Source organism: Hyaena hyaena, unplaced genomic scaffold (genome assembly GCF_003009895.1).
Source record: "Hyaena hyaena isolate Hyena2069 unplaced genomic scaffold, ASM300989v1 scaffold_71, whole genome shotgun sequence".
NCBI classification, from domain to species: Eukaryota; Metazoa; Chordata; class Mammalia; order Carnivora; family Hyaenidae; genus Hyaena; species Hyaena hyaena.
In genome coordinates, this window is record NW_024080704.1 from 274,791 (window position 1) to 345,942 (window position 71,152).

The following is a 71,152-nucleotide window of genomic DNA, read 5'->3' on the forward strand; positions in this document are numbered from 1 at the left end:
CTATAAAAGTAGACCATCACAGGGTTGTTGTATGATCTTATCGAATCTCACAATGCTCCACAATGCTTGTATATTACACAGGCATGGTGGTTGGTGTTCATAAAATGTGAGTTATTACAGATTACATTGTCACTATTATTTTTACAGAGCAGGCGAGGTTTGCTTGAGCTGTACCATGACCATGTTTTGTTTTGTTTTGTTTTTTTTCCTCATTAGAACATTCTTCACTAAGGCCAGGGCAGTACCATCATTTCTTTTGGTTTTTGACACTCAAATTTACAGCTATACTTTCTTTGTGGCTATTGTGCTGGCAACTACTGTGACTCAGACTGTCCCTGGGGGCTTGTTTGATTTGATTCCTGAGGTCATGAAGACCTGACAACATATCACGCACTGGTCCCCTTCTCTGGTCTAATGAAGGCCTTGTTAATTTTGTGAACCTCTATATACCTGCTATGTTCCAGGCACCATACTGTTTGTGGCTTTGAGAAAATGTCCTGCAAAATTATAAAATCCAGGGGCGCCTGGGTGACTCAATCGGTTGAGCATCAGTCTTTGGCTCAGGTCATGATCTCATGGTTTGTGAGTTTGAGCTCCATTTCGGGCTTGCTGCTATCAGCATGGAGCCCACTTTGGATCTCTTATCCCCGTCTGTCCGCCCCTCCCCCACTCATGTTCCTCATCTTTCTCAAAAATAAATAAATATTTTAAAAACTATAAAATCCATATTAGCAAATACTATTTGAGAAACTGTAACCTACAAGGTACTGGGCTAGGTGCTGGGAACAGGAAAAAGTGTAAGTTTGGGCTTCAGCCTTCAAAGAACATACAACAGAGATGATAGAGACATGAACAATAATAATAGTGGTAAATTGATCAGTGTCCTATGATAGTTACAGAGGATGGGATTGGACGATTTGGCTAATCCTGCCCATCCCCCTCCACCTTCCACCGTTGCCGCTAATCCAACTTGTCTTGAATTCTCAAGGGTGAGCAGCTACTGGCAGGGAGTTAAAATTAATTTTTAAGTAAGGTTTAGCTCCTCTGCCTTGTCTTGGGTCCTCTCCAGTCCATGGCTTTCCCTGTCTGACCCTAAGCCGTGATGATGGTAAGCACCTTTTCCAAGGCAGAGCCAGGCCTCAGCAACTCCCTGCTGGCAGTGACAGATTCCTGCTCTCGGAACAGGAGGGTTAATGAATTACTGTGCGTGTCAAGAGCTTCGATGGGCCTGTTAACTGGCCCAACATCTTAGGAGCTACTTCCATTTATCTGCTATTTGTCCAGGATTAGGGGCAAGTGGGGGATGGGCTTTGATTAGGTTCATTAATTTACGCTTTCATCTCCTTGATCTCAAAATATAAAGATAATTCTTTATTTTGACCTTCCCTGAGTAAAAAGGCAATTCTAATGTTATAAGCTTGAGCCCCATATATACTCACTTGTGATTTTGAGTAGGGGGGGTGGGAGCAGAGTAAGAAGGTTGTCCACTAGATTAATTAGTAGTTCCTAAACTACCCTACTCAGCAGAACTACCTGGGGGAACTTTGTGAAAATACAATTTCTGGGCTCTACTTCAGATCTATGGAATCATAATTTTTTTAAGTGGACTTAAGGTAGCATCACTATCAGAAATTATTATGAGAGAAAAGAAAATTCCGGGAGATGACTAGATCCCACCTGTTCTTTCTGTTTTGCTCCTTATGGTTGCTGCTGGCCAACCATCCTCTGATTTAAAAAAAAAAACAAACAAAACCTTATTTGCCTTTGGGAAACCTGTTTCTTCCACACTCCTAATCCATGTGGTTTGCCTGCCTAGAGTCAAGACAGACCTGAGCATTTACTGTCCTAGTCACAATGGATCAGGCGTGGACCCAAACCAGTCCAATGAGACTCAATTCTTGGAGTTTTTCTAGAACTACTGGGATGAGGTGCTTTTATTCCCCTAAGCTGGTGGGAAGAAAGCCTTGAGGAGCTGGTGACTCTCTGGGCCCTGGTGTCTCTCTGATGACATGAAGAGAGATCATCTGAACTAATGCACAGGAAAATAGAGTCAACAGATGGAGGGAGCCATTCTGGATGTAATTTTAGCTGCTGGGTCCAGCTGGGCTTGATGCAGGTCTATGTCCCAATAAATACCCCTCCTCCCCACTTTGTTCCTAATCTTAAGGTAATTTGAGTTACAAATCTAATATCTGCCAGAAAAAAAGCCCCTAAAAAAAGCTTGCCTAACAAGCTTTCTTCTGGAAATGTGTTGGTAACTTCAGAGAAATACATGTTTGGTCTTAATGGCTGAGGAGGGAAGTCTCTCACATCCAGTTGTCAGTGAAGGGCTAAATCTGGAAGAGGTACTGTTGACCCAACCTGGATGCTAACCCCAAGGCCTATTTCCTACTAGAGTCTTCAGACCTCCCTATCCAAACCATAGCTGGTGACTGGAGTTCTTCATCATGGCCCTTCCTCAAGGTAAAAGCCCTGGGACAGGAAAGCCATTTCCCTACAGCCTGTACAACTGTCAAAGCTTCTTTCTGGACTGCTGCCAGGTTGCATTCCTTAGGTATCAGTTTTCTGCTGAAATAAGAAATTTGATGCTTCACCCTCCATCGTGCTTCTGAATCAAGTTTGCCTCCAACCAGTGTTAAGAGGCAGCTGTGGTCACACAGAATCATTTGTTATCATCAGGGCCATTAGCAGTGTCTCTGGAGGGCCAGGGAAGGGGTGGGCTTGATCCTGCCCCAGGATTCTTGTCCAGAACTCCAGAACTCTCTGTCTGTCCTGCCTCTCAGAGCTCTCTCAGGGGAGGGGCTGGGGCTCCAGTCAAACCAAAATTTCAGTTATCATATGGTTCATATCAGTCTTTTTTTTTTTTATGTTTATTTCAAGAGAGAGCGTGTGCTTGGGAGAGGGGCAGGGAGACAGAGTAAGAGAGAGAATCCCAAGCAGGCTCTGTGCTGTCAGTGCAGAGCCCAACTTGAGGCTTGAACCCATGAACCATGAAATCATCACCTGAGCTGGAATCAAGAGTCAGCTGTTTAACTGACTGAGCCAACGAGGCACCCTTGTCTTTTTTTTTTTTTTTTTCAACTCCAAGGTTGTTTACTTTCAAACTGTTTGTAGATTATTCTTTAGTGGGACAATATTTTCCTATCCCACCCTGTGGTCTAAAAGCACAGTCTTGATGGTGATTCCATGGGACTTGGGCATTCATTCATAATTTATCTTTCCATTCATTCATTTATTCATTTGTTCAACACAAACTTGAGTATCCAAACTTTTTCTTGTGTGTTTTTGTTTTTGTTTTTGTTTTTTTTTATTTTTTTGGTTAAATTAAATCCAGCTTCTAGCATAATCCTATTGGGTGGGGGGAAATTCAGTCTTATTTGTCATGGGGACTCCATCCTCCTCCCAAAGTTTATGCAATCTTTCCAGAAAACAAAAGGTGTCTAGCACAGTACTTTGGGGGAACACTTTGTCCCAGACCAAGGGGCATCTCAAAGTCTGTCATCTGTGTCATTTCTAGACTATGACTGAGGGTCAGAAATCTCTAAAATTGTTATGCAGTATGTGAGACACATATTTTAAAAGTGTAAAAAATAGGGGTATCTGGGTGGCTCAGTCGGTTAAGCGTTGGGCTTGGGTCGTGATCTCACAGTTCATGAGTTCAAGTCCCATGTGGGGCTCTGTGTTCATAGCACGGAGCCTGCTTGGGATTCTATCTCTCCCCTTCTCTCTGCCCCTCCCCTGCTCATTCTCTCTCTCTCTCTCTCTCAAAAATAAACATTTAAAAGAAATTGTAAACAAAAATTTTTTAAGTATAAAAGATAAAAAACTATCTATCCCCTAGTTCAAATAAAGTATTGCTTACACAGTTTAATCCCCTTATCTTCTCCTTCTCAATAGCCTATTCCCTATCACCAACCATTCAAGAGAAAAAACAACATTCTAAATTTGGTATTTATCCTTTCCTTATATGTCTTTATACTCTTACTACATGTGCAGGTTCTGATTAAGCAACTGTGTGTATTATTGTTACATAACAATTACCACAAACTCACACATTTAGAGGCTTAAAACAACATCTATTTACTAGCTTGCTTCTGTAGGACAGAAGTCCAGGCAGGTTGGCTTGGTTCTCTATGTAGAATTTTATAAGACTTAAATCAAGTGCAGTTTTCTTATCTGGAGTCTTTGGGCAAGAGTTCGCTTGGAGGCTGATTTAGGTTGTCAGCAATACTTGGTAGTTATACACTGAAGTCCTCATTTCTCTGCGGGCTTTAGCTGGAGGCTGTTCTGAGCTCCTGGAGTCTGACCACAATTGTGCATCAAATCCTTATCACACTTGGAATGTCTCTTATTTCCACTTTCTTGACCAGCTGGAGAAAACTTCCTGCTTCTAAAGGGTTCATATGATTAGGTTAGTTCGGTTCACCCAGATAATCTTCCTATTTTAAAGTCAACTGATTAGTAACTTCAGTTGCATCTGCAAAAAATCCCCTGTGCCATATAATGTAGTGTATAATGTACTCATGGGAGCAACATGGAGAAGGGGGAACATGGAGGCATCTTCAAATCCCATGCATCTATGTGTCTATGTATTTTTCAATCTTTTGAAGGTCAGCTGTCCATATTTTAACTTTATATAAGTGAAACCATACTATATTAATCTGAAACTTGCTTCTTTTTCTTTTCTTTTCTTTTGCTTTACGTTAAGTTTGTTATCCTTGTTGATGTTGGCCTTTGCTACTGCATAACATTTCACTGCATGAGTAAATTTCATTTATTTATCCTCCTGATGACTGATGTTGTTATAATATGTTTTATATATCTCTGGTGTACATGGGCAGTCATTTCCCTAGGAATATACCCAGTAGTGAAATTGCTGGGGTGTTGGGCATGCACATTTTCAACTTTGCTAGATACTGTTAAATTTTTCTTTTAAGTAGTTGTACTAGTTCACACCACCCCCCAGCAATGTATGCAAGTTCCTATGGCTCCACATTCTCATCAACTTGTGATACTGGCAGATTATGTGAAATAACTCATTGTGGTAATATAGGAACTTTACATATTCAACAAATAAATATTTATGAAGTGGCACTACCTGCCAGGCAGTGAATAGACAAAATCCTCATTGCATAGAATTGCATCCCATGTAAAAAGGAAACACACACACACACACACTGCTCACTTGATATCTCTACTTGGATGTATAGCATCTTGATGTGTCAAAAACAGGCTCCTGATACTCCCTCCCAAGCTACTCCTGCTGTTGTTCCTATCTCTGTTAACAGCCTTTCTAGCCTAACTAATTGCTTAGGGCAAAACTTTAGGATTATCCTTGACTCCTCTTTTTATTTCATGCCCATATGTAATCCATTAGCAAATCTTAATAGTTCTGTCTTCAAAATATCCAGAATTCTACCACTTCTCACAATCCCTCTGTCTCCACCTTGACCCAAGCCACCATCATCTCTTGCTTGGCTTATTGCAACAGACTCCTAACTTGTCTTCCTACTTCTTTCCTTCCTACAGTTTGTTCTCAAAATGACACCTACAGTGGTCCTGTTAAATGGAAGCCAGATCATGTTACTCCTCTGCTTAAAACCCTCTAATGGCTCCCTGCTTGTTCAGAGCAAAGGCCAAAGTCCTTGCTATGACCTACAAGGGCCTATGTTAAAGATGGCCACAAAATCTTCACCACTCCTCTCACTGAGAGGTGTATTTGTGCCCATCCTCAGCCCTTGAATCTAGGTGGGCTCCATAATCACTACTCTATTAGAACATGACAGAAAGTGCCACTATGCCTGTTTCTGGGGACAGGCCTTAAAAGACTGGCAACTTCTATTTCCTGTCTCTTTAAAACATTCGCTCTTGGCACTTTGAGCCATGATATAGGAAATCCAACTACTCTGCTAGAGAGACCACATGGGAAAACCCTGAGACTACATGGAGAAGAAAAGGGGTCCAGCTTCCAGTTATCCCCACCATGGCACCCGACCCCACAGTAGATCCATTTTGGGACCTTATAGACAGATGCATCTGCTAGCTGAACACTGCTGAATGACCTCAGTTGATGCCACATGGAATAGAAAAATCACCCAAATGAGTCCTGTCCAAATTCCTGACCTATAAGTTGTGAGATATTTTAAAAATGGTTGCTGTTTTAAGACACCAAATTTAAGAAAACTTCTTGTTCAGAAATAGGTAACAAAAAGAGCCTAACTAACCTAGCCCCTACCCATAATCTCTATGACCTCATCTGCTACCTTTTACCTCCTTCACTCCTGCCTATTCCTAGTTGTCTCCTTGCAGTTCTTCAAATCTTCCAGAAAAAGTCTCTGCCCAGGACCTTTGCTTGTGCTGTTACCAATGTTAATTCTTCCATATACACTTAAACAAAGCTGGATCAAACTATAACTGCTGTTTTGGATGTTTTGTTTGTAGTAGATAATATTCATCTTCCTATTAGAATAACTATCTCACCAAAACACTTTTAATGGATGTACAGTGTTTGATTATGCAGGTACTTGTTTTACCAATGTTTCTTTTATGAAAATTTTCTAATACAGAAAAAAAGGAAAGAATGTTCCAGTGAAAATCCACATATTTGCCATCTACTGTCTGTAATTAACCTTTTACTATATTTGCTTTATTGCATATTAATCCTCTATCCAACTTAGTTTGTTAAATACACTTCAAAATAAGTAAGGTCAGGACTTTTTGCTACCTTTGTTCATTACAGTATTTCCAGCACCTAGAACAATGTGTGGCAATCAGTAGGCATTCTATAAATATTTGGATCAACAAACTCAGGAAAACTACAAAAATTAACATAGCTCAGTAAATCATCCAGTTATACAGACATAATGAGAGTGTCCAGTCAGATGTCACCCTCTCCAGGAAATCTTCCTTGAATGAACCCTGTCTCCTGCCAAGCTAGATTGAGGATCCTCCCCTGTGCTCTCATAACATTTGGGACACAGAGCGTCCACCTCATTGCATTTAAAGCTTTGTATTATAATCATTTTGTACATCTATTTCCTCTATAGATGGTGAGCTTCTTGAAGGCAAGGACCATTTCTCATTTGCCTTTGTACCCCAGTGCCTAGTACAATGCCTTGCCTAGGAAATCATAAAATGGTCAGTATGTATTGAGTACTTACCATGGGGAGTCTACTATTTTATGTGTTATGTGTCTCGTACACTTTATATATATATTGTTACTTAACTGGATCAATAACCCGATGAGGTATATATTGCTTTTGTCATTCATATTTTAGAATGCTGCCTCCTACACAGAGGTAGCTCCCCTGTAAAACTTATTAAATGTGAGCCACAGGGGTTCTCACTAGGCCAGACCCTTCCAAAGTCCTGGGAAGGGCCCAATAATGTAGTCAGAGAGTTATATACCTTTTCTAACTCAAATTGGCTAAGACTGCTGTCTCAGGGTCCCTGGATGGCTCAGTCAGTTTTAAGTGTCCAACTCTGGCTCAGGTCATGATCCGTGGTTCGTGGGTTCGAGCCCCGCATTGAGCTCTGTGCTGACAGTTTAGAGCCTGGAGCCTGCTTCGGATTCTTGTCTCCTTGTCTCTCTGCCCTTCCCCCACTCCTGCTCTGTCTCTCTCAAAAATAAACATTAAAAAATTAAAACCAGAAAAAAAAAGACTGCTGTTTCTTTCCACTCCAACTTCACTTCTGTTACATGTTCCCTTATGCAGAGGGTATTGAAACTCTATAGTGGTTTCTGGGATCAAGGCTAAAATTGGGATATTTAATTTGGACTTGGTGGCTGTATTAGTTTTTTAGGACCACTGTAAGAAATTACCACAAACTTGCTGGCTTAAAACAACAGACATTTCTCTTTTAGAGTTCAGAGTCAAGGTGTTGGCAGGCTTGATTTCTTCTGCAGACTCAGAGGGAGCATCCATTCCATGCCTCTTTCCTAGCTCTCAGTAGTTGCTGGCAATACTGGACACTCCTTTGTTTGTAGACACTTTAATCTCTGCCTCTGTCTTCACATCAACTTCTTCTCTGGCTCTCAAATCTCCCTCTACCTTTCTCTTGTAAGGACACCTGTTACTGGATTAGGGGCCCATTCAAAATCCAGGATGATCTCATCTCAAGACCCTTAACTTAATTACAACCACAAAGACCCTTGACTAAGGTCACATTTACAGGTCCTAGAGGTTTGTCCGTGGACATATCTTTTTTTTATGGGGGGGGGGGTGTACTGTTCAACCTATGCTGAACTATAGTTGTGTAATATAAAGGCATCTCTATGTATAGTTCGTTATTAACTCATTCTGGTGTGAGACTGTCTTCCAGAATGATGACCAGTGTCCTTTCACTATGTCAACAAATGCGTATGTCAGATCAGAGCTTATGTTGCAAGAAGGACATGTCCTATAGTACCTAGCACCAGAAATGTATGAGTAAGGAAGACAAACAAGGTTTGAAACGTGGGGAGCCAAAAGTTTGTCTGTGGGAGATTCTTCCAATGATCAGGTGTGTAAAACTATAAATGGAGAATTCAGTTCTCATAGACACCAAAATGGAACTTCCCTCTTGTCAGAAATATATTTGGACTATGCCCTGAAATCATATAGCTCATATATAAAGAAACTTGGTAGCAGTTTTTCCAAATCAGACAACAATCTTAAAAACTGACATGACAGTATCAATGAGTTTTGAAGCCAGAACTAATTCTTTAAAGCTATGAATAATAAAAAAAATTTTTGATCACCCATTCTAGAGGAAAAACTCAATGATCTTTCCAGTCTTTCTTAGACACTGCTTATAAAATTGTTGTCATGTACACATCCCCAAAAGCAAGGGAATCAAGAGCAAAAGTAAACTGTTGGGACCTCATCAAGATTAAAAGCTTCTGCACAGCAAAGGAAACAACCCAAAAAAATAATAGGCAACCAAAGGAATGGGAAAAGATAGTTGCAAATGACATATCAGATAAAGGGTTAATATCCAGAATCTATAAGGAACTCACCAAACTACACGCCCGAAAAACAAACAACTGCCAGTGAAGAAATGGGCAGAAGATATGAACAGACACTTCTCCAAAGAGGACATCCAGATGGCCAACAGACACATGAAACGATGCTCAGCATCCCTCCTCATCAGGGAAATACAAATCAAAACCACACTGAGATACCACCTCACGCCAGTCAGAGTGGCTAAAATGAGCAAATCAGAGAACTCTAGATGCTGGCGAGGATGTGGAGAAACGGGCACCCTCCTACACTGTTGGTGGGAATGTAAACTGGTACAGCCCCTCTGGAAAACAGTGTGGAGTTTCCTCAGGAAACTAACAATAGAACTCCCCTATGACCCAGCAATAGCACTGCTCGGGATTTACCCAAGGGATACAGAAATGCTGAGGCATAGGAGCACATGTACCCCAATGTTCATAGCAGCACTCTCCACAATAGCTAAAACATGGAAAGAGCCTAAGTGTCCATCAACAGATGAATGGATCAAGAAGATGTGGTTTATCTATACCATGGAATACTACATGGCAATGAGAAAGAATGAAATCTGGCCATGTGTAGCAACATGGATGGACCTTGAGGGTGTTATGCTGAGCGTAATAAGTCAGGCAGAGAAGGACAAATATCATATGTTTGCACGTGTAGGAGGATTAGGAGGAACTTGACGGAGGAACAAGGGGGAGAAGAAGGGCGGAAATGGTGGGGGAAAGGGAGAGAGGCAAACCATGAGAGACTCTTGAATGCTGACAAAAACTGAGGACTGATGGATGTGGGGGGGAGGGGGGGATGGGCATGGAGGAGGACACTTGTGGGGATGAGCACTGAGTGTTATGTGGAAACTAATTTGACAATAAACTATTTAAAAAAAAACATTAAAAAAAATAAATAAAGAAGGGCAAAAAAAAAAAAATTGTCATGTAAAGATGTGATCACAGAGTACCCAACCAAGAAATGTAGTACAAAAGTATTATAAGGATATTAAAAAAGATTGTTAATTTTTCCATATTTTATATTTGTGTTAGCATTTTAGAATTTATAATTTGTTATGACTTTATTTTATTCTAATAATATTCACTTTCCTGCCTAATATTATACTCATAACTTTATAATCTTTTCCTTAAGAAGGGCTCGGAGATTATATAACCTTTAGGCTCCACCAAAATCTACCCTTGCCCCTTTAAATAAATAAGATAATGGCATTTTCACTCCTAGGTTCACACCCAAGAAATGTACATATATTCATGATAAGACACATATTAGGCTTAGCAAGGATACTGAAATGGCCTCCTACTGGAAACTACTATAACGGCCATTATAGTAGTTATCTATTGCTGCATTAAAAAATCACTCTAAAACTTAGTGGCTTAAAATGATAAACATTTATTATCTCCCGGCCTCCTAGATCAGGAATTTGGGAGTGGCTTAGCTGGATGGTCCTGATTAAAGGTCTCTTCTGAGGTTACAATGAAGGTTGTAAAGAGGGAACTACAGTCATTTGGAGACTTTAATAGGGCTGGAAGACCCACAGCCAAGCTCATTTAATGTGGCTGTTGGCAGGAGGCCTCAGATCCTTGAGGGGTCGGTCTGAGGCCTCACTGTAGAGGCCGGTGGGGAAGGGGGACACACGAATCTATCTGTTCTGGCCCTTGCCTTGATTTTCCTCAATGATTTCTATTTACTGTGCATTAAGTCTTATTTGCCTATCTTCAGTATTTGTAATTTTCCTTCTTTGAATCCGTTTTCTTTTCAAATTTCATTTCAGTATTTAATGTTTTCTTCCTTTTCACCTTCGACTTCTCTTAAGGTATTATCTGCTTTGTTAATTCACTCAAGCATTTTTCCCATGCAGCCTTTCCCTCTGAAATTACTTTTTCTTTCATTTCTAATTCCTTTCTGAGTTCTGTCACCTCATTTTAGAGTGTCTCTAACTTTGATTTATGTTGCTCTTTTATGTCTTATATTATTTTTAACGCCTTCTATCTCCTTTCTAAATAGCTATGGTTACAGCTTTTATCTGCTCTGTGGGCATGTCTTCCTGGCATGCTTTCTTTGCCTGTAGGTAGTATTGTGGTTCTGCTTCTTATTTTCTTATAACTGTAATTGATTTGGCATCAATACTTTTCTGTTGCTTATTTCTATGTGAAATTAATTTTCCTGAGCTTTTAGGGAAGTGTGGGTCAGAATAGCTCTTCGTAACTTCACAGAGTTCCCCTTTCTGTTATTTTCATGTAGTAATAAAGAATATGGGGGGCACCCACATGGCTCAGGCAGTTGAGTCTCCAACTTCAGCTCTCAGGTCATGATCTCATGGTTTGTGGGTCCAAGTCCTGCATTGGGCCCTGTGCTGACAGCTCAAAGCCTGGAGCTTACTTCAGATTCTGTGTTTCCCTCTCTCTCTGTCCCTCCCCTGCTCATGCTCTGTCTCTCTCTCTCTCTCTCTCTCTCAAAATATAAAATAAATATTAAAAAAAATTTTAAGCATAGAAAGCATACTTTCTAAGATTTCTTGGCTCTCCTGTCTTCCCCATTTTTGTCTGAGCCTTATCTTTTTATTTTTTTATGTTTATTTTGAGAGAGAGAGAAAAAAAGAGTGTGTGTAAGCCGGGAGGGGCATGGAGAGAATCCCAAGTAGGCTCTACACTCTCAGTACAGAGCCTGACATGGGGCTCAATCTCATGAGATTCCATGACCGTGATCATGACCTGAGCCAAAATCAAAGGTTAGACGTTTAACCTACTGAGCCACCGAGGTGCCCCTTTAGTTTTGTTATTTCTATCCTGCTCAGTGTAGTTTCTTCCCCCAGCAGTTTCTTCTTAATGTGGGATCTTATCCTGGCAGAGAGCCCTGATGACCAGTCTCGAGAGTCACAAGGGCTAGAGTGTCCCAATTATTTCAGAACTTGTCGCAGCAGGCTGCTTGTACTCACCAACTAATGAGTTAGGCAAAACCCCTCCCAATTTCTGCTGCTTTCTCAATTTGACCCATGAACACCCAGTGCTTATTTTGGTGTCATCCTATTCTCAGTTCCATCAGAAGCCCACTACTTCCCTCTGCTTTCTTTTGCACATATGCCAATTCCATGCTGGTCTTGTCGCCTTGTTTACACCCACTTGTATTTTGGGCTTCATGGGGATATCTTGCTACCTAATTTTGTTGTAAATATTATCCTTTCATTTTTAATTTTACTATTTTAACTATCCAATTGTTCTGTTTGGCTTTTGTTGTTGTTTTGTTTCTTTTTGTTTTGTGTTATTGGGGTTTTTTTTGTTTGTTTTTGGTAGAGATTTAGAGTAAAACACTATGCCTCTGCTACAGTTATCTTCACAAAATTCCAGTTGTATCTTCTTGTGGATGGTGGTTGAGTATATTATTCACTTTGTACAAATGTATTGAACTGTACCCTTCATATATGTGTATTTAGCTGTATGCATATTATATATCCATAGGAAGTCTACTCCTATACTAGGGTTCTCCAGAGAAACAAATCTAATAGGATATGTGTGTATATATACATAGTATGTGTATACAAATATGTATATATACATATGATATACATATACATACACATACATAGAGAGGGAGAGAGGAGAGACGTATCTTAAGGAACTGCTCATTTATCTTAAAGAGTGATTATGAAGGCTGGCAAGTCCAAAGTCTCCAGGGTAGACCAGGAGGCTGGAGACCTAAAGAGCTGATGTTGCAGTTGAAGTCTGAGGGCTACCTTAAAATTAACCATACATCCCCTAAAAAGAATCTTAATATGAATTTATAGATGAGACTCAGAGAAGCTAAGTAAGTTGCCCAAGATTGCAGCTACAGAGTAGTGGATTCTGAAGTAGAACTTAGTTCTCCCTGAGGCCAGAGTCCATGTTATTTTCCACTATACCAGGCAAAAGGTATTTCAATGGGGTCTAGTCCCATCTTCGCTGCTACTTTGCAAATCCAAGACACTATTCTTCTCCATAAAAAGCTGCAATGGCTCCTGAATGTTGTTTTTGCTTTCCACACAGCAATCAGAGTGATTATTTAAGATGGAAATCTGATTCCATCATCTAGAACACTTTAATGGTGTGTCACTGTTTTAGTCCATTTGGGTTGCTAAAACAAAAATACTGTTGACTAGTGGCTTAAACAACAAACCTGGAGGGTGAAAAGTCCAAGATCAAGGTGCTGGCAGATTCAGTGTCTGGTGAGAACCCATTTCCTTATTCATAGAGGACAAGTCTTCTCACTGTGTCTTCACATGGTGGGAGGGGTGAGAGAACTCACTAGAGTGTCTTTTGTAAGGGCACCAGTCCCATTCCTGAGGGCTCTACCCTCATGACCTAATCACTTCCCAGAGGCCTTACCTCCTGATACCATTAGGGGTTAGGATTTCAACATAGGAATCTTGGGGAAACAAAAAATTCTGACCAAAGCAGTCTAAGAATATAGGTATAGCTTCTATGATAAAGACCAAAAAGGTGTAGTTTAAACAAGTTAGAAGTTTATCAGTTTGTCAGATATACTCTAACAGTCCAGGGCCACGATGGCTGCCCCATGATGATAGAGATACAGTTTTCCTCTATCTGTTGCTTTGTTGTCCTCAGCATATGGTTTCCATCTCATGGTCTAGGATAGCTCCTCCAGTCCTGACCATCACATCCAGACAGAAGAAAACAGGAGGGAAAAGGGGTGCCTGGGTGGCTCAGTCGGTAAAGCATCAGACTTCGGCTCAGGTAATGATCTCCCGGTTCGTGGGGTCGAGCCCCATGTCGGGCTCTGTGCTGACAGTCAGCTCAGAGCCTAGAGCCTGTCTTCGGACTCTGTGACTTCCTCTCTCTGACCCTCCCCTGCTCACACTGTCTCTCTCTCTCTCAAAAAAAGAATAAATAAAACATAAAAAAAAAAAAAAGAACATAGGAGGAAATGGAGGCCTGGTCTTCTGCTCACAACCCATTTGTTAGATGTGGTCACATGAGCAAACTTATATGCAAAGAAATCTCGGGGATGGCCTTTAATTGGATAGGCATGTACCAAGCCAAAACTCTGGGCTTCAAATGTTAAAGAAATAGAGGGAAAATGAACATTAGGTCACAACTAAGACTTTATGCCACATATCGTTTTCCATTAGTCTTATAAAAAAATACTTTACATGTCTCTTGGCTTTGCCTTGCCAGGCTCCAGTCTCATCTCTCAGCACACTCCCCTCACTCACTGCCCTCCAACCACACTGACCTTCTTCTAGTTCTTGAGTGTTCTGCTCCCCCACCACCACCCTGGGCCTTTGCAGGAACTGCTCCTTCTTCCTGGACTACCCTTCTTCCACACTGCCTAGTTAACCCCCACTCATTCTTCAGATGTTAGCTCAAATGTCACTTCCTCAGGCAGGCCTTCCCTGATCTCACTCTAATATAGATACCCATTCTTACCTATCATGAACCCTTTATATTACTCAGCTTGGTTGTAATTGTGCACCTATTTGATAGAGGTATTATTCAACTAATTGCCACCCTGTCCTCTGGGCTGTAAATCAGTGAAGGCAAAGGCCATTTCAATTTTGCTCACCATCGTATCCTTAGCACCTGGCCGAGTACAGGGGGAAAATGTTTTTCTTGGGGAAAAAAAAATGGACAACTGAGTTACTGTGAGTCCTTAAAACTGAATGATACTGACAGGACAATTTCAGCTGTGTGGACAAGTTCTCAGACCACATACCTTGATCTAGAGACTTATCACCTCTACAGTCACCATAGCAAGTCTGGGTCCTCCTGTGGGTAGAGAATGGATTGTTCAAATTTCATGTCATAGGTCTGATTCTAGCATCCCATGAATTGCCATCTTGCCCCCCTTATTGCAAATAGATTCTACCAGGCTTTTAACTGTTTTGCTTTTATCAGGTTATATTTACTTTTTTTTTTAATGTTTTATTTATTTCTAGGAGAGAGAGAGAGACAGCGCGAGCAGGGGAGGGTCAGAGACAGAGGGAGTCACAGACTGAAACAGGCTCCAGGCTCTGAGCTGACAGTCAGCACAGAGCACAACGCGGGGCCTGAACCCACAAACCGTGAGATCATGACCTAAGCGAAAGTCGGACGCTTAACAGACTAAGCCACCCAGGCGCCCCTATCAGGTTATATATTTTTTTTAATTTTTTTAATGTTTTATTTATTTCTAGGAGAGAGTGGGACAGCGTGAGCAGGGGAGGGTCAGAGAGAGAGGGAGTCACAGACTGAAACAGGCCCCAGGCTCTGAGCTGGCAGTCAGCACAGAGCCCGACGCGGGGCTCGAACCCACGAACCGCGAGATCATGACCTAAGCGAAAGTCGGACGCTTAACCGACTAAGCCACCCAGGCGCCCCTATCAGGTTATATTTAAAAAGAAACCAGGCAGGTTGAATCCTGCTAGATTGCATCCCTGCACAGAAACCCCCACAACTTTATCACATGAATGATTGCCTGCTCTGAGGTCCAGAGTTCAGAATACCCAGATGGAGGAAGCACCTGGGAGTTACCACTGAAGTTAAAGTGAAGTGAACCGGAGAATTCTGCAAATCACAGATTTAACTCCCTCTTCTACATTATTTTAGGTCTAAACACAAAGATTCCCTCTGCAGACCTCAGAATTATGTGATGAATGTTTTTGGCTACAAGTCACCTTATGTGTCTGAATCCTTGTGGCTTAAATGTGTCTGGCTTAAACTGTAAAGAGTTTCTCATCACATATCACAAAACGTCTGGAGGCAGGGAAGTCCAGGGTTCTTTATTTTTTGGAACACTCCACAGAGGACTTGAATTCTTTCCATCCCCATTATATATGAATGGTTTTGCCCCCTTGTTTTTTTCTTTTGACTATCATTCCAAACAGTAAACAGCTATCTTATTATTTTCCTAAAGAATGAATAGTATCTCACTTTAAAGAGATATCATAATTTATTTAACCAACCCCCTCTTGATGAACATTTGTTTCCAGTCTTTTGATAGTACATTGATGTGATACATACTTGTGCATCAGTTATTTCATGTGTGAGCGAACGCATCTGAAGATAAATTCCTAGAAGTGAAATTGCTGGGTCACAAGATATATGCAGCATTTGTAATTCTGACATATGTTGCCAATCTGCCTTCCAAACAGGCTGTATCAATTTATATCCCTTCACCTAATGTGTACAGCTGTGCTTTGAGTCTTTCTGACACTAACTTAGAGTGGAAAAACCATGGTAGATGTCTGAATGGTTTCTGGGTAGAGAAACAGTAGGAGGGTTGCTTATCAATTCATTTTAACTGGTACCAACATATGCCTTGATCCTCCTTTCCATAAATCGTTAATCCCTGTGAACGCCCCCACCCCACTATTGTGTGTATAGGCATAGTCCATATTTTAGAACTTAGTCCCATACCTTGGCTGTTCTATCCACAAATGACTCCTCTCTAGTTGTCTTTCTCCCCATCTCTACCTAACCATGTTCTAGTCTTCTCCTCCATTAAACGTTATCTGACACCTCCAGGTAGAATTAGTCACTCTTCTCTGCTCCTACAGAATTTCGTTCACACCTCAGGCATAGCATGAGTCACTTATAACATAGTTATGCACTTACCTGTCTGTCTCCCACACTATGCTCCTCAAGGATAGAAACTTCATCTTCACCTTTCAACCAGCGCCCTCACACATGATGCATGGCACATAAGTGGCTCACAGTAAAGGTATGTGGAAATGAAACGAGGCAAGAATGGTGGCAAATGTAACAGTATTTATCTTTTTCCTTTACTGATCGTGGTGATGACAGCGTAAAAATATAGATGTTTCTGAATATTTATCTTTATGTTTCTGGACGTTCTCCTTATTCTACAATCTGTTCTGTTCTCTGCTCAATGGCTAGAACAGTGCTTCTTTCATATATAAATTGTGAAGGAACAGATATCTCTGATCAGGAGATCTACAGTGCAGCTGAGACTCTTTTTTTTCTTTTTTCTTTTTTTTGCCTGTTTAATGTAGCCAGAAGGTATTCCTAAGTCTTTCCAAAATCCTCAAGCTTGGCCCCTCATGTGCCAGTTGTGTATCTGGGTTTTATTTCATGTCATTAATGCATGTAAAAGGTCTTAAAGCAGTGTCAGGTACTTAGTACACATTCAGTAAGTGTTGACTATTGTTTTTATTATTATCCTCACTAGCCCAAGCATGCTCCCATAAGTTCACACCAAATGCTGGTTCCTTCATCTCTCTCTCAGCAGATAATGAGGACTCAACCCCTGGAAAATATTCCACTAAAAGCACAGGCTTCAAGTCACCAGCTCTATGACTCTGGACCAGTTACTTAATATTTCAGAGGCTCAGTTTCTCCAGTTGGACAATAGGCATTATGTTCATGTCTACCTCTCAGGTTGTTATGAGGATTAAATGGGGTAACCATGGACCCTGCCTCACACCATGCAGGCTTGGAGAAAACACTCCACTGTCATCATCATTTTCATCCTCATCCTCAGTACTGTGGGCCCTTCATCCCTTCTTTCGGGAGGTATTCATTCCCACAGGTCTTCTGGTTGACTGGAAACCTTTAGCTGGTTCTGGAGTTGGAAGCATCACCAGGAGGCTTGTTTTGACCATGTGTGGATGAAGTTCCTACGCTTCCCTCAATGCCCTCCTGCCTGAATATTTCTGTTTCATTCCCATAAAAATATTTTGCTCTGATTCATTCCTGAAAGCTGGAAGTAGGCTGTGGAAACTTCAAATCAGAAGAATATAGTTGCCCACTCTCTCTGACCATATCCCTGCCCACTGGCAGTACTTGGCTGACATTACTAGGTGCCCCAATTTTGAGGAGTCCTAATTTTCATAGATTCACTTGTAACTTTGCCCTGTAAACTTCTTCTGGGAACCTTTATCTAAAGCAACAACTAGGCAGTCTCCTTACTGATCCAACTTTGTGCATGTAACTCAGTTTTGTGAAACAAAACAATATATGGCAGAGGAATATAGAGGTGTTAGAAATTATAAGGATTATTGTAGATACTAGAAGATAACTAACATAGAAGACTGGTAAAGGTTATCTCTATGGAAGGAGGGGGAGATAATTGCAGCAGAGCCCACAGGGAGCATATGAGACCCTCATAATATTCTGTTTCTAAACCCAAGTAGCGAATACATGGAAGTTTTTTGGGCTATTAATCTTTAAACAGTATATATTCATGTAATACACTTCAGTACACATGATAGATTTCCTAATTTCTTTGAAAAAGAAAAACATTGTAAAAGAGAAAGGAATAAAGAAAGAAAAAGGAAGGAAAGAAGGATGGAGGAGGGAAGGAGGAAACTGGATCTGTTAATAGGAAAGAACATGTCAGTGTCAAATTCCTATTTTTGGCTAACATTATAAAGCATCTAGGAGGATAATCTCAACAATTATGCAGTGGATCAATTTATTTAATTTATGAACTATGCATTAATTCATGCTCAAAAATCAAACATTCTAAGCTTCTTTCCTCAGAATACCTTCCAGACTAAAATTATCTATGTCATGGTTTTAAGGGATAGAATTTCCTCTGGAATCTTTACCTCCTTGCTGTTGCTCCTACAACCATGCATCATAGCAGAACAGAATCACTCTTTCTCATGTTAAAATAAACTCTGCTCCCCTTTCCCCCTCCCCAAATTAACTATCACCTTCAATCTCAAGCAAAAGATACTCTTGCTGACAAGTAATACAAAATATCACTCTCAATACCAGAGTTGTTAATTGTGAATTATTTTCAACTGTATATGTCAAAAGTCTTGCTGAAACAAATTACTATCCCCCCTAAATTGGCCATGGGGTAGAATTCATGGTATGTCCGAGGCCAAAATTTCTTAAGTATGTATCTCCATCCTGGGGCACCTGGGTGGCTCAGTCAGTTGAGCATTCGACTCTTCATTTCGGCTCAGGTTGTGATTTCACGGTTACTGGGTTCGAGACCCCCTTTTGGCTCTGCTATGGCAGCTCGGAGCCTGCTTGGGATTCTCTCTCCCTCCCTCCCTCCCTCTCTGCCCATCCTCTGCTCATTCTCTCTCTCAAAATAAATAAATCTAAAAAAAAAAAAAATAGATCTCCATCCTATCATCACTCTATGACCTTGTCCTCCACTCCACACAAACACAGCTACTAGATCAGGATTGGGCACCTACCTCATAGACAGGCTAGAGGCTGGCCAGTGGCCTGTGCCTAGTTGTTAAATAAACAAATGAATGGATGACTATGATGTAGTCAGGCACAAGAGCTTTGTCCAAGAGAATCGACCATGTCTGAGCTAAATCAATCAGATTCACTCTCCTGTGGAGCTGAAATCCAGATGCAGAAGTTCGAAGTTGATGGCAGGTTGAGAAACTGAACACGCAAAGAGGTAGCAGGTCACAGGGGTTTTGAAGCCACAAGGAAGCAGAAGCTGTGAGTAAGCAAAACCAAGAACAAACACACAGTATTCAGAGAAGAGTTTGAAGAGGTTGGCTGCCAGCAGTAGGAGTAGGAGATTCAAAGTACAAAACAAAACAAAAAACAAGCTGAGTCTCCATAATGGCAAGAAATTGAAGCCCTTCTGATGTTGAAGACATGACAATTATAACCCAGTCACAAATTTTACCTAAGGTCCTAAGTCATCTTGTAGTTCTCAAATTATGTCCTAGCTATACAAGGATGAGCAGTTCTTCAGGCACCTGGGTGGCTCAGTTGGTTAAGCGACTGACTTCGGCTCAGGTCATGATCTCCCAGTCCATGAGTTCGAGCCCAGCATCGGGCTCTGTGCTGACAGCTCAGAGCCTGAAACCTGCTTTGGATTCTGTGTCTCCCTTTCTTGGCCCTTCCCTTGCTTGCTCCTGTCTCTCTCTCAAAAATAAATAAAACATTTTAAAAAATAAAAAAGGATGAGCTGTTCTTGGGTTTCTTATGAAATAAATGTTCATTGATCTTCTTGATATACTCTTAGAATAAAATGTCATTGGGGCGCCTAGTGGCTCAGTTGGTTAAGTGTCAGACTCTTGATTTCGGCTCAGGTCATTATCTTATGGTTCATGAGATGGAGACCCACGGTGGGCTCTGTGCTGACAGCTCAGAGCCTGCTTGGGATTCTCTCTCCTCTTCTCTCTCTGCCATGGTCACTTGCTTTCTCTCTCAAAAATAAACATATATATGTATATGTGTGTGTATACCTATATATACATATGTCACTCTATTCTCTTCTTGCTTGCATTTGCACGGTTTCCATGCTTGCATGGGAAAGTTGGATGTAATTTTTATCTTTGCTTCTCTATAGATAAGGGGTTTGTCCACTATGGTTTCTTTCAGAGATTTTTCTTTATCTTTGATTTTCTGTAGCTGGACTATAATATGCTTAAATGTGGTTTTCTTTCTTATTCATCCTGCTTGCTGTTCTGAGTTTCCTGGATCTATGGTTTTGTGTCTGACCTTAATTTGGGGAAAACTCTCAGTCATTATTTAAATCTTTAATCTTTTGTTTCTTTCTCTCTTTCTTCTTCTGGTTTCCCCTTATGTGTTTATTACACCTCTTATAGTTGTCCTACAGTTTTAGATAGTCTGTTCTGGCTTTTGTCAGTCTTTTTCTGTTTCCTTTTCAGTTTTGGAGGTTTCCAATGAAATATCCTCAAACTCAGAGATTCTTTCCTCAGCCATGTCCAGAATACCAATAAGCCCATCAAAAGCATTAATTTCTTTTTTTTTTAATTCTTTTTTAAAAATTGAAGTATAACTAACATGGCATCCTTCATTCCTATTACAATGGTGGTTTGTTTTTTTAATCTCTAGTACTTCTTTTTGGTTCTTCCTATGAATTTCCATTTCTGTTTACATTGTCCCTCTGTTCTTTCATGCTGTCTATTTTACCCATTAGACATCTTACCATATTAATTGTCATTGTTTTTAATTCCCAATCTGATAATCCCAACATGCCATATCTGGGTCTGGTTCTGATGCTTGCTGTTTTCCAACTGTGTTTTCTTCTTTCTAATATGTCTTGGGTGCCTGGGTGGCTCAGTCAGTTAAGCGTTCAACTCTTGATTTCAGGTCAGTCATGATCTCACTGTTGTGGGATCAAGCCCTGTGTTGGGCTCTGTGCTGAGCATGGAGCCTGACTGGGATTCTCCCTCTCCCTCTCTTTCTCCCCCACTCACTTGTGCACATGCACAAATACAGTCTCTCTCTCTCTCTCTCAAAATAAATAAATATTTAAAGAGTCATGTTATTAAACATACATATATGTCTTATGATTTTTTTTATTGCCAGCATGATGTACTGGGCTAAAGGAACCATTATAAATAGTCTTTAGTAATGTGGTCAATTATAGGGGGAGAGAAAGCATTCCACAGTCCTATGGTTAGGTCTCAGTCTTTTAGTTGGCCTAAACCTCTGGACTATGAACTTCACATGTGCCTCTCAGTCCCTCTTAGGTGGGACAGGATGGCCAGTGGGAGCTGGAGTTGGGTATTTTCCTTACTCCAAGTCAGTTAGGCTCTGATAAACTCTAGCCAGTTAGACTCCAGGCAAATAGTTTCTCTAGAAGCCGACATTGCTAAGACAAACAGAATGCTCTAATGTATTTCAAAATGGTTCCTTTTCCTCCTCCTCCTGCCAGAAGCATACAGAAATTTTTCTTTTTATTCACTGTGAGATCTGGGTCAGATTACAGAAGGTAAGGGGGACCTGGGTGGCTCATTTGATTAAGCATCCAACTTTGGCTCAGGTCATTATCTCACAGCTCCTAAGTTTGAGGCCCGCATCGAGCTCTCTGCTATCAGCACAGAGCTCACTTCAGATCCTCTGTCCCCCTCTTTCTCTGACTCTCCCCATTCTCTCTCTCTCCCCAAAATGAACATTAAAATAAATAAATAAAAGTAAAGAATTACAGAAGGTAAAATTCACAAAAGCTTGGGAGCCTCTGGATGACTGTGCTCCCCTGGAGTTTTTAACTCAGACATTTTTCATACTCCGCTCTGAGCAAATCATAAGTTGTAGTTCAGATTCCCAGACCCCAGCACTGGTTCCTGCAGAGGCTTCAGCTCATTGGGTTTCTGCCACCGTTAGCTCTGATTCTCTTCATTTGCCCATTGGTCTTACCAATGTGGGGGGTAGTGGTTTGCCCCATGACCTTACTTCTCTTACAAATCAAAGAATAGTTGTTGATTTTTCAGTTTGTTTAGCTTTTTAATTGTTGTTAGGACAGAGTGGTAACTTCTAAGCCCAGAAACCAGAAGTCTTATATTTTATTATTACTGATTTCCAGCTTATTTGTCAGACTTTAATCCTGCAAGATTTGCAGAGACTTCCTTCATGGTCCAATTTAAAAGACTTGGAAGGATCAAACTGTTACCAAGTAACTCAACTGCATCCTGAAACAAGGTTCACAGTTACAGTTCAGGTTCCCATAGTTAAAGTAACAGCAAATAACCAGCACCTGATAAAGTAAAATTCACAATATTTGGCACCCATAGATTACCTGGTTTACAAAGAAGCAGAAAAATATCATCTAAAAGGAAGAAAATAAGTAATGAATCAGAACAAACCCAGAACTGATACAGGTTTTAGGATCAGCAGACAAGGGCATTAAAACAGTTATTGAAACTATATTAGAGATGTTCAACAGTTAAGTGAACACATGGAAGAAACTTTTTAAAGAACTTAATTAACCACCTACAGGTGAAACTACAATGTGTGAGACTGAAAGGGATTAGGAACAGATCAGACATTGCGAAAGAAAAGATTAGGGGACTTGAAGACACGGACTGTCATAAGTTTAAGATATATACTATAAACCCTGCAGCAGCCACTAACTTAACAAACACAGAGTTATAGCTAATAATCCAATAAAACAAAGAGTGGAGTATTCAATCCAAAAGAAGGTAGAAAAGGAAATGGGAGTAAAGAACAGCTAGGACAAATAGAAAACAAACAGCAAGGTAATAATCAACCTAACCATATTCAAAAATCATATTGAATGTAACTGAATTAGTTAAATGGCAGAGATTGTCAATTTGGATTTTTAAAAAAAGATTCAACTATGTATCTCCTAAAAAAACACTTTAAATATAAAACCATAGATATTTTGATAAAAAGTAAAAGGATAGAAAAAGACATATCGTGCTATCACTAAAAGAAAGCCAAAATGGCTATATTAATACCAAAGTAGATTTCAGGGAAAAAATATAACCAGGAATAAAGAAGGTCATTATATAATGACAAAGGGGTCAGTTCATCAGGAGAACATAAGAATCCTATGTGCTTATGCACCTGAAAACAGATCTCCAGGATTCATGATGCAAAAACTAATAGGACTGTAAGGGGTAATGCAGAATTGTATTCAGAGCTTTCAACATCCCTCTGTCGATAAGGGATAAACAAGCAGACAAAAATTCATAAGGATACAGAAGGTATAAGCAACACTATCCACCACCTTAACCTAACTGACATTTATAGAACACTCAACAACTACAGCATATATATTCTTTCCAGTTAGAAAAGCAGGTCTGCACCTTAGAAGAGCCTTCTATGTAGGAAAGAGACTTGAGAGTTATTAGCTTTTTTTTTTTTTTTTTATTTCTAGGAGAGAGAGAGACAGCGTGAGCAGGCGAGGGTCAGAGAGAGAGGGAGTCACAGACTGAAACAGGCTCCAGGCTCTGAGCTGGCAGTCAGCACAGAGCCCGACGCGGGGCCCGAACCCACGAACCGCGAGATCATGACCTCAGTGAAAGTCGGACGCTTAACCGCTTAACCGACTAAGCCACCCAGGCGCCCCCATTAGCTTTAAGATGATAATCAGAGCCTTGAAAACGGAGGCAAAGAGAGTGCAGAGGGTGAGAAGGGAGGATGCGTCAAGGAAGAACCAGCAGGGCAACCTGAGGAGCAGTCAAGATGCAGAAGCAGGAGAGTAGGTGTGATCAGGACCACTGAAGAGTGTTTCATGCAGGGACCGCCCAAAGGGTCAAGGCTGGATTTACTCATTCAACAATTCTGAGCACCTGCTACATAGCAGGCACCGTGCTGGGGACAGAATGGGAAGAGAAAAAGCAGACTTAGACTCTACTGTCCTGGAGTTCACAGTCTATGGGGGAAGACAATCAAATAAATCTCACCAACAAATCTGTAATAACAAAGATGGCTCTGTGAGAGCATATACCAAAGGAAAGTGATCTTCCTGAGAAAGTAACACTTGAGCAAGATCAAGACAGCCAGGCACTAGATACAAAGCACAGGCAACAAAAGAAAAAATAGGTAAAGTGGACTTCATCAAAATTGAAAATTTTTGTGCCTCAAAGGACATCATCAAGAAAATGTAAACACACCCTGTGCACAGGAGAGAATGTTTGCAAAACATGTATCTGAAAAAGGATTTCTAACAGACTATATTAAGAACTCCTAAAACTCAATAATAAAAAGACAAATAGCCCAATTTAAAAATGAGCACAGGATTTGAATAGACACGTATCCAAATACAAATGGCTAAGAAGCATGTAAAAGTATGCTCCAGATCATTTGCATTAAGGAAATGCAAATCAAAACCTTAAGGAGACACCGCTTCACACCCAAAGGGATAGTCAAAACAATAACTTTAAATGGCAAATAACCAGTGTTGGTGAATGTATCAGTTTCTAAAGCTACCATAACAAAGTACCATAAACTGAGTGCTTAAACAACAGAGATTTTACTATCTCAGAGTTTTAGATGTGTTAAAATATAAACTGAAGCACATTAAAAATTTTAAGAGTTGGGGCACCTGGGTGGCTCAGTCAGTTGAGTGTCAGACTCTTGGTTTCAGCCCAGGATCGTGAGATCAAACCCTGCATCTGGCTCTGTGCTGAGAGTGGAGCCTGCTTAAGATTCTCTCTCTGTCTCAAATTTAAAAAAGAAAAAAAAAATGAGTTTAGTTGAGCAAAAATTCATTTGAATCAGGCAGCATCCAATCCAGCAGATAGAAAGGACCTCTGAGGAGCTGTACAAAATGAAAGACTTTCATAGGCACAAGGCAGTGGAATAAGGAAGCTACAGCAGCAAAAAGTAGATTGGTTATTGCAAGGTTACTTTCCCTTAGGGGACGGCAGAGATCTATCTAGTGCTGATCAGGTGATTCCTGATTGACTAGTTTAAGATTCCATTTCTGGGACAGTTGAAACTATAATTAACTCTCAGTTTGGTGATGTTGGACTTAGTATAAGTGACTCCACTGTGGGTCTGTTGTCTTGTTTTCAACAGAGGCCAGAAGTCCAAGAGCAAGGTGTCAGCAAGGCCAGCTCCCTCCAAAGGGGCTAGAGAAGGATCTGTCTCAAGCGTCCCCCATCTTCTGGTAGTTGCTTGGTTTGTGGCAGCCTAACTCCAGTCCCCACATGGCCCGTCTCTGGGTCCAGATTTCTCCTTTTAATAAAAGACACCAGTCATATTGGATTAGGGGCCCAACCTACTCCAGTGTGACTTCATCTTAACTATTTACATATGCAATGACCTTATTTTCAAATAAGTTCACATTTTGAGGGACTCTGGGACCTATGAATTTTGGAGGAACATAATTCAACCCATAACAGCAAGGATGTGGAGAAACTGGAACTCAAATACAGTGCTGGTAGGAATGTAAAATGGCGCAGCTACTTTGAAAAACAGTCTGGCAGCTTCTCAACATGTTACACATAGAGTTACCATATGATCTAGCAATTCCACTCCTAGCTATATATCCAAGAAAATGAAAACATATGTCCATACAGAAAATTATATACAAATATTCACAGCAGCATAACTCATAAAAGCCAAAAAGTGGAAACAACACAAATGTCCTTCAAATGATGAATGGATGAACAAAATGTAGTATTATCACAGCACACAATATTATTTGGCAATAAAACAAATGAAGTACTTAAACTTACACAATATTACATGTCAACTGTATCTCAATAAAAACATAAATGAAGGACTGACACATGACTCAGCATGACAGCATAGATGAACCTTGAAAACGTTACGCTAAGTGAAAGAAGCAGGTCACAAGAGGTCACATAATGGATAATTCCATTTATAAGAAATGCCCAGGTTTGGCAAATTTGCAGATGCAGAAAGTGGACTGGTTGCCTAAGGCTGGGGAATTTGTGGAAGGTAGGGAGAGGTGACTATTAATGAGTACAAGGTTTCTTTTTGGGGTAGTGAAAAGGTTCTGAAATGGATTATGGTGAGGATTGCACAACTATGAATATACTAAGTTTAACTGTATACTTTCAGTGGGTGAATTTTATGGTATGTGAATTGTATCTTAACAAAGCTGTTATTTAAATAATAACTAATAGATAGGAATAAATAAATAAACTCCTTATCATGCAAGCAAAAGAGGAGAGGGGAAGAACATTCCAGTAAAACACAATCACCAGAAGGTGAGCTCCAGAATGCCAGCAATTTTTGCCAGTTTTGTTCACTACTGTAGTCCCAGCACCAAAACAATGTCTGGTAAATAGTAGGTGTAGTGTGTGGGTACATACACACACACACACACACACACACAGTATATAATATAATGGATAATATAGTAACATGTGCAAAAGCCTTGTGGCTAGCTGTCTACAGGGCACACGACTCTTGATCTTGGGGTTATGAGTTCCAGCCCCAAGTTGGGGGTAAAATTTACTTTAGAAAAAAAAAGTCTGGTATCTGGAAAAGAGCCTGTGGAGAAAAAGATCAGTGTGTGTGACTGGCCTGAAGAGGACAGGTGGACCACGCTGAGTGGGAGATTTGGATCTTAATCCTAAAAGCAGTGGGGAGCCACTGAGGGACTTTTTAAGTGGAGATGATCAGATTTGCATTTCAAAAGACCCCACCAATAGCAGGGAGCAGTTAATTAAAGATAAGGACTGAAAAGTTGGATTCAGCAACAAAGAAGTTGTTGGTGACCTTGGACAAAATCAGTCCAGGTAGTGAGATGGAGTGACGACTTTGGGGAACTGGAAAGGAAGTAGAGCTAGCAAAATTATCCTACACTTGCTAAGACCTCTCCTTATTCTCAAGTCGCCAAGGAAACCGACCAAAAATATACTTGGCTTGGGAAATAACAAAAGACATGTTCACATGAATATTCACACACAGCCGGTTCAGCTGCTGATTCTGTTTCTGTTCAAGGATTCCACACTTCTCACCCTGACACTGATGGGGGACCCGTGGCCACAGTTCTTGGTTCTCTCTCACCAAATGCTGGCCTTTTGTTGCCGGGAGCAGTGGATGGAAGGGGACAGAGCAGGCTGCCCACATGTGAGATGCGGGGGCACTTCAGAAACAGAACTTGTCCCCTTTGAGCTTCACTGCACCTCTCACCTGGACTACGTACAACCCAGAACCCAAGAGCAAGCCAAGCAGACACTCTGAAGCCCTATTCACAGAAGACTAAAGGGAAAAGCTTCTGGAATAGGGCACTTGTACTCAGTGTGACCAGATGTCTCAACTGAGAACCACAAAGACTGGGTTCTAATTCTCATTCTGCCAGTCACAATAGCAACTTAATCTCTTTGGGTTTCCACTTGCTCAGCTCAAAATTTACAAGAATAAACCCATGCCTTGCCCTGATCAGACTATGTAGGAGGAAAGAGGAAATGACAACCTCACAAAAGGGTGTATCTAGATTTTGTGGGGCCTGAAGTTTTCATCATTTCATGGGACCCCTTTGAGAAAAAGAATACAAAATTTTAACAACAAAATTAGGTACAGATGTGAATATTTACAATGAGAAATTATATCCAACTACAAATTTTAAAAAGGTAATGCAAAACAATTTTTAAATTTTTTAAAAATTACATATAATTGCCTGGCATACCACTATCCATTTTTTGCCCGCTACATTTTTTGGCTACATATTCTTTAATGGTTTTCTCAGACAAGTTTGTAATGTGTTCAATGGAGGAAGATGATTCAGCCTTTGTCTCTCATAGTTGATCAAAATTTGCTCTTTATTATTCCCAGTTCAAAAAGATTCTTCCAGCATCCCAAATCATTATTTTACAATCATTCTCAAATTTGGGGAAATCTCCATCAAGTTTCTTTTCTTTATGAGCTATAGGATTTCAAAGACTTTCACATCTTCTTGTGCAGTGATTGATCTTTTATATCTTCTCATTCTTCTTAGTGCTGGACATGCTAAAACCGAAGAACCTCTGGCACCTTCAGGTCACCATGCTTGTAATTCAGCACAGAGGGGGTTAAGAGTATTCTAGAAGCCACTCCTACACTGGGAAGGTGAGCAATAACTATATACAGGAACCAAATAGATGTGTCCCACTTAAGAGTACTCCCTACTCCAAATGCCTAAAAATGTTCATGACTACTTCAGTGCCCCCAGATAGGAAAGTCGTCATAAAAAGAGACCACTAGTGGTCTTAACAGAGTTGGGTTAAAATGTCCTAGTTTTGAGGCATCTGGGTGGTTCAGTCGGTTAAGCGTCTTGACTCTTGACTTAGGCTTAGATCATGATCTCACGTTTAGTGGGTTCAAGCTCCGTGTGGAAATCTGCCCTGGCAGTGCGGGGCTGACAATGCTTGGGATTCTCCGTCTCCCTCACTCTCTCCTCTCTCTCTCGCCCAAAATAATGATAATGATAATGATGATGATGATGATGACGATGATGCCAGGTTTCCCTAACTTTATAAAAACACTCTCTCTTCCATAGCTATAGAGGGAGCCTAGGCGAGTGAGGATCCAGAAAATGAAGTTGCCTTAGCGTTGGGGCAAAGCACGTAAGGCCACAAAGGGCTCTTTATAAGGCTGAGCCGAGAGGAAGGAAATGTTACTCACGTTTGGAGGGAGGCTCTGAGGCCTGGCGTGCGTGGCTCACCGCTCCCGGCCGGCCCAAGGCGTGCCCAGTGAAAAAACCTGTGGCCACTGCCGGCCAAACCCCTCATAGAGGTCCCCGCCGACCCGCTGCCCCCTCCTGTGGTCCCCACTCGAGGCCCAGAGGGTTAGCTACGTCCAGCCCACCTTGAAGCTCCGCATACCTCCTCCGGTTTCAAAAGGAGCGCGCTGCCTCGGACCCGCCCCTCACTTCCGGCCTGGAAACCCTTTTGTCCCTCCAAGTCTCGCGATATCACGCCTTGCCTGCCCTGGCTAACCTCTCAGAGCAGCGCCTACGGGTCGGCTGGTGTTGACTTTCTTGGGTAGTGTTTGGGACGAGGGCTCTTCGCCCGGCACATTTTCTAGCAGCATGGACCAAGCTGCTCAGGCGCACTTAAGTCCATCAGGCCTGTGGTTCAGATCGGGGGCGGGGGGGGGGGGGAGGGAATCCACCTTCAACCTGACCCTGGTCCGATTCTGCGGTATATGGGTGATAAGGACTCAAAAATATTAATGACTGCCGGATACTGGGCTCTACACACGTCATCTCATTTAATTCCCACAGTAACCCCAAAAGAAAGACGTGGTTTTTACCCTGGTTATACAGATGGGGAAACCGAGGCTCAAAAGTGGAGGAATTTGCCGAAAGTGGGAAAAGATGTGACCAGTCTGACCGTAAGGCCTCATTGCTTGGTAAAGCAATTTGTTAGCAAATTCTTCTAACCCCTAGATTCCTAGAGGACAGTGTAGCTCAGTGAAAAGTATTCCATCTTTGGGTTCATACGACTCATGTTCATATGCAAGTCCAGACACCTTCTACACTGTGTGATCTTGAACAACTTACTTAACCTTTCTGAGACTCAACTGATAGATAAGGATATTAATACTTTAATGGGATGATGAGGATTGGGTGTATATTGCCTACTCCTAAATAAGCACTCAATAAATGGAAGCTATTGCTATTAATAATCTTTTTAACCCCTTATATGTTGTGCCCTGTTCAGTGTGTAAGAGGTGCTTAATAAACTATAACAGAGTGAGTGAATGAATAGAGGGAGAAATGAAATAAGTCTGGCCAGACACCAGTTGGTCCCTGCCTCCAGTCCACTAATCTCTTACCCCACTTCCCTGATATGGGTGCACCTCAAAGTGCTTGAAGTGCAAAATGACTGTTCATCTCCTTTTCCCAAACAGTTGTGTGTGTATGTTAACTTGTTACTAAAGTAGCATACAGAAAAGTGGACCAATTAAGTGCACTTAAGTTCTTAGGAAATGAACACACTGGTATAACCAGCCCCATGATGAAGAAACAAAACATTACCAGCCCCCAGAATGCCCTTCACGTTTCTTTCCACTCACACCCCCCCCCTACAGGATAACCACTATCTTGCCTTCTAATAGCTTAAATTAGTTTTGCTTGTTTTTGCACAGGATACACCTAGAATCACACAGCATGTGGTAACTTCCTGGATTTCCCTGTCTCCTCGATTCCAGTGGGAATCCAAGAAGAAGCCCAATGGGGTTGCCTCCCCGGTGGTCAGGGTTACTGCCCAATGCCATCCTTCTCCACATCACGGCTAGCCTCTCTACATGCCCACTGGCCTATGGATCCCTGTGCCCATGGACTCCTGTCCCACCTGTCCCTTTCTGAGGTAGAAAGCATCTTCTGCTGCTGCTTCTCAGCTTTTCATAAGGGTTCCCATGGTAGAGGTGTATGTCCCGGTGACCCCTGTCTTGGCCTTATACCCCAGATCTTTCCTTCTCCACCAGGAAGGCCCGGGGAGAGTAGAGGATGGGGATGTGCTGATCCACAAGATGGTCATGCCCAGCTTTACACTATTCCAGGTAACATTTCTCCCCCTGCTTGGTTCAGTGTGCTCCTTGCCCCTCCATCAAAAACTGTTTCTCACTCTGGGTGATGAGCTCTCGGGGCCTCTGCTGTCCCTCCATTCAGTCTAGCATCTGCCACATTCTCTCTGCCCACTAGACATGTTTGTTCATTCATGAACCCCAATTGCAGGCATAGTTTTTGTCCTCTTCCAAAGGATTCCTGATGCATTGCAGATTGATGGATGTGGCTTAAGGGTCTTGGGCGTTCCGCCTCGAGGGGGCAGTGTCGCCTAACACCACGAGACAGCCCAGTCTTTAGCCCTGTCAAGAAGCCCCATTACACAGATATTATCATCAAACCCATGTTACATATGAGAAGGGTAAGGCTCAGAGAAGTTTAATGGATTTGTCCAAAACCATATAGTTCGTAAGGAGCACCACTGATGCAGCCCTAGAAGGCTTGGTATCTGCTAAAGGCCACCATTCAGTGAAAATAAATGAGACACATGGGTATTTTACAGATTTCATACCTAGTCCTCAAACAAATCCAGGAGAAAGATTTTCTCATTTCCAGATGGCAGATGCAGAAACTGAGGTCCAGAGAAATTAATTATTCTGTCTGAGATCACAGGATAGAGAAAGACTCAACTAGATTTGGCCCCTCTCATCCCACACACTGACCCCAGAGCCTGGCTATGCTCTGCCACACTCATCAAAAGTATTCTGACAAGTGCAGATATGAGTGGGTACATGGGTAAGATAGGACAGTGGGGACTAGGTATTTATCCGAAGAATACAAAAACACTAATTCAAAGAGTTACATGTACCCTGATGTTTATAACAGCATCATCTACAATAACCAAACTATGGAAATAGCCCAAGTGTCCATTGACTAATGAATGGATAAAGAAGATGTGGTATAGGTGGCGCCTGGATGTCTCAACCAGTGAGCATCCGACTTTAGCTCAAGTCATGATCTCACGGTTTGTGGGTTCGGGCCCCGCATCAGGCTATGTGTTGACAACTCAGAATCTGGAGCCTGCTTCAGATTCTGTGTCTTCTTCTCTCTCTGCCCCTCCCCCATTCGTGCTCTGTCTCTCAATAATAAATAAATGTTTAAAAATTTTTTAAAAAGATGTGGTGTTGGGGCGCCTGGGTGGCTTAGTCGGTTAAGCGTCCGACTTTCGCTTAGGTCATGATCTCGCGGTTCGTGGGTTCGAGCCCCGCGTCGGGCTCTGTGCTGACTGCCAGCTCAGAGCCTGGAGCCTGTTTCAGAGTCTGTGACTCCCTCTCTCTCTGACCCTCCCCTGCTCACGCTGTCTCTCTCTCTCTCTCTCCTAGAAATAAATAAAACATTAAAAAAATTTTAAAAAAAAAATAAAAAAAAAAAAAGATGTGGTGTATATACACAACAGAATATTACTCAGCTATTAAAAGGAATGAAATCTTGCCATTTGCAACAACATGGAACTGGAGAGCTATTATGGTAAGCGAAATAAGTCAGCAGAGAAAAAGAAATACCATATGATTTCACTCACATGGGAATTCAAGAAAAAAACCAAATGAGCAAAGGGGAAAAAAGAAAGAGAGGGGCAAACCAAGAAATAGACTCTTAACTGTAGAGAACTGATGGTTACCAAAGGGGAGGTGGGGGAGGGGTGGGGGAATAGATGATGGAGATGAAGGAGGGCACTTGCTGTGATGGGCACTGGCTGCTTATGGAAGTGTCAGCCACTGCGTTATACACCTGAAACTAATATTACACTGTATATTGACTAACTGGAATTTAAATAAAAACATTAAAAAAAAAGACAGTGTGGAAGCATTCCAGAAAGAACAGAACACGTTCCACCAAGGGACAGTTTTGGTTCTCTATTAATGTGTAACAAACAGTACCCCCCCCCTCAATTTAGTGGCTTAAAACAAAACTTTATTTTTATCTTTCACAGTCCTCTGGATTGACTCCCAGAGTCAGCTGGGCTATTCTTACTGGGGTCTGTCATACAGTTGCAGTCAGATTGAAGCTGGGGCTGAGAGTCATCTGAAGGCTCTTCTGGGCTGGATGTCCAAGATGGCCTTTTATTTTATTTTATTTTATTTTATTTTATTTTCAAATTATTGACATTCTAGTTATTTAACATACAGTACAATATTGGTTTCAGGAGTAGAATTCAGTGATTCATTATGTACATACAATACCCAGTGCTCTTCACAACAAGTGCCCTCCTTAGTACCCATCCCCCATCTAGCCCATCCCCCACCCACCTGCCTCCATCAACCCTCTGTTTGTTCTCTCTCTTTTTTAAAATTTTTTACAGTTTATATATTTTTGAGACAGAGAGAGACAGAACATGAGCGGGGGAAGGGCAGAGAGAGAGGGAGACACAGAATCTGAAACAGGCTCCAGACTCTGATGCTGCCAGCACAGAACCTGATGTGGGGCTCAAACCGACAAACCACGAGATCATGACCTGAGCTGAAGTTGGACGCTTAACCGACTGAGCCATCCAGGCGCCCCTGTTCTCTATCTTTCAGAGTCTCTTATGATTTGTTTCCCTTTCTGTTTTTTCTTTTTTTCTCCCTCCCATATGTTCACCTGTTTTGTTTCTTAAATTCTACATATGAGTGAAGTCATATGTTATTTGTCTTTCTCTGATGTATTTTGCTTAGCATAATATTCTCTAGCTCCATCCACATCATTGCAAATGGCAAGATTTCATTCTGATGGCTGAGTAATATTCTGTTATGTATTTGTACCACATCTTCTTTATTCATTCATCAGTCAATGGACAATTTAGCCTCTTTCCATTATTTGGCTATTGTTGATAATTCTATAAATATCAGGGTGCGTGTACCCCTTTGAATCTGTACTTTGGTGTCCTTTGGGTAAATACCTAGTAGTGCAATAGTTGTATTGTAGGGTAGTTCTAAAGATGGCTTTTCATTTATTTATTCTTTAAAATTTTTAATGTTTATTTATTTTTGAGAGACAGAGAGACCTACAGAGTGCAAGTGGGGGAGGGGCAGAGAGAGAAAGGGAAACACAGATTCCGAAGCAGGCTCCAGGCTCTGAGTTGTCAGCACAGAGCCCGACACAGGGCTCGAACTCACAAACTGCAAGATCATGACCTGAGCCGAAGTCAGACACTTAACCAACAGAACCACCCAGGCACCCCTCATTTATTTATTGTTTACTATTTTTTGAGGGGGGGGGCACAAGTGAGCAGGAGGCAAAAAGAGAATCCCAGGAGGGGCAGAGAGAGAGAGAGAGAGAGAGAGACAGAAGCAGTGCTCACCCAAAGCGGGGCTTGCGTTTACCCAAAGCGAGGCACAAGCTCACCCGAGGTGGGGCTAGAGCTCACGAACTGTGAGATCATGACCCGAGCCAAAGTCAGATGCTTAATGACAGAGCCACCCAGGTGACCTAAAGATGGCTTTTTAAAAACACAAGTCTGGCACCTCAGCTGAACTGGCTGGACCAGGTGGGGGCTGGCCAGGCTTTTCTCTCTCTCCATATAATCTTGCCATGTGTCTTGCTTGGGTTTCCTCATAGATGGTGCTCTCCGGGAGATAAACCTCATATGTGGTGGCTGGCTTTCCCCAGAGTGAACATCCCGACAGAGACAGCAGCTGCAAGACCTCTTATGACCTCTCTTTGGAATTCATGCAGCATCGCTCCACAGCATACCTTCAGTGAAAATGAATCACAGGGCCAGCCAGGGGAAGGGACAGTCCATAGGTGTAAATATCAGAAGGCACACGTGGTTCAACGAGGGCCATCTTTGGAGATCAGCCACTTCAGGGGACTGAAGCAGGAAGGAACAACTCGGGAACTACATGTATTCCTGTTGTTTCAGTGACACCATGTGACGTGGTGTGCAAAGGAGAAAAACTGGAGGTGATGGCTTGTGGCATATCATGGAGGGCTTCAATGCCATGCTCAGGAACCTGTATCTGGGTGCCTTCTGAGGTCTTTAGCTGCCCAGCATGTAAGCCTCCTTGCTGGAGGATCCTCCTTGGTGAACGGCTTAGTGGGAGTTCAGGATCCCCACCCTTGACCACGGGTAGGAAGGTCACAGAATTGTGATCTCGGAAGTGTGCCGAATCAATAATTCCACTTGGAACTCTGATCACTAAGTGACCCAAGGAAGCAGAAGACTGTTTATAGCAACAGCAGCAGCCAGTTCTCAGGGTAGTGGCTTTGCAAGAGAGGGCCCCCAGAGCCCAGGGGCAGGAGCCCCTTAACCAGGTGGCTCCTCAGGAAAGACCTGACTGAGGTTCTGGCTCCTTAGCCTCTCTTGGTTCCTGCCCACTTCCCGAGACTGATTCTGGAAGCCTCATGTCAATTTTGTGTGTTTCCTCACATCATTCCAGGAAATTCCCCTTCTACTTAAGTGAACCAGAGTCCATTTCTGTTGTCTGTGATTAAGAGCCCTAATCGGCACAAAGACCCATTGAATCTTCAACCAGAGGAAATGACATGATCAGAGCACTTTATGGGAGAGAAAAATAGAAAGATCTGATAAAGATAGATTGAAGAGAGAAAAATAGGAATGAGAGAGTCCAGTTGGGAGGCCTTCGTGACATTTGGGGTGTATGATGAGCTACAATACCGCCAGTGCCAAAGAAGTGGGAGAGACAGCAGCTTTTGGCCACTGACAGAATATGGAAAAAAGAAGAGAGAGGAAAGTCCACGTTGACAGAGTTTTGAGTCTTAGCAACTAGGAAAACAATAATGTTACAAAGAGAAACAAGCAAGTCAGGGAAAACTAGTCTGGAGGGGGAAATCTTTCATTTATTTATTCAACAATTTTTAATTGCCTGCTCTCTGCCAGGCACTGTTCTAGGCATTGAGAAGATAACAGTGAAGAAAATAAGGTCTCAGTTCTAAATTAACAAATGCATACATGATATAATGAAACTGCTTTAATAAAGCTTTAGTTTGTGGTACCGCAGACACACATCAGAACATGTCTAACTGGCAGCCAGAACTTCAGGAAAAATCTTAAGCTGGGCCTGAAGACAAATTGGTAGTCATTGCCATAGATATTCATTCATTTATTCATCCACTTGTATTTATTGAGTACTTACTATGTACTCAGTACCATTCTTGCCATAAACATACAGCAATAAATAAATCAATAAAAGAGGGGCTCAGCTCTCATGGAGTTTCCATTACAGAGTACAGAGGCAGACAGTAAACAAATGCACACATATGTCAGATATGTGATGTGTACTATGAAGAAAAATAAAGCAAGGGAAAAGTAAGAGGAAGTCTGCTGTTTAACATATGACAGGTTGTTCTGCAAAGTCTCCTCTTGTAAGTAGATATCTGAGCGAAGTCCTGAAAGAAGAGAGGTAACATCCACGTGGTTACTAGGAGAAACCTTTTTCAGGCAGAGGGAATGGTAGGTGCAAAGGCCCTGAGGCAGGACAATTTGGTTTCTGCAAAGAACAGCCAGGAGAGCAGTATGGCTAAAGTAAATGGATGAGGGCAAGAGTAGGGGGAGAAGAGGTAAAGGTGGGGGTGGGAGTGGGAGCCAGATCGTGTAGGGCCTTGCAAGTCATTGCAAGTACTTTGGCTCTTGTTCTGAATGAGATGGGAAGACTTTGGAGAATTTTGAGCAGAGGAAGCACACTACATGACTAACACTTTAAAAGGATTATTCTGGCTGCTATATATAGAGTAGACTGGGGGTGGACAAGGGCAGAAGCAGAGATACCAACTAGCAGACAACTGCAGTCATTCAAGGCAAGAGACTCAGGGTAGCTTGGACCAGGATGGTAATGATGGAGGACGTGACATGTGATCAACCTCTAGAAATAAACAGAAGGAGAATCAACAGGATTTTCTGGTAGATTGGATGTGAGGTGTCAGAGAAATAAAGGAGTCCAATGTCTCCAGAGCTTTTAATAGGAACAGCTAGAAGAGCAGTTGCCATCTACTGAATAGAGAGGATTGAGAATTATAACCAGAGCTTCAAGAAAGAGTAAAACTGTCCCAAGCTTTCCTGCCTGGAAGGAATAATTTGGCTCCCAAGCCATGATGGGGGCCCAAAGTAAAACACTCATATGGGGGCAGGGGCGGGGGCGCACTAGCCTAGCGTAGGTTATCAAGGCCACGATGGGAGAAGATGAAGTCTGCAAGGGGAGTGGAGGGGGCAGCAGCAGTGGCAGGGTGTAGGTCATTTACAGAGGGATTAAATAACCCTTCTCATAAGAAGGGAGAAGGAAATAGAAAGGGAGAAAATTAAAATTTTTAAATGTTTGTTTGCTTTTGAGAGAGAGAGTAAGGGAGGAGCAGAGAGAGAGAGGGAGACACAGAATCTGGAGCAGGCTCCAGGCTCTGAGCTGTCAGCACAGAGCTTCATGTGGGGCTTGAACCCATGAGAGGGGAGATCATGATCTGAGCCAAAGTCAGATGCCCAACCAACTGAGCCACCCAGGTGCCTCAGAAAAGGAGAAAATTAGAAGAAATCTTGTGGTGCTGGGTTGGAATTGAAGGTATGGTGTGCACTCTTGGCTTTCTACATAGAGAGATTGATTGGTTGGTTGATTGATCTAGCAATAGATAGAAATGTGTGGGTATAATTATATATATATATATTTCCTAGTATAATTATATATATATATATATATATATATTTCCTAGCACTGTCCACTGAGAGGCCCCAAAGCAGGGATACCCCAAGAACAATGAGCACACCTAGCACCCAGATCTTGATTTCTAAATATCACTCTCCATTAAAAAAAAACAAAGGTGCCTCGGAGAAATGGCTGGTTGCGGGGCTGGAGCAGAGGAAGTAGAAGATGAACCTGGAAGTAAGGAAGTGCTCAAAGAAGTATGGTGATAGAAGCCAGCTTGACAGCTGGCCAAATCTGGGAAAGTTTTGAGCATCAAAATAAATAACAATTCAACAAGTAAAGCACTCACATCTAAAATAATGCTGCTAAAGATGCATACCCGTAATATAATCATGAGGAAACAACAGATAAACCCAAATTGAGGAACAGTCTGCAATATAATAGGTCTTCAGTGCTTTAAATTGTCCTGGTCATGAAAGCAAAAGAAGCCTTAGACACCGTCTCAGACTGAAGGAGTCTGGAAAGCATGATAACTAGATGTAATGAATCATTCTGGACCTGGATCCTTTCATCATGAGGCCAATTATGAAAATGCGGGATGCCTGGGTGGCTCAGTCAGTTAAGCGTCCGACTTCGACTCAGGTCATGATCTCACGGTTTGTGGGTTCGAGCTCCGCATCAGGCTCTGTGCTGACAGCTCAGAACCTGGAGCCTGTTTCAGATTCTGTGTCTCCCTCTCTCTCTGACCCTCCCCTGCTCACACTGTCTCTCTCTCAGGGGGAACATAGTTTTTTTTAAACAAAATGCAATAAGTTCTGGGGATTAGATAGTATGAATGTATCAATGTTAATTTCCTGATCATGAGCATTGCATTGTTATATAGGAGAATGTCCTTTAAAAAAACTTATTCATTTTTGAGAGAGTGTGGGTGGGGGAGGGACAGAGAGTGAGGGAGACACAAAATCTGAAGCAGGCTTCAGGCTCAGAGCTGTCAGCACAGAGCACTATGAGGCTCAAACTCATGAACCCGTGACATCATCACCTTAGCCAAAGTCAGACAGATGCTCAACAGACTGAGCCACCCAGGTGCCCCGAGAATATCCTTTTTTGTAAGACATATGCACCAAGATATATGGAGTGATTGCGCATCTTGTAAACAACTTACTCTCAAGTGGTTCAAGGAAGGGGAAAGTTCTTTATATATTGTAATTTTTCTGTTACATCAAATAAAAAGAAAAAAGACAAGGAAAGAGTGAATGAAATCCCTGAAGCAGTGGGTAGAGGCAGGTGTCAGCCAGTGCACCAAATAGGGGAATATTTCTAAGGTGAAGGCAGTTCATGATGTGTCATGTTGCAAAAAGATGGAAGGGGAGCAAGACTGAGAAAAAAAGTATTAAACTTACAAAATTGTTTCTATGTTGTCAATCATGGCAACATCTGTTTACATATGCAGCATAATGAGAAGGAAATCAGTTATTCATGACGAGAATGCTGGCTGTGCCTGTGGATTTCTAACAACTTCTTGGCTTCCTTGGGCCTTGGGATTCAGAGGCTGGAAACCTGCTTTCACTACAAACCATCACGATTTTAAGAAGAAAATCCTAATGATATAATCATATTAGCTCTTGTCGGGAGCCCAGGTCTCCCTAATTCCTAGTTTCAGAAGGGTTCTTTCTTAAATTTAGTATATTCTCATTATTTGCAATGCTCACATTTTGGGCCAAAAGTATTTTGAATATGGAATTATTATTGTGCCCAAGTAAAACATGTTCATCATAAACAAATGAAAAATGTAGATAAAGAGAACAAATTTTAAGCCACCTATAATCCCATCATCCCAAAATAATTTCGGTTAGCAATTTACTGCTTATTTTAGACTTTTAAAATGCAAATCACATCCATAATTTTTTGTTGTGCTAAAGGAGGGATCCTGCCCTATGCTATTTTGTATCTTGTACACACACACATCATATAGAGCAAACACGGTCTCAGTCACTAAATATGCTTCAACCACCTCACTTTTAAGGACGCTGTGAAGAATTCCATTGAGCAGATGGGTGATGATTTATGTAATCGTGTTCCTATTTGAGGACTTTTGCATTGGGCGCAGAGAGAACGCAGAACTTGCCCACGAAGCAGGGACGACTAGGGAAGATTGGAGGTTGGGGGATAGCTGTCACACGGAACAAGGTTTTAAGTACACAGAGACTTAAAGTACACAGAGGAAAGGTCACGGTAGAGGCCACGCCGGCGGAAAGCGAAGGGCCGAAGGAGTCAGGTTGTGCCCCAGGACAAGGGGCGCCGAATGAGTGGACCTCGAGACCCACAGAACTGAAGCGAGACTCGGTGGCGGCGGCGGCGGCGGGCGGCCCAGGCCCGAAAGCTGGTGCACCGCCGCTCCTTACCAACAGAGGGCGCTGGGGCCACAACAGTTCGCAGTGGGCGGGTCCCAGCTGCCGGCCAGATGTGGGCAGCTGGACCGCAGGAGACGCTAGCTCAACTCCAGCCCCTCCAGGCCTGCAGGCAGGGGGACAGCGAAGACGGGATGCAGGGGGCAAGGGTTGTGGCGGAATACCCCACCATCGCTGCTCTGCAGGGTCCCAGATTGCCTCCTCTTGTAGGACAGAAGGGGGCAGGGAGAAGCCTCCTGCCCAGAAGGGGCTTTGATTCCCACAAAAGTGCAGTACGGCTTGCCAGCCACCCTGGGACGGGCTCAGCAGGACAGAGCTAGGTCCACCGGGTGGGGCTCCGGGCCAGGGGAGACCCACGCGACTGTCTGCGGCGGGAAAGAGAGCCGGCCTTGAGGGCTTTGGGCTTCTGGAGTACCCAGCCCTCGAGTCCAGACGCTCCAACACACACACACACACACACACACACACACACACACACACACTCACACACAAGCTCCCTGCACTCTTTCTGCCTGAGTGAGGTGTGCATTCAAGAAGAGAGAAACTGAGGCACAGCAGGCCGAGCACTGACTAGACCCCTCCTCCCCATATTGTCTGCAGCGGAGAAGTTGGGCTAGAGGGCCACAGTTCGAAGTTCCAATTAAGGGTCCTGGGCCGGGGACAACCCCAGGGACCCCGCCCCCTTGGCGTGCCAGCTGTCCCCACCCCGGCCGCTTCCCTGACTCCGGAGTAATCAGCTGCTGCGCGCGGCTGTAATTGACGGTGCAGGCCCGGTCTGGCAGAGGGCCGGCGGGCGGCGCAGGGGCCGGCGAGGGGCTTAATTGCAGGGCTTCAGGTCGCAGTCTGGGCTGCAGCTCCGCTTGGGGGTGGGGGGAAGGGACAAACACTAAACTCGCAGAGCCTGGTCTCAGAAGACGCTAAAAGACCTTCCATTCGGTCTTTTCCCGGGATCCCTTCCCGGGAAACTGGGGATTGAGGGGCTTGAACCCCAGCGAGAGTTTCGGAGGAGGAGCTGGACGGCTCTGGAGAGCTAGGCAGAGAGGGGTAGATTCCAAACTCCCCACCCCAACCCCAAGGAGCCCTGGTTCATCTTGTCCGAGACTCCTCCCCTCGTTATGACCCTCCCTCCACCACCACCACCCGCTCCCCTTTCTGCCGCCCCCGTCACCCCCCTTCTCGTATCCCCAGGGCGCTCCCACCCTGGGGAAGAATGTGCCCTCCTAGCGCACCCTTGCCATGGCAACGGCACACCCCCACCCCCGCGCACCGCAGCGGCCCGGCCTGGCCCGGAGGGCGGCGAGAAAAGGGGGAGGGGGCGCCTCCCAGCCCCGCGGACACACCTCGACTGCCCTGGTTGCCACAGTAACCGGGGAAGTTTCGAAGTGCGCAGCCGCAAAGTGGCACAAGGCTCTCCTCTAGAGCCTTCACCCCTCTAATCCACCAGCAGAGGACCCTGGCTCCTAAGAGAGACCGCCACACACACCCCCTCCACCCCAGTGCAACTTCAAGGACAAAGTCTGGAGAGGGATCATGGGGCGTCCCAGCTTCCACGCACCTCAAGCCTAGGGAGCAAAAGCGGCCAGAGGACCCAAAGAGTCTGAAACCTGAAAAGGGATCCCCCTGTCCCCAGCCCATCCTCCTCCCCCAACAGAGCCTGAGGGGGGCGCTGGCAGCAGGAAGCCAGGAATGGCCCCGGAGGCGCGCAGGCCCCACAGTGGAGCGGTGATTACAGGGACCTGTCCCTCCCGCCCCCGGCTCCCACTCTCATTAAGTCATTTTTTCCCCTGTTGGAAAGTCCCCGTGCCTTGAGCGCAGGGGTTGGGGCGACCGCAGGCAGCTGCTGGCAACCACATGAGAAGTCGGGGGGGGGGGGGAGGGAAGGGAGGAGGGGGGCCTCGACTAGAGCCTGGCTAAACTCCAACGTGGAAGGCCCCCCGCGGGGGGCTAGCTAGGGGCGCACTGGTCTGGGAGGAGGAGGGCCTGAAGGCCGCTGACCTAGCTTCTCATCCTGGGTCTTCCTAGAGCTGCGAGGGCCTCTACCTCTGCCTCTTTCCTCTTGTTTCAGCCCTAGGACCTTGGGTGACTGGAAAGCAGGATGCCTGGGTTCTGATCCCTACCCCAGTCTGGCTGCCACTCCCTGACCCTTAACCCGACTGCTGCCTGCTGATCTGTCCCCTACCCACATTCTCTGTGACCTCCCCCCTTCCCTCTGGCTGGGGCCATCCGGGCTCTATTAGACCGTATTAGTTTTTCCTCCTGCGAGGAAGTGACCCAGGGTCCATCAAGGTGAAAAGTACTGGAGGCCAGGACAGTTCCCTTCCCCTCTAACCTATGCTCCACCAGCTGTTCTTATTCCAAAATCGCAACCCTGGTCCTCCCCAAGCTGTTTGGCAAGTCCTTCCTCCCATCTACCTCCACCACCCCCAATTTCCAATCAGCACATTGATTCCCGTCTCGCCCTTCAGCCAGTATGCCTAAGCCCCGTGCCCCTTGCGCCCTATTTTCCTGCCCTTCATCACCGTCACATCTCCCTTCAGGACCCTTGGCATGTTCCACATTCCCCTTTTCAGTTGTGGGGTCCAGCTCTTGCCCTGAGACTCTAGCCAGCTTCTGGCCCAGAAGGAGGAGGTGAAGTGGGTAACACCTTGTTGGTTCCTTCCCCAACTTTCACCCTCTTCCTTTACAGGTCATGCCAGCATATATCAGCTCACCAGGACTTGACTGGAACGCGTCCCTCCCCCGCAACGTGGTGTCCAGCCCCTCCCCCACCCCACCCCTCACCCTTCTCTGGAGGCACCCGCTCCTGCCCCATTACCCCAGCCCCTCATCCTGTCTCTCTCCAGTCTCTCCTCCCCGCCCCTCCCCCGTCCTCAAGTCTGGAAGGCCCAGGAGGGTGAGGCCAAAGCTAATGCGTAGTGGACACTGCTAGGGGTAGGAGTGCTCCCCACTCAGGCCTCCTTTCTCCCCCTCACCCCCCACCCCCGCCTCTTCTCTCCTCCTCCCTGGGATGGGAGGGAGCAAGGGGGCGGGGAACCCAGCCCCCACAGCTCCCTCCTGGGTGAACAAGAGGAAAGGAATGAGGCAGGTGTGTCTGGCTGCTCCTGCTTACCCCTCCTCCCCAGGGGGACTCTAACCTGCCTGCCTGTGGGGCTGTCTTTTGGGGGGGTGGGGAGAGAAACTGTCCTCCACAGAAGCAGCGGAGCTGAGCACGTGGAAGGCCCTGCTGTCGCAGGCATGTCCAGGAGCTGCTGGGATGCAGGCGGTTGGAAGAAAGGAAGCGGAAGGCAAGCTAGTCGGGGCAAAACTCCCAGCAGGGATATAGCACCATAAGAGCGTCCTTCCCTTCTCACCCCTACCCTGAGGTAGGGAGACCTGAGCTAGGGAAACATGGAGATTTGTGTAGGCTGGCAGTGGGGAGAAGGGACAAGATTTCGTCCCTGCCTGGTTCATCCAGAAGGGTGCCATTCCGGGTAAGACGAGGCAGGAAGCAGGATCTTCAGCTTCGAGCAGGAGGAGGTCTGGATGAAGTAGGTGAAGTGTTCTTTCTCTGAGATTCTGACCACTCTCCCTCCCTCCCTACTACAGTCCTCCTTGAGGGTCTGGGGCAAAGGAGGCCTGGGAAGGATGTGCCCTCACCTCTGGCCTTACTCACATACCCCATCTGCCCTGAATGGACTCAGAGAGACCAGCATCCAGACAGTGAGTCTCCTGGCCCTCCCCCACCACCCTCCTCCCGGCCGCACCTTCTAGCCCCACCTGCTCCCTGGGGCGCTGGGCTGGCTGGGTTGAGCTGGGTCTTGCCCAGGATTACTCCTCTCAGAGTGCCTGTCTCTGCCGAAGGGTGCTGCTGGGCACCGCCACTCATCCTGGCTTGTGGCGCAAGGTGGACAGCTAGAGCTCTGACATTAAGAGCCCCAGCTCCAGCTTCTTGTCAACATCCCCAGGGCCTCCATCTGGCCAGGCCCCATCTGGTTCGGAAGATGGCTGTCTTTTCCTAACCGGCCCCCTGTTGTTAATCTGTCCCTTCTTCATTCAGTTCCCCAGCACAGTGATCCATGTGGGAGTCAGACCATGATGCTCACCTGCTTAAGACCCTTTGAAGTTTCTCATTCCTCTGAAAATCCCAGCTCCTTACAGTGGCCCAGAGGGACATGTGATGTGACTCTTGCCTGCCCTCTGAGCTCCTCTCCTGCTAACCTGCCCTTTGATTGCTTCACTCTAATCACACCGACCTCTTTGCTGTTCCTCCCGAGGAGATCTCTGTCACCACTGAGCTCTGGCGTTCACAAGGTCTTGGCCTGGAGCGCCCTTACCCTCAATCTGTGCAGGACTATCTTCATCACATAGGTCTCAGCCGGAGTAACTCCACTCAGAGAGGTCTTCTCAGGCCAATGGCTTTATCTAAAGGGGCCACACTCCTACCTCAGTGTCTATCAGTAAATGAATGGAGGGGTGCCTGGGTGGCTCAGTTGGTTAAGCATTCAACTTCGGCCTAGGTCTTGATCTCACCGTTCCTGAGTTCGAGCCCCGTATCAGGGTCTGTGCTGACGGCTCAGAGCCTGTTTGTTTGTTTTAATGTTTTATTTATTTCTGAGAGACAGAGAGAGAGAGAGACAGTGTGAGCAGCGGGGGCAATCAGAGAGAGAGGGAGATACAGAATCTGAAGCAGCCTCCAGGCTCTGAGTTAGCTGTCAGCAGAGAGCCCGACGCAGGGCTCGAACCCACGAACGACTTAAGCTGAGTCGGACGCTTAACCAATTGAGCCACCCAGGCGCCCCAGCCTGGAGCCTGTTTTGGATTCCATGTCTCCCTCTCTCTCTCTGCCTTTCCCCCACTCGTTCTCTGTCTCTCTCTGGCAAAAATAAATAAACATTAAAAAATGAATGGATAAAAAAGACGTGGGTGTGTGTGTATGTATGTATCTACACACCACACGCGCGCGCGCGCACACACACACACACACACACACAGAATGAAATATTATGCAGCCATAACAAAGGAAGAGATCTTGCCATTTGCAACCATATGGATGGACCTTGTGGGCATTCTGCTAAGTGTAATAAATCCAACAGGGAAAGACAAACAACACATGAGTTCACTCAATTGTGGAATCTAAAACAGGAAACGAATGAGAAAACAAAGAGCAGGATCAGACCTATAAATAGAGAGAACAAACTCTTGGTTGCCTGAGGGGAGGTGGGTGAGGGGATGAATAAAATGGGTGAAGGGGAGTGGGAGACACCGGCTTCTAGTTACGGAATGAATTAGTCACAGGACTACAAGACACAGCATAGGGAACAGTCAATGGTATTGTAACAGCATTGTATGGTGACAGAGGTATAGAGGTGTTGAATCACTATGTTGCACACCTGAAGCTAACGTAACACAGTGTGTCAACTGTACTCAATAAAAATAGGTTTTTAAATATGCAAACATAAAAAATAAAAAATAAAGAGGCCCCACTCCCCCCAAATCACTCTACATCCAGCGCCGTGCTTTATTTTCTTCGTGGTACAGATCATTGTCTGCGATGACCCTGTTTGTACATTTACTTGTTTATTGTCCCTCTCTCCCAGCCAGAATGTAAACTCCAAGAGGCCCGGTGCAGTGTCTCTCTTATTCACATCTGCAGCCCCAGCACCCATCATTCCCCACAGAGTGCCAGGCTACAAAGAGTGCAAAATAAATATTTGTTAAATGAACGGTGAGGGACAGAGGCCCTTGGGGGAGGGCATCCTAGGCCTCTACAGAATCACTTCAGTTCAATTATGTCCATTTCTTCTTTTCTAATCATCCTTCCCCTGCCCATCGGCTTCCATTCATTGTCCAGCGTTAGAGGTGAAGGCATAAAGGACGCCCAGAGGCTGCCTGGCTGATGCTTGTCCTCCGGGTGGGGCAATTCCTGGCCCAACCGTGCTGTCTGAGCTTTAGGGCAAGAAGCGGGGAGGCAAAGCAGTCCTGGAGCCCACAGACGTGAGTGGTGGGGTCCAGGCAGGCCTGGACTCTCCCCTGATTGCAGACTTGACCCTCAGCGCCCGGCAGGTTCCTGTTCGGATCAGATGGTCCCAACTCCTCTCCCAGGAGCCAGGGCGACGCTGCGGGCCGGGCGAGCGGCAGGGGGCCAGGCCCAGGGAGGGGGGCCTTGCGCTCACTTGCAGACGCTGACCCACTCGGTGATGCGGCACTCCTCGCAGACCACGAAGCAGCACCAGTGGAAGCGGCAGTGGCAGCGCTCGCTGCGCGTCTGGCGCAGGATGTTGTGGCCGCGGCCGCAGCACATGCTACCGCAGCCGTCGGGGCCCGCGCTGCTCTTGTTGCACAGGCGGCCCACGGTGCCCGCCGAGTCCAGGCGCGGCTCGCGCTCGCAGAAGTCGGGCGACTTCTCGAAGTAAACCAGGTCGGCGGGGCTGGCGCGGCGCCGCGGGCCCGGGACGCCCGGGGCCGGCGAGGGGGCCCCCGCGGGGCCGGGCTCCAGCTGGCCGCCGTTGCGGTTGTGCGGCCGGATGAGCGTGGCGCGGTGGAAGCGGCTGCGCAGCAGCGCCCCCACGGCGCGGAACTCCGGCGTCACCTGCCAGCACGTCTTGAGCTGGCAGCTGCCTGACGTGCCGTGGCACTTGCACTTCCGCCGCATGTTCTCCATCACCGCCTGCAGAGGGAGGCACGGCGAGGGGTGACGCCCGCGGCCAGCCCCACGGCCCTCCTCCCAGCGCAGACACTGGCCTGCGAGAGCATCTCGGAGACTTCTGCAACCGACTCCCATTGAACAGATGCAAACGCTGAGGCCCAAAGCAGGGCCCAGGGGGGCGGAGGAGGGCGGGGGGAGGCGGGCGCACAGCTCCTAAGCCAGGCAGTCCGGAGAAGAACTCCGCCAGCTCTTCGGCTGCTCTCCCATCTGCCTCCCACAAGGCCAGGTCCTGGGGGAATTCCCTCCTTCCTCTCCTCCTCTCCTTTCCCACCAGCTGCAGGGGGCCCTTGGGGCTGGAGGCTCTTGCTTCCTGAGGGGGGATCCCAGATCCTCAGGGAAATTCCCTCTCCTTCCATCCCTCAGGTGGGGGCCAGGAGCAGGGGGGTGCTGGCCCCACTATATCCCATCCCCAAAGCCTCTGGCCTTGATCTAGGCTGTGAATGGGGGCTGTGGGAAGTCTGCGAAAGCCCCTTTCCTCCACTGGGGTCTGCAGCCCTTTGTAGGGAGCCTAAGGAGGGGACAGGAGCTGGGGAGACTCCCATTCCCCCATTATACCAGCTGGGGGCTTATTCTGCCCAATGCTGAATGCCACAGTTCCTTCTAGGGAACAGAATGGGAGTGGACCGTCAGAGAGCCGGACCCCCAGCCCAATGAAACTGAGAAGTTCCCAGGCCTCCAAGGGAGACCATTATAGGGAAACATACCTATCCCCTGCCCAGCTCTCTACTTGCCCTAGAATCTCCTCCCAAAGAACCCCTTGACACTATTAGAGCCACCAGAGACATCTTCCTCTTCCTCCCTCCCCCGCCCCATTCTAAAACACACCTTCAGACAGGGAGAGCAGTGACCTGGGGCCTCCCCTGGGCAGTTAGGGCCAGAAGAAAGAGACCTTGCCCTTGGAGTCTTAAAGGGCCTCGCAGCTTGTAGGTACAGCTGTGGTGGCAAAACCATGGACAACCGAGCCCAAGGCCCCAGCTGGCCAACAGCTCCAGAATATTTGCTTCCCACAGACAGCAGCCATTAATTAACCCGTTTAACGAGGAGGAGGCGGCACCATTGGTACGGGCTGGGCGAGCACAGACGTTTGGGAAAAGAGCTGCATTAATAGGGCAGGGCTGGGTGGAAGCTGGATGTGACCTGAAGCTGGATATGCCTCAGTTTACTTCACCTCTAAGTCAGGATGGGAAGAGCTGAATCAGCTCCGAGTCTTTGTGGAAGGAGTTGGTGAACCGCCTGGGCTGAGAGAACAGGAGAAAGGGGAGTGAGGAGGCACAGGTCCCAGCCAGGGTGGGGGGACGCCAGAAAGGAGGCCAGAGCAGGCCAGACAGAGCCTAGAGAAGGCACAGGGGGCTGACTAGCCGGAGAAGGAAGGTGCTGAGCTACCATGAAGGCTAAGGAGGCACGCACTCTGTGCAGACAACCCCGCAGAGCAAAAGAGCGCAGGCTCAGTGTACAGGCTGCCTGGCCATACACCCGCCTCTACCACTTCCTTTCCAGTTGCACCACCTTGGGCAAGCTCCTTCATCTCTCAGGACCTCACTTTCCACATCTGAACATGAGGCCTATACTAGTACCCTCATGGGTAGTTGTAAAGACTTAAAAAGGCTAATATGTGGTTAGGTGCTCTGGACAGTACCTAACACATAGTAAGCACTCGATAAATGCAGGCGATTGATTATTCCTTTCTTCTTCTTCTTCCTTTTTTTTTTTTTTCTTTTTTTAATTTATGGCCTTTGAGAGAGTACGGACAGTCAAGTATAGGGAGAAAAGGGAGGAAGGTAACCATAACACGGGCCCTCAGTGGCCCCCCAGGAATCTCCCCTTTCAGGAATCCCTCATTCTGCACAGAAAGGCTGGGAGGGCAGGTAAAGGGTCACAGCACAGGAGAGCACAGAATCATGGAACATTAGAGCTGGGGCAGGGCAGGGCGGACCAGGGAATTAGATGAGCCTAGGGGAGGCCACAGAGTGACAGACCAAGGCCAAGGCCCCAGAGCCCCTGTCTGCAGCCCTGTACCCCCTCCACAGCTCACCATGGAAAAAAAATGGGAACAGGCTGTTGAGCAGAGGGTGAGCTGATCCAGGACAGGGTTTGTTTCATCCCTGCACCCCAGACTAGTCCAGGGCCTGGTGCACAGTAGGTATCCAATGCATGTTTGATGACTGGATTGGGCAGAGGCAATGAGAGAGTTGCTGAGTAAGGGGAAGAGCGGTGGGTCCCAGAGGGAGGCCTGGAAGGAAGGGAGGGGCTCTAGGCAGAGGGATCTGGAGCAGGCCCAGGTGGGTGTGGGGCTCTCACCTGCCTCCCAACTCGGTTGTTGTGGAGCCTCATGCGCGCGTGGATGTCTCTGTGAGGCTCCCGGGAGTCCAGAAAGTCCTTCGAGAAGCGCTCCCCGAAGCCCACGTCGGGGCTACAGCCGCCCCACTCCCAGGAGTCCTGCAGGCCAGGGCTGGCAGGGGGCAGGGCTGGGTGCTCCGGGACCCCGTGGCTCAGGCCCTTACCGCGCTGCAGCGCGTCCAGCTGCAGGCGGTGCAGCTTCCGCCGGAAGGCCTCCTCATCCCCTCGCCTAGAGGCGTCGCAGCCGCAGGCCCTCAGTTTGCCCAGGGCGCAGGCATTGGACACCGCGTGCACTACGCCCGCTGCTGCGATGGCATAGGCGAAGGCACTCTCTCGGAAACCTGAGGGTGGAGATCCAGGAAACAGGCTCTCAGGGGCCTCCACGTCTCATCCCTCTTCCATACTAAGGGGAAACCGAGGCCCAGTGTTGGGTGAAGGTCCGGTACAAAGACACAGACTCAAAGAGGGGCAGAAATCACATCAGAAGTTCTGCATGCAGGTGGGGAAGGTCTCCCCATCACCCTCTTTTGTACTTCATTCCCTGTTTCACTACCATCACCCTTAGCAAGCTCAGCATTCGAGTTTCCCTCCTTCCTGTTGGGCACAAAGTATCTGGGAAACATTTCTTTTTCAGATCAGGACCTTCATCTATTACCTCTCATGTGATATTTGCAATGTAAAAATAAGCCTGCAGAAAGAAGGCAACATTTAACCTCAAAAATAAATTACTAGGGATGGAATTCTAGGCTCCAGACGATGTTGATGGGCACAAGGGTAACTAAGAGGAGATGGTGGTGTCCTCGGACAGCTCCGGGCCCCAAGATCGCCTGCCTGGAGCCACCCTCTGAGGCCCACTACAAAACACTCTCTGATTGCCAGATCCAAGAGGCAGAGAAAAGAGCCAGCAGTTTCCCCTTTCCCTGTCCATAGGACATCCCAGAAAATCTGCTCGGAAAAGGGCACTGCCCAGCCACGCTGCCTGGGGGGTCTACGTCATCTGAAGAGGTTGTTTGAGGAATGCTGGAAATGAGCCCATTACCTTGCAGTAGTGTTAAAAATTGAGAGCTAAGGCAGACACCTTCTTTTTGATGCTCCAGAGCTAAAACCCCTGATGACCACTTGCAAGGGTCCAGGACTTGTGTACACTGCTTTTCTCCTTCGTGTTCTCAGCCGGAGCCATCCTCTGGGAAGACCCGGGCCTGTGGCAGGGGGAGGCCTACTTACAGAGGAGGGTCTGGCTCGTGGTCCCGCAAGCTGCTTCTTGCTTATTCTGCATCTGAGAAGGGACCAGCTAGCAGCATTTTATACGTTTCTGACCAGCCTCTGGAACCAAGAGAGCGTGGGCAGTGGGAGAAGAAGTCAAGAGCAATGAGAGCCTCCATATGAAGAGGAGAACTCCCCTGTGCCATAGGCACCTGTGCGGGAAGCCCAGAACCTGGCTGTAGCCTGATGGCTTGCAGGAGGCCAGAGATTCAGAGGAAGAAACACTAGATCCTTCCACCCTAGCATTGAAGCCTGGAAGGACATGCTCTAGGAGTCTCCGTAGACCTCAGAGAGCCAACTAAGACTGGACAGAGACCCTAGCCCAAACCTGACCCTCACACTCACCCTCTGCATCATAGGGTCCTGTCCTCCTTTCCTTGTCTAGCCAGAACAACAACAACTACAAAACTCGACAAAATGTGTAGTAGTTAAAAGTATGAACTCAGGAGCAGCCAGATCGTCAAGGTTCAAATCCTGGCCCTTCTGCTTACTAACTGTTAATAACTACATGACTTTGACCAAGTGACTTGACCTCTGTGCTTCAGTATTCTCATCTGTAAGACAAGATTGTTATTATCTGCTCCATTATTGATCCAGGGATTAAATTCATTAGTAAATTTAAAGTCCTTCGAAGAGCACCTTATTCAGAGTAACTAACTGCATGAACATGAGCTATTATTGAGAAGTTCTTCCTGTTGTCTGACTTCACTCACTACTGCTGCAGTTTTAGCCCATCGCTTCTTGTTTCCCCCAGTCAGGGACAGAGCTCAGCAGCTCAAGTCCCACTTTAGAATAAATCACATGAGCCACCAGGAGCCCGTGAAGGCCTATCTTCTTTCTCCAGCTTGTGATATCTCAAGACCTTTTCCATAAAGAGCCCAGCTATGAGCAGACAGTAGGGGATGGGGATTGGGCGGGAGCCTTTTAAGGGGATATTGGGAATTGGTGGGAGCTGCAGAGGAGTAGACATTGACACGGGATGTAGGGAAAGTGCAGACCTAAGTCCCTGGGGAGCACACCCTGTGTTTGTCCCTTGCCTTTTAGCTGCGGAACTCTGAGCACTTCCCTTATTGCTAGGGCAGTCATCAGCCCACTCCTAGCACAAATGGCAATACTCAGACTTCCAGAAGCAGCCCAAGCCTCAGAAATCATCTCCCCTCCAACACACACACACACACACACACACACACACACACACACACACACTGTGCAAAAGGGAGATGCCCAAGGTTACAGGGGTTACAGAGCAGAACCAAGCAGGGCCCAGGCCCAGCTCTCTCAGCTCCCAGGCCTGGGAACTTTGTGCTAAAAGACATTTGGCTCTAGGGAAGACACGCTCCTGATTAAGAAACCCAGGTAGCCCAGTTTCCGGTTTCTATGGCCCTGTCTATGCCTGGCACCAAGAAATGGCAAGAGTCTCGTCCAGGGGGTGTGGTAGGCCAACCACCATCTTCCAGGCTCTGTGACATTTAGAGGCAGGCCCGGAGGAATCAGGAAAAATATAGTCTACAGTCTATAGAGAACACCCCTACCTACCCAAGGCAGCTAGAGACATCATCCCATGGGCCACAGCCCCGTTTCGTGGTGACCAGGCAGGGCTTGTGTGACCACCCTCTGCTCCAACATCCAAGATTCGGAGAAGTCCAGACTTCTGAGTCTGCTCCCAGCTCCCATTCAGGGCCCCAGTTTCGGTCCTGGCCCCGACTGTCTGGAGCAGACGCAGGCACTGTGCCATCTGGCCAGCTGGAGGGGGAGAGGGGTGGGGCCGTGGCCAGCTGGGCTGCCTGGAGCATGGAGGGAGGGGGGGGTGCTTGTTAAGACGCACAATTAGCCGTCCTGCCTTTGATCTGGGACAGGGACTGCCAGCATCTAAGTGGAGTCAGCTGCTGCTTCAGGCTGCAGCCAACGGCCAGGAAGGGGCTGGGGGAGGAGGTTCGGAGGGCAGGGGAGCATGGAGGAGAGAGGATTCAGGAGCCTGTGGGAACCAGGAGGGGTCAGAGAAGCTTGAGCCCCGCCTATTTGAGTCAAAGAGGGAGGGAAGGGGAGAGATCTGGTCTCCATTCCCTCCATGCATATAATCTGTGCATGCTCATGTGCCTGGCCTGAGAGGGAGGAAGAGGTTGTGTGCATGTGGGAACACTTAGGGGTGACACTGAATGTGGCTACACGTTTGTGCAAACAGAGGTAGGTATCTGTGTGTGCGTGTGCGTGTGCATGTGTGTCTGTGTGTACATGTGAGTTTCATTTCCTGGACTACTCCACTGTACCACTCACCTCTGGACACATGGTGGGAGATCATGGTGGCCTGGTAGCTTGGGAGGCAGTAGGGCAGGGGGTCGAGTGCAGTCTCTAAAGTCTGCTGGGTGGCATTTGAGTCCTGGCTCTACAGCTCACTTACAAGCTGTGTGACTCATGGCAAGTTACCCAACCTCTCTTAGCTTCATTTGTAAAATGAGGATACTAATGAGACCTGTTGCATGGGCATCGTTCGAAGATCTTACAGTACAGATAAAGTGCTTTAGAACAGTGCCAAACAAACAGCAAGTACTTAATATGTATTAGCGAATTTATTGGGTGCTATCAGAATAATGGAACTTTAAGTGATCCTGGGATATAGCTGCCTGTGCCTCTGTCTCCCCTTCTGAGTGCCACCTCGCACCCCACGCCTGGAGGCCTAGCCACAAGACCAAGAGTCCTCAAGATGAATGTAAAAGGGGAGGTGGGAGAAGAAAGAACCCGGGCCTTGGAGAAGAGAGGCCAAACTCTCAGACTGTGGGCTTCCATTGGGCTGAGAGCCTTGCTTGCTAGAGGGCCTCATGACTCCTCTTTCTACCCATTCTGGATGGATCTGGGCCCTAGGAGAGGGCACTACCTCACCTGTGTGGGCACTCCTGGGACCTGCTGCTTGAACCTACTACACTTGCCTCCGTCCGCCTCTCCCTGGCCCCTCATCCCCTCCCATTCCACTGCCCCTGCATCTTGAATGAGAGATGGATGGGTGCTCCAGTCTTCACAATGAGCCCCCCCCCATGTGCTGCCCAGCACCCTGCCCACACAGGCCCCAACTGTCTGGGTCCTCAGAACAAAGAGTTGGGGATACCAGTGTCCTGGCACTTACGTCACAGCTGCCCCTGGGTTGGGAACCCTCCACGGCTTTTTCTGATCCTGCCCCCTAGAGGCCTCTCTCTCCTACCCCCAGGTTCCAGCACCCTTCCATGCCCTCTCCTGGGCTGGATAGAGCCCTATTATATGCCCTGCCTTCCCAAGCTTGTCCACTCCAGGTGCTGGAGCACCCTTCCCTCCTACGTTGGAACCCCCTCCCTTCAGCCCAACCCATTTAGGGGGAGAAGCCAGGACAATTAGATGGCAGTTAACAGTATTAAGATAATAGGCCCCAGGGACCACTTCCTCCCTGCAGTCTCTGAATTTTAAACATGGCCAAGGGCACCTTGAAGAGAATCCCACAGGCAGTCTGGGATGGAAGAGGGGTCAGCAAGCAGTACTCCGCTGTGGGAAACAGGTCACCTGACCGCACATGGGACGATTCATAACTTGAAAAGAAGGGGAAGGAGGGGGAGGGGAAGGAGCCAGTCCAGGGAACGGCTGCCATCAAGAGTGGCCCCATGGAATCCAAATTTAGGTAGTCCTTGAAATGAGGGGCCAAGATGGACAGGGAAATAACCCCAGAGGAGGGAGGAACACAGACACCGAGTGAGAGAGGGCTGTAATGGTGGCCCCTGGAGAGAGAAAGTGGCAATTCCTTCCAGAAGCCTAGAGTCTCCTCCAAAGAGGGACAGGTAAAAAGTGGGGTGTCCCAATGCAGGAGCAGAAGCCACAGAGGTAGGACAGTGTTCCAAGGCCAAAGGAAAGAGCCCAGCCCCCCTGGCAGAGCTCGGCAGCCACTGTCCCGCCCCTCCCCCCCGCGCTGGGCGCTGCCCCACCCTGGCTAGCCCCGGCAAGTCTCCCCCCCTCCACCCCTAACCTCTCCCCCTACCCGTCCCCCCAGCTCACCTCCCGCTTATTAAACTGCAGGTGAACCCGGGAGTGCCTGGCACCACGCCAACCCCGCGCGTTTCCACCGCTCTGAACTCACCCCAGAGCTTCAAAGACCCCGCGTCCTCCACCCGGCCACAGGGGCCTCAAGCGGGGCGAAGTAATCAGGACGCGTGGGCGCAGTCTATCTAGAGGGGACAGGAGGCTCAGAGGGGAACTGGGGACACCGTGGCCGGGAAGAGGGATGAAGAGCTTGTCTTGCCTTGCTTCACCTGGAGCGGCAGGGGGTGAGAACCTCAGGGCCTATCCAACCCCCCCACCCCCCGCCCCGCTCCCCGCTAGCAGAGCCCAAAGCCAAGGGCTCCGGGGTCCTCACCTCCCGGGCCCGGGTGCTGGAGTGAAAACGGGGCGTCGGGGAGCGCACGGGTGACCTAGAAACCCGGGGTGGGAGCGGGCGCGCGGCGTCGGCGAGCGCCGGCCCCGCCGGGCCAACGAGGGAGAGAGGCACAGGCCTGTCACTTGGCGTGGGCGAGCGCGGGCGGCCGGGGCGGGGCGCCCGGCCGGGGGTCCCGGGCAGCTGCAGTCTGAAGGCTGGCAGGGCTCGGGTGCGGCAGGGCGGACGGGCGGGGCGGGAGCGCGGGGCAGGGGCGGGCGGGATGGGGGGGTGCCCCTTGGAGAGCCGCGCGGCTCGGGCCGGGAGCCGTCTGCCGCGGCCCGCGGGGATTAGTTCGCGGCTGCATGCCGCCACACGCGTCGGGCTGGGCTCGGCAGGGTAGAAACAGCGCCCCGGGCGCGCGGGGGAGGCAGGGGGGAGGGCGCGCGGGGGCGGGGCGGGCGGCCCCGGGCTGGGCTCGAGGAGGCTGGGGTAGCCCCTGCCTTGGGGGCCCAGGGGGTGCACAAGCAGGGGTCCTGGCGAAAAGGGAAAGGCCCCGCCCGGCTTGCCGAGTTCTTTCTGAAATTAGGGTAGAGTCTGACGCTCCTAGAAGCATCTGGGCCCCAAGGCCACAGAATACAGCGGTACCGCTCTTCCTCCACTGGCAACGAAAATTGGACAAGTCCCCAGGAGCCAGGTCCCCCCACTGTCCCACTCAAGCAGCTGAGAGGAGAGATAGATAACCTCCATCTTCCCCCAAGAGACCCGAGGCAAGGCATAAGGTACCAGGGCAGGGGATGGGTGTGAACAGAAATGAGTGACCAGACCTCCTGCCATCTCCAACCCTATGGGTGGCAGGGTGGGCCCTGGGTCACCCGGAAGGCACAGAGGGAAGACAGGGAGTGGGCTGTGGCTTCTCTGGGCTGCGAGGGGAAGAGGGATTGGCAGGGCTGTCAGGCCTGCTGGGCAGGAGGCATGCACACACCCAGTGCCGCTGATTCAGAGAAGGTTTTCGGGGGCGGCGGGAGTGACACAAAGGCTGGTGGTGTACCCTGCCGGGAAGAGCTTCTGCAGACGGACTGACGTTTTACCTGCCCAGGCTTCCCTCACCTACACCATTTGGCAAAAGTCCTTCGTGCTGCCTCTGGGTACTTTATCACAGGCTCTCCATCCTAAGTGCTGTTTACTAGGTAGAGGGTAAATTGAGGGAGGTGACAGATACGGATATTTCCCAGGCTTGAGATCTACAGTGGCAATGACCGGGCAGGATAAGCCAGGAGTCAGTTCTCGGGCATGGAACCCTCTACAGCCCTCACGGTCAGCCCACACAGCCCAGGCTGGAGCCACGTCTTCCCTGTTTGGCTGGCCCCCATGGACTGTCCAAGACCAGAAAGAAGCAGAAGAGCAGCATGGTCGGTAGATGGGCACCTGGGGAGGTTGCCAGCTTGAGGCAGTGGGTTGGGGATGGTTGGCAGATAGCTTTCGGGGTGGGGGCGCTGGATGGGGTGGGCAGAAGGGCAAGGGCGGGGGGCAGCTACCTCTGCTGAAGATGGGACTCTCGTAGGGGATCTTGTTTCGAGTCTCGAGACTGGAGCAGTTCCAGCGCTGGTCCCGGAACTGGTGCTGGCACTCGTGGATGGCGATCTGGATGCCCTGGATCGCTGAGGCGGCCACATCGGGGTGGCGCACACACACTTCCATCTGCCGCCTACTCAGGCCCGGCAATGTTAGGCACACCGTGTTGGCATTGAGCACAGGCTCCGGGGGGAGGCGGAGGCCCAGGATGTCGTTGGGTGCAGACCTGTAGGTGTGGGGGTTGGGTGTGGGTGAGTGTTTGGGGAGCTAGGAGGGCCCCATTTAACAATTTACACTCTGTCCCAAAGGCCACAATCCCTCTGTTACCAACCCCTGCTTCTGAAGGGTTTGGCCCATCAGTATATTCCTAAAGCATTTTCCTGTCCTGGAGCCTCTCATCATTTCCTCCAACACCCCTCCCCCCAGCTGCACACCCGCACAGGTTAATGAGTAAATGCACACACATCGGAAATGTGTGAGCACACAGTGCTTCGTAAGTACATCCCCAGGCATAGATGCTCACATGCATATTGATCCCTAGGAGACCACTCCCAGGGCATGTTTCAGACGGTCACATTCACACAGACACACTTCTGCGCACATTGAGATGGCCACCCAGACCCAGGAACACTTCCACACATGCCTGCTTCAGTCAGACATAGTTTTACACACTTATGTAAAGACACTCACAAGCACACACGCGTGTTCATCTTAACATACATCGATCCATAACCTCACACATTCACACGTATGTGGACACACAGACTGCTGTTTACAGCGTAGCTTGCCGGGCTCACAAAATACACACACACACACACACACACACACACACACACCCCGAGAACTCTTCCAGCGGCAGTGTCTCATCAGTGACCCCACCTGAACTACTCCCTTCCAGCCCCCAACCCGTGCCCCTGCCTGGGAGCGATCTCCAAGGAGGAGCAAGGCAGTTGGAGCTTACTCCTGGGCTGGGGGTGCGTTCCCCCAGCCTGGCATGGACTCCAGATTGGCACTTGCTCCCCTCCATGCACACACCTCCTCTTCTAGTAGCCCTCACTTTCCTGGGCACTGCCTTGTCTCCCTGGACTGCCCCTACTCTGTCACCAGTTCAGCCCCCTCCTTTGAGGGCACTGCCTCTCATTGGGCACCAGCACTTTCCTGCGACACTGTCCCTCCCTTCTTTCAGGGTCCCCTGCCCCGGCGGGAACGCCAGAGGCCCCCCGGGGCTGGGGGTCCCAGCTCTCCAGGAGGGCGGGGCGTAAGGTGAGGGCTCACCTGGGCACGGCGGCAGCCAGCAGCAGTAGGAAGAACAGGAGCGCGCAGAGCGCGGGCCGCGGCTGGGGCCGAGGTCGGAGCCGGAGCCGCAGCCAGGGGCAAGGGTGGGTGCTGCCCATGGCGCGTGGGCCGTGACGGGCCAGGAGTGGGGGGCTCACAGCCCGGCAGGACCGGCGAGCCAGGGGCGACGACGCATGATCCGCGGGGGTCGGGGCGGCTGCGACACGGAGCTCCGACTCGGGTCACGGCTCCGAGAGCAGACGGCGCCCGCCTCCCCGCTCCATGGGGCAGCGCCCCCGGGCACCGCCCTCGGGGTGGGGGGGCGGGCGCACCGGGCACCTCCTGGCACAGGGGTCCAGGGAATTTCCCGAGGCCCCCCTGCGACAACTCCCGGTGCCTCTTGAGGGTAGGGGGGGCCCCGGAGGTGCTGCGGGCTGGGGATGAGAGGCTGGGGTGCCGGGGAGCCCCCCAGAGCAGCGCCACGAGCCTGCGCTTCCGAGGGCGTGCGAGGAGGGCGGGAGGGGGGGTGTTGGGGGGGCGGCGCTGTTTGTGCCCGGCCCCACCGCCCAGAGAGTGAGTGACTGTCCCGGCTCCGAGAGCTCTACCGCCTCCCCTTTCCTGCCCCCCCCCCCCCCGCAGAGTGTCTCAGGGCTCTACCCCAGGTGACGTCACGACGGGGGGTGGAGGCGTGTATGGGTCCTGAGGCCACTGCGTCCTTAGGCTCAGAACTGTTCAGGACTCGGAGTGGGAGAGGAGATGCAGAGGGCAGGGGAAGGAGAGGTGTTGGGGTCTGTGCGCGCGTTCATGTGGAGGTGCCAGTGCCCGGGCTCGCTGGTTTGGGTGAGAAGATGTGTGTTACTGCGAAGTGTGTGTGTCTGGCTGAGACACAGCTGTCGGGACTGTTCTCCCCAAAATACACACCTGCAGGGACTGGAGAGGAGGGGCTGCCCCCCTGCTTGCCTCTCCCACCTCAGGAGGGACTTCCCAGGCTTGGCTGGTGTAGCAGGTGTGTGGGGTCCTGTAAAGGAGGTTGGCAGCCTCTGGATTTTGCTCTTCTTCCCTGTGTGACCTTGAACAGGTGCCTTCTGCTCACTGAGCCACCCTCTGCCCCTTTGTGAAGTGAGGTTATGGAGTCCCACCTCATCTAGTCAGTGAGCCAGTGAAGGTCAGAGTGCTGGGACTCCAGTAAATGTCTAGGAGCAGAGCTCGCCTGGGTGACACACCCCCTGGGAGGGGGATTAGAGAGCCTTTTAATACCCCCAAAGTGTGTATTTTGTCCCCTTTTACTTCACTAAAAAATGAGGCTCGGAGAGGGCCAGGACTTAAGATCACACAGCAAACGAAGAGCTGGAATCCAGCCCCGTCTTCTTACTCTGAGCACAGTAGCAGTGGCCGCAACACCGAGTGCTGCTTGCCTGGGCCTTCCTGCAGATGCTCCAGATCTTTCCCTGGTCCTGCTACCCGTACGTGGTTCTCTGGGGGCCACCCAGAACCGGACTCCTGGCTCACGCCCACTCCTCTCTGGGGTTCCTTCGTGTCTTCTCGCCCTCACTGAACACTGGGGTGAGTACACTAGAGCCAGACAAGGGCCTGAGAAAACAGCAGGTTGGGGACAGAGGCTCCAGCTTCTGGTTCTGGTTCTAACCTGGGCCCTGATAGTGAATCCTGTTCCCACCGTGGCCTTGACATCCTCCTCTGTAAAATGGGCACTAGTCTCCCACTCTATATACACACCTCCCTCCCAACCTCATTGCCCTCTCCTGGTTTAAGGCCTCGGGGATCTGAGACAAAAGGCACCCATTCCTGGAATTGCCCATCCCTGGGGAATTGGAGGAGCGGGGTGGGGCCTTCCCTGTCCCCAGACTGTCAGGTGGTGGGGGCAGCCTGAGCAACAGCAGGCTGACGGCATCCTCCCCCCTCCTTTCCCCCATCTCTGCCGGCAGCCACCGCAGCTGTCAGGAATTAAGGGCTTGAGGCTGCTGGGGGTGGGGGTGGGGCAAAGGGGGGGAGCAGTCTGGCTGGACAGCAGGAAAACAGCCGGGGGCAGGAAGCAGTCTGCGTCAGCCAGAGCCTGGGCTGACCCCAGCTGCCCCCTGCCCTCCCCACTCTCCTTCACCATGCTGCGGGGACAGGGACAGCTTGGGACTAGAGTTTGGGGAGGGTATGGGGAAGGCCAGGGCAAGAGCAGACTCAGCACAGGAAGGCAGGCATGAGCCTGAGGTAGGAGAGGGTACCACAGGGACGAGCCAGGATTTTGAGGAAACTGAGACCCAGAAAGGGTTAGGAAGAGCCCCAACCTGGGACAGGGAACGGGTTCCTAACCCAGCTTTCAGACCTCCTTACTCCCCAGATACAGCTCACACTAGCCTTTCCAGGCTTGATGCCTCGTCACGTGGCCCCGGGGTAGGCCATCGTGGGGAATGCTGATTTCCGGTCCCATGTAGCTGAATCAGCCCGTCCAGGGGCAAGGCTGAGGGGTCTGCATTTCTAGCCGGTATCCCAAGTGATTTTCATGAGGACCACATTTGGGAAATTCTGCTGACCTGCTTGAGAGGCTGATGTTTTTCCCCCTTTGACCTGCCACTGCCGAGGGAAGGTCTCTTTGCTCCCCTACCCTCTAAGTGCTCCTGAAATACAGAGGTGTAAAGGAGAGGGAGAAGGTCCTTTCTTTGAAAACCCCAGGAGGCAAATAATGATTCTCAAGCCTTGTTTGCACTGGGGCGTAGTTCTGGCCTGATGTCAGGAGGGTCTAAAAGTGCCCAAGCCTGGGGCACTTCTCAGTGCAGAGAGAGGGCAGACGTAAGCACAGGGGCCCTTGGCATATGTGGAGATGATGTCTGTGACTGGAGCCCCGGTCCCAACGGACCCCTGCCATGGGCAAGGCCCTATCAGCAGCCCCCAGACCCCACCCTGGCCCTGCCCTTGGCTCTGGCCCTCAGCCCAGCCCCAGCCCCCGCAGCCGCCAGCTGAGACCACAATTACAGGGGCCACGAGGGGGGGGGGAATAGGGGGAGCACCAGGGATGAAAGGCAGCTCAGAGAATAGTTCCAGCTGTGGCAACTCTGGAGGAGGTTGAGGGAAGGGAGGGCTAGAGGAGGCAGGGTGAGAACAGGTGGGACCCTCGCAGCCCCAACCCAGACCAAGCCAGGCTCAGTCCCCATATTCTGCAAGAGAAGTCTATCCTGGTGAAGAGGAGGGGGAAGGAGCCCTAGACCAAGAAGGGAGCTCTTCAGCCCATCTTTCAGGCCTCAGCTCCTAGTATGTTTGGTCATTAGAAGGAAGGGGAAATGAGCCCTTGGCCTTAGGCTGATCCTGGGCCTTCCAGCAGCTTCCCCACCCATCTGCCTGCATTCTGGCTGTCCCTGATGTGGTCATGCACACATCTGGGGCGCCTCTGTGCTCTTCCCCCATCTCCCTGGTACCACATGTCCCCCACCAATCAGCCAGCAGGGAACCTTCATGGCTCAGACTGTGCCTGGGGCTGGGCAGCTGGGTGAACAAGGGGGTTCTCGAGGGGGGAGAGCATTCCTGAGCTCTGCCTCCAGCCTTCTTCCCAGGCAGCAGTGCAACAGCACAGAGCCATCTCTGAGCTTACAGATGACCAAGATAATGATCAAAATGGTGCCTCTCAGGCCAAGGCTCTCACCCTTCACAGAAGGCGGTTCCCAGACTCCTGCTGAGCTTGGTCACAGAAAATGGACCCCTAACACGAGACTATCAATCTGAAGATTGCAATGCCCTCTGACAATGTACTAAAAAGCTATTGGGCACCCCCATTTCATGATGGGAGAACTGAGGCTCGGAGAGATGAGCTGAATTGATCAAGGTCAAGCTGGCAAACTAGGCCTTTTTTCACTCTTATGTTGTTTCCTCTGAATGCCTTTTAACCTTCTTGGGGTGGCGTCAGTTTCTGCCACTGCTTCAGTTTCCTTCTCTGGCTCGTGGAGGAGGCCAGCATCACCCACTCCACACCACCTACCAAGACCTGGCAATAGAGACAGGGAGGCAGGCGTCCGCCCCTCCGTCTGGGTCAGCCCAGACGTCCAAGAGAGTCTGGAACCCTAGCAGCTTGACCCAGGCTGTCCGTGGGTGTCCTTGCTTCCTTTCATCCTACCCTCTCCTGCCCACGGCTCCCCAGATGTCTTGCAGGTCTTGTCGGTCCCTGTTAATAAGGAAGCTGGGCTCTGTGCACCCTCTTGTGGTCCCTGAGAGAAGTGCAGGAGGCTTTGGTGGTGGTGGTGGGTTTTTTTTTGTTTTGTTTTGTTTTTGTTTTTTATGTATTGAACCCAGCTCTGGGGAAGGCAGGGCCTCGACTATAAACCGTACACTTCGGAAGCTTCATATCTCCTCCATGCTGCCCATGATGCCAGTTCCACTCTTGCCCTTGGTAAAGTATCCATTGGCAGTAGATTGAGTAGAGAGGTTCTGAGTCCAGATTCTCCATGACACTTCCCTGAAGCTTGGACATTTGACCTAAAGGAGTCAGGAGGAGGCAGGAAGGAAAATTCAGATGCCCTTTCCTGCCCCCTGCAGGCTGATGTCCCCTCTCCATATATGCCTCACTCTGGGATCCCAACGTGATTCTTGAGGGCTGACGCAGGCTGGGTCAAGGGGTGGAGGCAGAGGCATTGTGGGGAGGGAGGACAGATACACTGGAAGCCATGGTTGAGGCCTGTTACATCCAGGATGAGTTCCCCTTCCTTCCGTTTCATTTGAAAAACTCTCCTCTCCTCCATGTGCTCCCAATACCTGTAGTCTTAGTGGGGCTGCCAGTCTCAGTCACGGTAGTACATATTCTTGGACAGTTCTTGGTTTGGGGGTGGTCAAGTGACCCCAGCTGACCAAATCAGGGTCTTCCTTAGGACTTTGGCTGGGAAAGACATTCTTTTTTAGATCACCAGCTCTAAGAATATGGGCATAGGGCTGACATATAGAGAATGTCTATCTGCAGCAGGAGGTAATGAGAACAGTGTGAAAAGAAAGGCAGAGTTAAGCTAGAAACCATAGATGTTGGGGGGCTGGTGAAAGAAGAAGACAAAGGAGAAAGACGTATGACATCATCTGGGCCTCTGGGCTCAGTTGTGCTTCAATTCAGTCTTACTCCTGGACTTGCTAGGTAATTAATTCCCTTTTAATTGTTTTTCATAGCTAATTCCCTTGACCTAAGCTAGTTTGAGTTGAGTATCTTCATTTGCAATCAGGGTCTGGCCAATACCTGCAAGGCATCAGCTCTCTCCCTATTCTCACAGTAACTACCGTTCATTAAATATAAGCTTACTGTGCCAAATGCTATGCTAAGTGCTTTTCGTGTCTCAGAAGAATCCTCCCCATGGCTCTATGAGGATGTGGATGGTCATGATAGTACTGCCACTCTCCCATTGATTGTGTCTCTTTCTCCTTCCCTTGAATTTTTGCTGGTTCCATGACTTGTGTTGGCCAGCAGGGAGTGACGGCAATGATGTGTCACTTCCAAGGCTGGACCTTAAGCTTCTGCCTTCACACTCAGCACAGCCTCTTTTGAAGGACAGCCTAGGTAAGAAGTCTAACTACACCAAGGCCACCATGTTCTGAGGAAGCCCAAGCTAGCCCCATGGAGAGGAGGAGACCCTGGAGGAGCTCCAAGGCACTACTTAGACATATGAGTCAAGCCTCTTAGACTGCCCAGCCCAGCCCAGCCATTGCAGAAGGCAGCCAGGTGAATGACCACAGCCAACAGTTCCTGCCGTAAGGAGCCAAACCACTAAGCTGACTTCTGACAAATTCGTAACCTCAAGGATCATGAGAAGTAATTATTTGGGGGTTGTTTGTTAAGCAACAATGGATTACTGAAACATGATGGTATTCCCATTGTATAGGCAAAGAAACTGAGCCTAACATACCTATGTTGTAATCTTCTTAGTAGCAGCAGCAGCAGCAGCAGCAGCAGCAGCAGACAGCAGCTTCAAACCCAGAGTGCCTGAATCCAAAGCTCATGCTTTGCCTACACACCTAGGTGGGGCAGTCATTCTCTCCTGCAGTATTTAGACTGTGGGAAAAGTGGGGCTCTGAATCCCAGCCATTTGACTATGCCCTCCCCCATTCTCTCTGCGGGAAGATGGAGGCATGAGATTCAGCTCTGAAGAACCCAGAACCCCAAACCTTTCATCCCTGTCCCTGCAGCCTGACTCCAGCTTCCTGATGGAAGGAAATGTGATTGGGTGCCAAGAGAAACCTTGGGACAACTTTGCATCTTCCCCTCCGAGTGTGATTAGAAATACTGTTCTGGGCACTCTTTTCTTTTCTTTTTTCTTTCTTTCTTTTTTTTAATGTTTTATTCATTTCTAGGAGAGAGAGAGAGACAGCGTGAACAGGGGAGGGTCAGAGAGAGAGGGAGTCACAGACTGAAACAGGCTCCAGGCTCTGAGCTGGCAGTCAGCACAGAGCCCGACACGGGGCTCGAACCCACGAACCGAACCGCGAGATCATGACCTAAGCGAAAGTCGGACGCTTAACCGACTAAGCCACCCAGGGGCCCCTGGGCACTCTTTTCAATGTTAATGGGGCTGAAGTTAGTTTGGGTGGTTAAAAAGCCTGATGTTACTAATAACATGATTTCATCACAGTCTACAGTTTATAAAGTGCTTTAATCCTATGGGCTTGGGTGGCCCTAAAAGTCTGCCCTGGAATCCCCCAAGAGTCACAGAAACAGAAGGGTAAATAAAGGTGTCACACTCCCCAGAATGAAGATGTGGGCTGGACTGAACTACCAGAGGCTTTTGGTCTTCTTTTCCTGGACCTTTCCAGTCTGTTTGTTTAAAGAGGGACAGCCAGGTCTTCCCCAGCTTGCAGACCCAGGCCAGGGATGTTTGACAAGGCTGAACCAGAAGAATGGGCACTCTTCACCACGGTTGCCAGGAGAGCCTAATTCAATAGGTGGGGAGTTAGAAACCTAAGGTGATAACCCCTGAGATGCTAGTTCTATCAAAACCATCTTCCTTTACGCACTCCTTCGGAAGCCTGGCCCCGTGGTAGCCACCCCCTTCCCCCCCCCCCACCAGCCTCCTGGGAGGCCAGCTCCCCTCCCAAACTGCGGGCCCAGTCCTATTGGTTTAAATATTTTTATTGATACTAAACTCACCCACCCACCCCATGGCCAGCAGTTCTAAGGAGTCCTGCATCCAGAGGCCTAGAGACTGGCTCTTCCTTTCCATATGGGGGCCACAGAGCGGAAGGGACTGCATAGCCTCCCCCAGGGGCCCTCCAGAGCGCTCCCCTGGGGTGGGTGGCCTCCAGCAGCCCCTCGCCTTCGTGGGCGGGCGTGTATCTCAAGCCCCGCCGCCTCACAGTTCGCGGAGACCTGGGAGATGGACTTTCGCTGCGAGCAGCCAGGCAGCGCCCCTGCCGGAGTCCGGAGGTCCCGCCGACGCCGAGGGGCGCGCGGCTTGGGGGGGCCCGGCGGCGCGTCAGAGGCAGAGGCTGAGCTCCTTGTGCACGCGGCAGCGGTGGCACTGCACTACGCAGCACCAGTGGAAGCGACACAGGCAGTTCTCCTCGAGCTGCACGCTCTCCTGGCGGTGCCCGCGGCCGCAGCACAGCAGGTCACAGCCGCTGAGGTCCAGGGCGCTGCTGTTGCAGGCGCGGCCGCGCGTGCCGGGCGAGCCGGTGCGCCGGTTGGGAGCGCAGAAGTCGGGCGAGTCGGCGGCGTAGAGCAGGTCGGCGCGGCCCGGCGGCTTCAGAGTGCGGACGGCGGGCAGCAGAGCCTTGCCGTCGTTGGTTCCCATGACACGCGAGGCGCCGTGGAAGCGCTCGAGCAGCCGCGCGCCCACCTCACGGAACGGGGGCAACTTCTGCCAGCAGGTTCGCAGCGCGCACGAGCCCGACAGCCCGTGGCACTTGCACTCGGTGCGCGTGTGGCTCCGCACGGCCTGCGGGGAGCGAAGGAGCGGGGCGGATGCGGACAGATTGGGGATACGGGGTGCGGGAAGGCCCAGAGGACCGACGGAAAATTAGACGGGGAGGGTGACGTGGACGGAAGAGAGAAAAGAGCAGACCGAAACCGAAAAGGAGAGCGCAAGGTGGAGAGGAGGAAATCCAGGGAGGAACAACTCCGAGTGAAGGGCAAATTGTAAAGAAGGAGGAGTAAGAGAAATGAATGGGAGGAGTGGGGCGCAGTATGCAGCACAGAGATCACAGGACGCACAGTCGGGGAATGGGAGAGAGAGCCGAGAGAGAGAGAGAGAGAGAGAGAGAGAGCAGAATAGACGGCTGGGTGAGATTCTCCCTAGAGGCGGGGAGGGGGTGCTCTAGTCCTCCTGCCAACAGGGTCCCCTGTTGCTGCCCCTCGGCCCCAGACAGGGCTGAGCAGAGCTGGCCTTCTGGGCGTCTGACAGGTATGTGGGCCTGTCTGGACATTCCTCTCTGGGCCCCCTCTTATGCCCTGGCTGGTGCCTCAGGCCTGAACCTAGAGGACACAGGATGCGAGGGGAGGGTCCCTAGAGCCTCCTAGAACTAAGGCATAGGGTGCCGGATGGCCCACTGGGAATGCATTACACAGAACAGGGATCCAGAGCCCCTGTCCTTTATTTGCAATTTGTGTCCGAAGCTGGGGTCTAAGAGTCACGACCCCACTAGAGATTTATGGTGTCAGATGACTCAGCAATGCCATCCCTGGACGCTGAGAGTCCAGAGGCCAACCTGAAATACAGACTTGTGTGCCCTCCTCCCCTTTCCAGGATTCTCTCCTTCCTCACACTCCTGGAAATGTCTGACCCAGACAGGTTTCTTGTCCCTACGTGGGAACTGGGGAGGGGGGCGGTGTGAAGGGGGCTCTTCATTGCAGAGGGAAGGGGAGAGGCAGGGCCCAGTCTGGAGTCGGTGGGCAGCCAGTTGCCGAGTGCCCAGATTCAGTCACAGCTTTCCTGGCCTCTACCGGACCCCTCCTACCTTCACCAGCCTTGTCTTTCACCTCTTCCAAGTCTTCCTTCCTTTCTAGCCCTTTTCCCTGGCTTCCCTCGCTTCTCTCAACTCCTTCACCCCCAGACCCCATACCTTTGCCCCCGGCTTCTATCTTTTGTTTCATCTCCAGCTTTTGTCACCCTCCTCTGTCCCTGCCCTGGCAGCCAGTTCTCCACGTCTCCCGTCTCCCGAGCTTTGTTCCACCTGTCTGCTCTCAGAGGTTTGTCTTCCCTACCTGAGGTCCCTAAAGGCCTCGAGTCCTCTTCTCTGGTGTCCCCTCCCCGTCTTGCCCACTAGACCACAGGCTCCAGGCCCTCCCAGGCCTCCCAAGGGACTCCCCCTTCTAGGCTGGCCACCTCACGTGCACATGCCCATCCACATGCCCCAGCCAATCTCCCCAGCGGCCCTTCCTGCCGAGCTGGCTCCCACGCACGTTAACATAGCCCTGCACATACTCGTCCTCACTCACACCCGCATCCCCTCACACTTCTACAGACTGGCTCCCGCACACCCCACCCTCACCCACGTCTGCTCACACCTACCCACACTCACACACTCTCTGACACGCCCATGCCCATACTCACCAGCCGGCCGGCCTCATTGTTGTGAAGTTGCACCAACGCACGGATGTCTCCGCGTCCCCGCTTGTGCCGCGCATCCATAAAGAGCCTTGACTTCTCGTCCCCGAAGTCCACGTCGTCGCCGCAGCCCCCCCACTCCCAGGCGGCGCTGCCGTCGGGGGAGCCAGCGGAGCCGGGGGGCCCGGGGGTGCCGGGCAGGCCGGGGGGACGCGGCGGGGCCCTCCCTCGGGGCGCCTGGCAGCCACACTGCAGCAGCTCGCCCATGGAGCAGGCCTGCGTGACTGCGTGGCTGGCGCCCGCGGCCGTTATAGCGAACACGAAGGCCGTCTCCCGGATGTCTGCGGGCGCAGGGTGGGGGAAGTCAGCCGACAGGACCCAGGCTGGGTCCCAGGGGTGGGAGCGGGGCGCTGCGCGGTGGTGGGGGGGCAGCAGGGCTGGGAGACGGGGTCAGGATACGGTGCCCACACACCCGCGGGAGAGGTGGGGCTCCTGCAGCCTCCCCAACTCCCCACCCTCTCCTCTGATGCCTCCTGCCCCGGTCTCCTCCCCACACTGACCCTGCTGCAGGATGCGCCCAAAGGCCTTGCTGTGGCTGGAGCAATTCCAGCGGCGGAATCGGAACTGGAACTGGCACTCTCGCACCCCAAGCCGGGCGCCCCGGGCTAGCTCCGCCACCACCTCTGGCTCGGCTTGGCACAGCTCAGCTTGCCGCCCTGCCAGCCGCCGTGCTTTCCTGCAGATGCTGGTAGGATCCATGACCAGGGGGCTGCCCACCGCCCTGGAAAGCAAAGGACAGCGGATCCAGGGTATGACTCAAAAGACTGGGGGTTAGGGTTAGGGGAGCACTGGGGAGGGAGCCCAGGCCTGCTCAGCCCACAGCTGGGAGCTGGGATGTGCCTCTTCTCTCCCCCCCCCAAATTAGTTTGAAATTGTCCCATCTGGTTCTCTTACTGTCCCATGTCCCCCTCTTTGGTAGAGTTTAGACTGACATTGCTATAGAGCAAGATCAGTCTTATCCTTCTGTGCACATCTTCTTTAATAAATCCTTACAGGAATTTGGCTCAAGGTGAGGGCACCTGGCACCAGACGAGCCAAAAGGGAGATAAAGAACAGGCTTGGCCCAAAAGGGTGATGAAGAAATTAACAGGAGGAAGATCATGAAGACTGTCAAAGAAAAAAAAAAAAGGCAGGAATCATGAGATACAAAGAAAAGTGGGCAGGATCAAAGAAAAGTCTGGTCTTAGTGGACAACCAGCTGTGTACATCAGCTGACAGCCCTGATGCTAGAAAGGCAGGGGCGATCTCAGGGATGTAGGAAGCCATAGGATTTTAGAATGGCTACGGAAGGAAAGCTCTCTGACAGAAGTCACACCCCCTCTCTAGCTCAGTTTCTCCTTCCGTAAAATGGGAACATTGGGCTTTGATCTTTAAGGTGGGCCCTTGCACCAGGATATCCTGTTTTTCTGAACTGGAGAGCAGGACGAAGTAGCTGGGGACTGAGGCCCTGAAGCATTGTTGTGAAGTAAGTGACACTACCCTTCTGCTCCAGCATCTGACTTTTTCAGAGCAGGATGACCGGGAAGGCAGGCCAGGCCCTGACATCACTCTGATGTCACTGGTTGTAACCTAGCTGGCTTGGGAAAGGGGAAGGCTGTTTGGTTTGGTGGGTAAAGACCTAATGGGAAGTTCCACACACTTCCAGAAATCCTTCCATCCCCAGCTTTCCTTCCGCCTAAGGATAGAGCTGTTTCCTGGTTTCCATGGACCAGATCCCTAAAGGTTAAGGTTATTCACAGCTGAGCGGAACTGCTTTAATCAAATTGCTCTTGTTTGATGAGCACTTAGCTGGGGTCCCTATGCTGCAGGAATGAGTGGGCGGAGCACTTGGACCTGAGAGTAATTTGAGATCACACAAAAACCCTTCCGCAGAGGGCAGAAAAAAGACTCCAGGTGGGGAGAAGTAGCGCCAGGAGATAGAAAATGTAGAGAAAAATGGTAGGCAGGTGCCAAAGGTCAAGGTGGCCTACTTTTCATTTTAGCCTTCATGCCTATCCACCCCCCGTCCCCATTTGCTCCACAAGTACAGGCTGTCCAGGCATGTTCTGGCCCCAGAGCAATGAGATGTAATGGGCTTGAACAGCAGCAAGAGGAATTTAGGTCTTAAGTTAGAACTTCTCAACTCTGGGGAGTGAGATGCTTAAAGAGGCCGTTGCAAGATGTGTAAGCTCAGTTCTTTCTAAGGTCTCCTACTCTCCCTCCCCCCTCCCCCAACACACACCCCACCTCATCAGATCATTGTCAGCCTCCCCACCCAAGTAGTCCTGGAGCCAAGATTCTTTTCTTAGGGAAGAGTTACAGTCCAGACCTTGCTTCCTCCATGCTTAGGACTTGACCATCACTGCATTCCAACCGCAGCCTGGGAAGGTCCAGCCCCAGCCCTTTCCCAATCCTAGAAAAGTGGTGGTTGGAGCAGTGGGGAATTGGCCATGGGTAGGGCAGCCCAAGCTGGTTCCCAGTGGCCCAGTCACCTCCAAGAGTTGATCAGTCTCTCTCCCTCTCTCTCTCTCTTCAAGTATCATCTATCCCTCCCACCCACACCCACACATATCCATTTATCCACCTCATTACAAAATGACTTCCAGCATGGTTATATAGGGCCAGTAGATAAGACTATAAGCACTTTGGGAGTTAGAACTGACATTTTCTTTTGTTTCCCGTGGCAGAGTTTTAGGCGCTTCATTCGTATTTCCCCCAATTTTTATTATGAAAAGTTGCATATTACAAATAAATGATTACTATAATACTACACAATGAACACCATTTAACACATGTTTTTGAATGAATGAATGAACCATCTAAAGAGAATGTCCTCATTTGAGCCCACACCCCTGTCCTCGTGTGATTCCATGACTGCTAACTAGCTTCCTATCTCTCCACTCCTTCCCCCCCCCCCGCCCCCAACACCCATGCAGAGGCAGGGAAGCAGGCCTCTCCATGGCTATCCAGCTCCTTTCCTGTCACCTGACTGTCCAGGCCTCCAACTGGGAGTCTGGGGCTCTGCAAACTTGTCTTCCCCAAACCCCCCCACCCCCATGCCACTAAGCTCCCCAGTCTCTCTTCCCCAGCCCTGCCCTCTGCTAACTCCCTACTCTCCCAAGGTTGACTGGTCTTACTCTCAAGGTTACTCTGACCCCATCCCTCTCCTCTCCCTCTTCCGGCCCTAGGGAAGCAGGAGAGGGTGGGGGTATGCAGGGAGAAAGGCAAAAACCTCCTGACCTTGTCTGCTTGCCAGGGGCTAGAGATAGGAGAGAAATAGGGAGGAGCAGGAGGGGTAGGGCCCTCCAGGAGGTGGGGCCAGCCCTTTGCAGGGTTGAGGGGCTGCCCCAGAGTCAGTTGCTGGTCGCTGGTCCGGGTCTGGCTCCCCAGCCTGGCTTGCTGCCTGGGAACGAGGCTTGTTTACAAGCTGGTCAGGGGGAGGGATGGGCAGTAGTAGCAGCTAGAATCCCAAGGGACCAGCTCGCTCCCTGCCCTCCTGTCCTCGCTCCCATCCCCAAGTCACAGGAAAGGAAAGTCCATAAGAGGAGTAGCGGGGTGAGGGGGGATGCATTGGGCAAAATATCAAGTGTCACTTCTGCACCCTGGTCTCTGTCAACTTAGGGTGAGCTGAGCCACTGTGGGCAAGTCAGTTCTCCCTCTGGGCTCCAGAAACATGAAGAGTTACATGAGAAGCTCCCTTATTCCCTCTAATGTTAACACTTGACTCCACGTCAAGAAATAACTCCCCCATCTCCGCTCTTTCCTTACCCTCATTTCTTCCCTTCTGCTTCCTTAGGGAATCAGCTCTGCTTCTTTGGCCTCTGAGTCAGCCTTCCTTGGCGTGGGGTCAGCCCAGAGAAGATGTGCCCTTTTGGGGGCATTTGCATGTTTTGGGGGCTAAGCTCAGTGGTGTAGGAGTTATACAATATATAATACGTAGGATCTGAGATCCTAATCAAATAGTCATTCCTGGGCATAGAAAAAATGAGGCTAGTCCTAAAAGAAATCCTGCAGACAAGAAGGGACAAGCCTAACGTTGGCCATTCTAACTGGCTTTGGCAGGTGCCAAGATCTGCCTCCCAGGGACCTTGATCGGTAGAATCAATAGCCAAGTGAGGTGGCATAAGGGACAACCAGCTCCTACTGGCAACATCTGTAGATCTAAGCCCTGAGGGACCCAGGCTCTGGTCTAACCTACCTATCCATCTCCAGATTCAGAGGGCCAAAGGGAATGCCAGAAGCCACCTAGTCCTACTCTACCCACTTCACCCCCATCACACAGACGAACATCTGAGGAAGGAGGTGACTGACCCTGGCCACTCAGTGGAAAAATCCTTAATGCAAGAAATTTAGATGAATGTTATTTTTTAAGTTTATTTACTTATGATGAGAAAGAGAAGGAGTATGTGCGTGTGCAGGGGAGGGCTGTCAGCTCAGGGCCCCACACAGGGCTCGAACTCATGAACTGAACCC

General features: G+C 48.7%; 2 protein-coding genes across 2 annotated transcripts in view; both read right to left on the reverse strand.

Moving 5' to 3' along the window:
- Nucleotides 1-45,115: 45,115 nt before the first annotated feature.
- Nucleotides 45,116-57,247, reverse strand: WNT10A (Wnt family member 10A). The gene is made up of 4 exons (XM_039233190.1): nt 57,129-57,247; nt 55,817-56,079; nt 48,611-48,990; nt 45,116-46,273 (listed from the first exon to the last, which is right to left on the reverse strand). The coding sequence occupies exons 1-4, from the start codon at nt 57,245-57,247 to the stop codon at nt 45,776-45,778; spliced, it is 1,260 nt and encodes a 419-aa protein (XP_039089121.1). The 3' UTR covers nt 45,116-45,775.
- Nucleotides 57,248-64,209: 6,962 nt separating this feature from the next.
- The window catches only part of WNT6 (Wnt family member 6), a 13,395-nt gene continuing 6,452 nt past the window's right edge, over nt 64,210-71,152 (reverse strand). Inside the window, exons 2-4 of the mRNA XM_039233204.1 lie at nt 67,201-67,421; nt 66,647-66,981; nt 64,210-65,032 (exon numbers count right to left, since the gene is read on the reverse strand). Coding sequence (XP_039089135.1) covers nt 64,571-65,032; nt 66,647-66,981; nt 67,201-67,421 — 1,018 coding nt within the window. The 3' untranslated portion in view covers nt 64,210-64,570. The remainder of the gene's footprint in view (nt 65,033-66,646; nt 66,982-67,200; nt 67,422-71,152) is intronic.

What these genes read in the sequence shown, in the direction of transcription:
- WNT10A (XM_039233190.1), bottom strand. Translation starts at nt 57,247, where the DNA reads ATGGGCAGCACCCACCCTTGCCCCTGGCTGCGGCTCCGGCTCCGACCT. An exon ending in CTGGCTGCCGCCGTGCCCAG is followed by an intron (nt 56,080 to 57,128) that starts GTGAGCCCTCAC and finishes CCACACCTACAG; the next exon opens with GTCTGCACCCAACGACATCC. An exon ending in ACAACCGAGTTGGGAGGCAG is followed by an intron (nt 46,274 to 48,610) that starts GTGAGAGCCCCA and finishes CTCCCTCTGCAG; the next exon opens with GCGGTGATGGAGAACATGCG.